This window comes from Podarcis pityusensis, assembly GCF_964106645.2.
Source record: "Podarcis pityusensis genome assembly, chromosome: 6".
Taxonomy (NCBI): domain Eukaryota; kingdom Metazoa; phylum Chordata; class Lepidosauria; order Squamata; family Lacertidae; genus Podarcis; species Podarcis pityusensis.
The window spans coordinates 73,881,427-73,953,515 of NC_138030.1; the positions used below are offsets into that span (position 1 = coordinate 73,881,427).

Sequence of the window (72,089 nt, forward strand, 5' to 3'; positions counted from 1 at the left end):
TAGCTTCGAGAACACTATCCAACCATCTCGTTCTCTGTCATCCCCTTCTCCTTGTGCCCTCAATCTTTCCCAACATCAGGGTCTTTTCCAGGGAGTCTTCTCTTCTCATGAGGTGGCCAAAGTATTGGAGCCTCAGCTTCAGGATCTGTCCTTCCAGTGAGCACTCAGGGCTGATTTCCTTAAGAATGAATAGGGTTAGGGTCTCTCAAGAGTCTCCTCCAGCACCATAATTCAAAAGCATCAATTCTTTGGTGATCAGCCTTCTTTATGGTCCAGCTCTTACTTCTGTACATCACTACTGGGAAAACCATAGCTTTAACTATACAGACCTTTGTTGGCAAGGTGATGTCTCTGCTTTTTAAGATGCTGTCTAGGTTTGTCATTGCTTTTCTCCCAAGAAGCAGGCGTCTTTTAATTTTGTGACTATTGTGATACTGCCAGGGAGACAAAGGCCATCATGAAGCCCCCACGTCGCCTCTGGACAATCCATCGATCTCCCGTAGATACAGTATCAGTCAATTAGTGACACGAGCCTCAGAAACAGCTCCCACATTCCAGAGCTTGTGCACGCTCTATCAGCAGAGTTCGCACAGCGAAAGATGCACTCAGGAGAGCATTATTTACAACTTTATTCAGCGTTGGTCAGAACAAAGAAAAAACATGACTGCCTGTCTGCGATGTCCCAGGCACAGAGAGAACGAAAGCAATAGACAAACAGAAACTTCCTGTGAGCAGGAAATACGTAGGCTGTGACTCACAACAGCCTGTCCCCTTTTTAAGGTGGAGCGGAAATATCCTAACAGTGACTGTTGTCACCATCTGCAGGGAGACTGAGGTCTACCTGAATTGAAATGTCTACCACATATACTGTGTCATAAGTTCTGCGCAAAATCAGGTGCAGGCTGCCTCATGCATCCACCCCACATTTTGATAATTGTGTGAATCAGCTCTTACTACGTAACACAGCGAAACTGTCTTGTGAGTCTCTGTTCCATTTTCTAAAGATTTGAAGCCCTCTCTCCTTCTACCATGTCTGATACCACAAACTTACCGTATTTTTCCGTCTATAGGATGCCCCTGTGTATAAGGATCCCCCCTATTTTAGGGGACTCAATTTTAGGAAAATGATGGGAGATGGCCCAGAATTGTTGAGCCTCCCCCTCCCCCCCATGCAGCTGAGGGCAGGAAACACTCTCTAGATCGTTTCCCACACGCAGCGGCATCGGGGGAATGTGGCGTTTGACTCCTAGGCGTAACATATAGGTCAGTAAAGGAACTTAGATTAATAAACTGCCAAGAAAAAATAACTGGAACCATAAACTTGTTCATGCCTATAAAATAAACTTGATTATTTGTTAATGTTAACAAATGTCTGGACTCCGTGTGTACCCGAGAGAAACGGGTTGGTGGCATCGGGGAAGCAATCACAGTGGTGGTACAGGGATCAATAGACCGTCAAACGTCCGGGGACCCTGTGTGATCGCGACAAAAGTGGTGGCAGGTATTGATGTTATCCCACCGCTGCTGGCACTTTTGTGATCACACAGGGTCCAGACAGTTTACTGACCTATATGTTCCTAACAACTTCAAATTGATTATCCCAACTATCTATCTGACTCCACCTAACAGTTCCTCTCACTCTCTCACAACACAACTCGACCCACCCACAGACTTATCCTCCCTCTTCCTTCTCCAACTCCCAACTCCCAATTGACTTTCCAGCAACTCCAACTCTATCTCTAACTCCTCCCCTCGGGTTCTCACTGGCCAGTCACATCACACTCATTTAACCCTTTCCTTATGACCCACCTAGGAGGCAAACGCCACAGGGAATTTGTGCTCCTGCCAGCCATTGCACTCCGATGCCGCCGTACATGGGAAACAATCCAGGGAGCGCCCACCACACGGAGTGGCATCAGGGGAAGTTGCGCTCCAGGAGCGCAACCTCCCCCGATGCTGCTGCACATGGGAAATGACCCAGGGAGCACCCGCTGCGCGCAGCGACATAGGGGGAAGTTGCCCTCCCACCAACGAGCTGGCTGGCGGTGCGCAGCTTCTCCCCTCCACGTAGCTGTGGGCAGGAAACACCCCCAGATCGCTCTCCGCTCACTGCGACATCAGGGGAAGCTGTGCCCCTGCCAACGAGCTGGCTGGTGGCGCCCCACTTCTCCCCCTCCATGCCACTATCTGTGTATTGGACAACCCCAGTTTTTTTACGTGATTTTTGAGTCAAAAAACCTCATCAAAAAACCTCATCACGGAAGAAGACGGTATTTACTGTCCTCTTGGCAATTCTACTACATAAGGTCAAGGATTTTGAGAATTTTCTATGTTCTTGGCCTCAGGGACCACCTCTCCCATCACTTAATATATACAAATATGGTGTGTTACAGGGAATATTACAGGGAAAAAGCAATGCTGTCCCGGGTTGTAAAGACTGCAGAGAGAATAATTGGGGGCACTCTTCCCACCTTAGATCAAATCTATGCTGCCAGGTGCCATAAGAAAGCGGCAGAGATAGCGCAGGATAGTGCGCACCCCGGAAATGATCTCTTTCAGCTTCTGCCTTCTGGAAGAAGGTACAGGGTTATAAAGACTAGGACTAGCCGCCTGGTTTTAAACGCAGTATAAGGAGTCTCCATAGGAATATATTGTATTTTAAAATGGGGTTTCCGAGTTTTTAAGGGGTTTTTTGAATGTCTTATGTAGATTTTTCAATTTCATTGTTCTGTATGGGACAATAAATATATTGTATCGTATCGTCTGCCACCTGTATCATAGGATATAATCTCACCATCAGTTATGCAGCACAGATAAATGAGCTTGTTAGGTAACTGGGATCAGGGTTGGAACCAGAAATGGGTGCGTCCCTTTGGGTTCCTTAAATAGGCAGCTAGCAGACAAAATTGGAAGAGACCCTAGAGATAATTAGCCGGATGGAAGAAGTAAAGATGTTCCTCTATTCATCTTCTACCAATCACCTCACCATTTTCTGAATCTTACAGACAAAAGTGTATCACTGCTGTGAAAATGATACTCCCCCCCCCGCCCCATTTCAAGACTTCAGAAAATGACATATAAATGATAACCCTTGTAATGTCTGCCGTGCTTTCAGGGAGTCCAAGTTCTGTGATAATGGAAAGCTTGACACTCCAGCAATCACCCTGTTAATGGATTATTACAAACAAATGGTCTTTCTAACATCTTATCTTCCTGGTTTTCATCAGATCAGAGACTACAATTGAATTTATGAAAGGGTAAACAAATGTGGCAAGCGGCAAGGAGGGTAATTTTTCATCAGTGATGAAACTAACTAAAGCTGGTACATGAATTGTGTCCCACACAGTCAGTCCTCAGTAATACCAGTGAAGACTAAATGTGTTCAGTTTAAAAAAACAAAATAATCTTGTTGCCTCTTACTAAGAAAACATAAAAAATAGATTCTGTGGCACCCTGGAAAGTGATGGAAGAGGGCCTCCTCTGCTGATCTTAACTATTGCTGCTACTGCTGTTGCTGCTAAATATGGACTGAATCCCTGTCAGTCATTAACTGCAGGTCACTGTATCTAATTCTGGAGTTCATCTGTTATTAAATAAGCATTTCATTTTTAATACATAGTTTCCATCGGTATCAAGGATTGGGGAGATGACTTGCAGATAACTTCTGTGACAGGAAAAGAAAACGGATATTGCCTTTGTGTGTTTGTAAGGTAGAGTGCTTTATTATTATTATTTTTGCTTCGAACTGAGTGAGCTCTGGATACAAATCTCTGTTGTTGTTGATGACCTCAGTATTTTTTCGAAGCTGTCTGAATTCAGGTCAGCATCTGTCCATTAACAGATTACAGGCTTGCTAACATCTTTTATCCAAGTTGCAGAGGAAATATGTTTTCCAGATTTCACAGGCTGGTGAACATTCTCAGATTTAAAAGAGTTTGGTAGGATTTGCTTCTTCTAAGTGGTCAGTTGGATATTATGACGCGTGCTGATAGGGGTGCCAACAACCTTCTCTATTTTATATCCTGCCATTTCATTTTTATCTGTTTTTGTTGTATAGTCGTTTAGTCATGTCCAACTCTTCGTGACCCCATGGGCCAGAGCACGCCAGGCACTCCTGTCTTCCACTGCCTCCAGCAGTTTGGTCAAACTCATGTCGGTAGCTTTGAGAACACTGTCCAACCATCTCGTCATCTGTCATCCTCTTCTCCTTGTGCCCTCAATCTTTCCCAACTTCAGGGTCTTTTTCAGGGACTCTTCTCTTCTGACCTTTTTATCTAGCATCAACTAAAAGTATGATGGGCTGGGGATGAATGAGGGAGGGAGAAACTTTGCAATTCTAGGCCAGTGTGCTTATTTGTACCACACCAGAGCACAATCAGAACTGAGAGACAATGTCCATTGCTTTCTTCTTTGTCCCTTGTCAGTTGTCTGTAGTTTGCTTATGGTGACAACAGCAGCTCCTTTCTCTATGCCTCACAGAATTCGCTCCTCAAGAGGGTTAGAACTGGAGATCTGAACTAGCTCCTGATAGGAACAATCTCAGATCTCCTGAGCTGACTCTGCTGACTTTTCCAGGGTTGCAATTATCCAATCACAGATCAGCTTGTTTGGAGACTTAGTAAGGGCAGTAGGCCAGAGAGGTTGGTTTCTCATTGACTGCCTGTCTGTATTCACTACTATTAAATACAGCTGATGTGGAAAAGAGTATCCAAAGGATGCGACTGTGGCCAACACCAGTTGACTCCCAAGTTCATGGAATAATGTATGTACCAGAACCCACTCATGCCAGTTCTGATACATTTTTTGACAGATGGCTTCTAGGCTGGACCTGGATCGACTTGTAGCACATAGCTACAGGGGAGTATTTGGTGTGATCTTGGTCACACTTGGACCAGATGGGGTAAATGCACAGCAGTAGGTCTCTCTACTACCCCTTTTGAATCCCGTATGCCCTAGAACTGGACCCAGAATCCTCCGCAATGCACTCAGAGTTCTTCAGAAGTGCAGAGGTTTCTTTTTAAACATATGTTTTTAATTTGTTTAATAACATTAAATAACAGTACAAAATATGACAATGAGATACAGAGTAGCCATGCCATTCATATCAATACCAATTACACATTTCATTGGTTCAGTCAGGTCAGGTAGAAGCAGTGCTTTTTTTTTCTTAAAAAATGTTTAGGGGTACTCTCTTTTTGACTCAAGAAAATCACCATTTTATAGTTCAAATCGAGAAAAATAAATAAAGTAAATGGACAAAAGTACAAAGATTCACAAAATGTTTAGGGGTATGCGTACCCATGCGTCCCCCCAGAAAAAAGCACTGCCAATAATGATATAAAATAAATAAAGTAGGTATAGGCTCATGATATAATAAATATGGTTTACTATTTACCCAAGGAGATTCCTCCGTAATGCTCTGTGCATTGAGGGTGAACTGCAATCTTGTTCTTGCTGGAGTAAGTATGGAATAAAGCTAAGCCAATGTCTCAGTGTCTAAGCATTCTGTCCCCTCCTCATCTATCCAACCTGTTTTGTAATTTTTTCCATTAGGGCTGTGGACCAAACCTGGCTATACCACTCGTTACTCATGTCCAAGCTTGCAGTTTTCCAGCATTTTGCATTTACGATTCTTGCTGCCATGAATAATTAAGCCAATAGGTCCCATTTATGTGCACCAGAATCTTCTCTGTCAAATATTGACTGGAATGCTCTCAAAAGGTTAGATGTTATTAGGCTGACTTCGTGAAATATCCATGCACATAAATCCTGGACCACTGGGCAGGGCCACCACATATGATAGAAGGTACCTATCTCCTCACACCCTCTCCAGTGTAGGACTGGTAGTTTCTGTGACTCTGATAAGGATGTGGGGAGTCAGATACCACCTATGGATCAGCTTGAAATAGTCCTCCAGGGATACCTTATATGGAAAAAGGTCTATTGAAAGTAGAAACAAAGACCTTTACTTAATTCTCCGTCCTTAAACATATGAACCTAATTTGTACACCAACAGATGAGTTAATAAAGTCTCTTGGAAACTAATAATCACAATGAAAAGATCAGAGCTCCCAATTAGATATTCGAAGAGAGAAAGACTCAGAGATGTATATGGCATTCTTTTGAATTATTTTCCGTATTGGAAGAATAAAGGATTAGAGTCCTGGTTTTGTTTTCCTTAGATTACAAGACAAAATGAGGCATCTCGCTGAAGTCTTTATTTTAGAGCATGATTGATCTGCAATTCATAGAAAGAGACAGCTGTTTGCAGAAATAGTGTTGTATCCTTGGCAGCAGAGAGAGACTTCGCAAACCCAGCAAACAGCTGAACTTCTGAATTAATAGCTTCTTAATGTAATTGAATCCTCATATTCTGGAAAGACAGAAGGCCTTTTCATTAATGTACGGGAAGCAATCTGCAGTTTGTGAGAAAGTGATAAGGTCAATTCTTGCTTTGAGACGAGAGGAAGTGTTTCTGTGTTATCCACTCAGTCCCCAAATCTCAACAGCATCTCCTGAGATTTCTGCACAAAGGGAGGTGATGATGAAGAGGCTCCCACATTTCCTGAGGACAAAGTGTGTTTAAGCAACTCAGGCTCCCTCCTGTTCTTTGCAAAGAAAGACTGCTTGGCTATTCAGGCAAGCTTTTCTCGAGGATATTTTAGCAACTCTGTCCAAGCAGTATTTTGGAACCCATTGTAGAAACACATTTCAGGAAGGTGTAATGTCGCAACAGCAATGGGATGTTCCCTGGTGCAATGCTCACTGAAATGTACGGGAGCTGTGTAAAAGCACTGCAGTCTTAAGGATGTGCTGGGTATTATGGAAGGCATCTATCTGCTACTACACAATCTACCTATGACCATTTAAACATAGTGTTTCTCAACCTGTGGGTCCCCAGATGTTGTTGGACTACAACTCCCATCATTCCTAGCCAGCATGACCAGTGGTCAGGGATGATGGGAGTTGTAGTCCAACAACATCTGGGGACTCACAGGTTGAGAACCACTGATTTAAAGGAATGGGCAGTATGCCAGAGAACCCCCGAGCCCAGCATCCACTCACCTCGGCTGAGTTTGTGCAAGAGAATTGCTCAATGGATTGTTCACCTTCTAGATGATTCTTACAAGGACCTTTGGATAAGAAGTAGAGTGGCGGTGGATAAACATAGCATCTTCCATATGGTGAAGTGTCATAGTGTATCTCAGTGGTAGAGTATCTGCACCCACTGCCTATGACCCTGGAGACCTGCTGCCACTCAATGTAGACAATACCATGCTACACGGACCGATGATCTGACTCTGTATTAGGCCACTTCCAATGTTCCTATAAAGTACATTGACTGGTTTTCAAAGGCATCTCTTTGAAGGCTGGCACATCAGGTTGCATGAGCAGTGTCCCACTAAGTTCAGCCAGCCCCCTGCTGCCTGTCTTCTCACTTACAACCAACCCAGAAGGTGGTATCTGCTGTCCGCTTCCTCCTCCTTAGTCTCTTGGTGCCAGTGTGGTGTAGTGGTTAAGAGCGGTAGACTCGTAATCTGGTGAACCGGGTTCGCGTCCCTGCTCCTCCACATGCATCTGCTGGGTGACCTGGGTCACACTTCTCTGAAGCCTCTCAGCCTCACTCACCTCACAGAGTGTTTGTTGTGGGGGAGGAAGGGAAAGGAGATTGTTAGCCACTTTGAGACTCCTTAGGGTAGTGATAAAGCGGGATATCAAATCCAAACTCCTCCTCAGTGTTGCCCCTTGTAGAACTCAGGCGGGAGAAGGAGGGGGGCAAAACTAGGATGAGTTGACTCTTTCTGTTCTTGACTCTGGGTTCACCTACTATTGGTCTCCCAAAGTGCACCAGCCACCACTGTATCTTTCTGCTTGTGGGGTGCTCTCCCTGCCGAAGCTTGCCTGGTGCCAGCATTACATAGCTTTTTTTTTAATAGTAAATTTTATTAGTATTTTCCACACAACAACAACAAAACCCCCCGAAAAATAACAATACACAAAACACAAAAACAAGCATATAAAAAAAATCCAAATCTTACAAATTAATAATATAAAAGGAAAACAAACATTGACTTCCACCAATCCCACAGCACCTCCTTTACCTCTCATTGTATCTTCCTGTTTTCCTGTTTTCCTTATCATCTCTATCCTAGCATCGATATAAATCCCTCTTTCTTATCCTTTCACTTCACAAGGTTATTCCAGACTCAGCTAGATTTCTGTCCTTGAATCTTGGCTTTTAAGGTATTAATTTAGGCACTCTCATTCCTTTTTCACTTCACTTTTTGGTTTTTGTCTTATTATATCTGTCAATTTGGCTAATTCTAAATATTCTGAAAGCTTACATAACCACTCTCCCCTAGTGGGTAACTGATTCCCTTTCCAATACTTAGCTTTAGGTGCCAGACAAAAACATTTCTTTTTAGCCAGACCTTTGGCTCTCTTTTTTTTTAAAAAAAATATTTATTTGGTTTTTCAGATTAAGATTTTACAGTCTTATATCGAACATAGAACATAAAAACAAGATTCCGAGGAATCTCTTGGACTTCCCTCCTCCCCTTTGTGGGTCCTATGATTAATCATTTCCTCCTGCATTTTATATGATGTTCCAAATCCTTTACATCTTCATTGTGTCCAAAATTCACCATTAAACTACAAGTGATATTCCAATCCTACTAACGATTTTAGTTGTTTACAATGGTCTTTAAGATAAGTTATAAATTTCCCCCATTCCTTATTAAAATTTTGGTCTTCCTGATTTCTGATTCTTCCAGTCATTTTAGCCATTTCGGCATAGTCCGTCAACTTCTTCTGCCATTCTTTTCTGGTAGGGACTTCATCTTCTTTCCGTCTCTAGGCCAGTAACATCTGCGCAGCCGTGGTCACATACATAAAAAGTATTTTCTTTTTCCTTGGGATTTTGGCACCTGGAATTCCTAAAAGGAAGGCTTCAGGTTTTTTTTAGCAAAGGTTATTTTAAACATTTTTTTCAACTCATTACATATCATTTCCCAAAATCCTTTTACTACCTTACATTTCCACCTTTGGCTCTTAAGTGCTCACAGTGACCCCTTCACAGGGTGCAAGGCCTAACCTTTGAATGTGAACAAACTGGACAGGACAACATTCTGGGATTTAAAAATAGGCCACAGCTTTATTGATTCCAGATTTTGGCTTAGGCATTGGGTGTATATCCCTCTCAGCTCCCCTGGTGCAGGGCCGACACATGACAAGGTCAAGCCTAGGGTTAAGGGTGCTGTTGGCATATATAGGCTGGGGGCAGACCAGAGTGCTCCCAAGCTCCACCCACCCAGCCTGGCTGGATTGGCCAGAATTCAAAATATCAGGAGGCGGGAAAGCCTGCCAATCCAAGCGGCTGGCCCGGGAATTTCCCAACTGCTGGCCACCTTGCCACATGTCACTCCTCAAGGGATGGAGTCTGCTGCAACAGGTTGTAACAGCTGCCCACCCCTGGACTGGGTAAGTAGCCATTATCTGTGACCTATTTGAGTGGGTGGGATGCTTTAATCTAAAAGACAGATTTTTATATGTTTTTCTTTTATGCCTATTTTAATGTATGTATGTATGTATGTATGTATGTGTTTGTTTGTTTGTTTCTATGTTGTAAGTCACTTTGAGTTACAATAAAAAGCGAACAATAAATATATTTTCAAACAACAACCTTCCTCCCATTGTTCTTTATAGATCTCTCCAACTTGTACTTTCCATTTGTCTTCTAAATTGGAAACATATGTAGGGGGGGAAAAGACACCTTTCTCAGTGTAATTGTAAAAAATCCCCATGATTCTTGAATGTGTGTGTGTGTGTGTTTAAGGAGATTTCAGGGGAAAGATGTAGCTGATGAGCATCACAGTTCCATCAGCTGCATGCTTATTTCTTACAAATGCTAAGCTAAACGCTTCCTTTGTAATGTACAGCTACCTGGTGCCTTCGCTTATTAAAACAGGCTCCCCGCAGGCCTAATTTGCTGCCTTCATTTATGAAACTGGACTCCTGTTGACCTACTTGATTGACTTCATAACACTATCTTACTAACGTTTCTATTTAAAACTCTTAATACCTTGCGGTTACAACCAACATTATGCTGCAATTGCAAAGAGATTGCCAAGATATATGAAGGAGTTTACCTTGAAGCCATAAAACTGCTTTTCTAAATTCCCTGGGTACTTTTTGGCTTACTAATTTAGGGCAGATATTACATAAAAGTTCCCAGCAGAGGGTAGTTGGGGGGCGAAAAGCTCCTTTGTAAAGTTGGGATTTTTTAATTTGTCTCTGAGGATTTTTTAAGCATGCAACAAGAAAACATCTGCCAAAGATAGTTCTGTTTGACTGAAATATGCAAATGCAGTATTAGTTTTATATCAGTTTAACTGTCATGCCTTCCTTCAAAGAATCTTGGGAATGGTAGTTGTGGTGAGAATTCTCTCTTAGAGGTTCCTAGAGTCCCTTGCAGAATTAGTAGTGAATTGGGAAAACTTGGGAGACCATGATTATATGCAAAATGTGCTTCCTCAGCAGGTGTGACAAGGAAGGAACACACACACACACACACACACACACACACACACACACACACACACTGGCATCAAAATTTCCATTTCTCTCATGTGTGGGAGCCTGTCAAGCTTGCAACTACATTATGATCAAGCAGTAAGTTGGCTTTGCTACTTACACATCCAAAGTCTCTCAGTAGTTAGTAGCATCTCCTTCGGTTGTTTTAGGGTCCTCCTCTAGATCATCACTGTTTTTGGTAGGATTCATTCACCTCAAAGCATTTAAAGCTGGTTTGACCTCTTGCAGGAAAAAAAACTGCTTCCCCACCCTGCCCCAAACTGGCCTTTTTTTGCAATAAGGACAGTGACAAGTAAATACACTGGAAAGTGTGGGATAATACTTGTGTCCCACTTGCACTGCACATTTAAAGCAGTATCGTGCCACTTTAAACAGTCGTGGATTCCATCAAAGAAGCCTATGAACTGTAGTTGTTATGGGTGCAGAGAGTTGTGGGGGAACCCCTATTCCTTTCGTAGAGCTGCAATTCCCAGAGTTCCTTGGGAAGAGGGACTGGTTGTTAAGCCACTCTGATAATCATAGCTCATAGGGGTCTCGTCACAACTCACAACTCTCTTTTTAATATATTTTTTTAATAAAAAATTTTTTTTAAAACAACAGCTCACAACCCTCTTAACAAAATGGAGTTCCCAGGATTCTTTGGGGCAAGCCGTGACTCTTTAAAGTGCAGGATGCTGCTTCAAATATATAATGCAGATAGCAACATTGCCTAACTTTCCCATGAACAATGGAATGCTCAATAAACTACTAATACTGCCTAACCTCCCCTTATAAACTTTGTTCAAACAAATCAGGATACGTGCTCAATAAACAGGTCATCTGGAAGCAATCTTCTTCTAGTTGTCCCAGAAACCTACTACTTACGTTACATCAAGGGCTGTAATCAATGTTTCATCTTCCCCTTAATTAGCAAGTATGTCGTACGTATTGTTATATGTGCTCATTTTGTTGCCTGTATTTTTAACTTGTTAACTTTAAAATGGTGTGTGTGTGTGTGTGTGTGTGTGTGTGTGTGTGTGTGTTTAAAATGAGCCACAGTTCCCAGGGTTGTGAGGGAATGACTCTTAAATGAATTAAGCCTGTAATGTAGATGCTTGAAGAAAATAGTCATTTTAGCCAGAGCACCAAAACTTTCACATTAGTACTCATTACCATACAGAATGAAAAAGAGCATGCCAGTTTAAATATTTAAATATGAAATATAAATATTTAAAATGTAAACACTCTGCTCCTCCACATGTGGTCCTGCCTAATGGCAGATAGGTCGCCAAATTTGTTTTCAAGCTTCCTCAATATGGCTTGAGCAATTCAATTTTGGTTTTCCAGATGGGGTCAGCAATATTGATGGCATGGTACATGTGGCAAAAGAAAACAGCCGAGTGAAACGCTTAGGTGGATATGTGTTTGGGCCAGCATGTGTCACCTTTAAATCAGGGTTAACTACTGCTTCAGTTGATACATTTCATGGGGGATGGGCTCTAGCTGTGTGGAAGCTAGGCAGCTGACTTATAGCAAGTCAGAGCATAGAGATTTCTAGCTGTCATGAACTGGATGTGTAGGAGTGGTGGGAGGCACCTAGCTGGGGAACCCCCAAGGTACTCCCCATGGGAAGAAGGCTAAGAGTCCGAGGAGTGGTAGTGAGATGACGATGAGTGGTCAGAGGGAGAAGAGGGAGCAGACTGGGAGGGGTAAGTGTCGGAAGCCGAAGAAGTAACAGGGTTTAGTGAGCAGGAGGAGTCTGTGGCAGAGAGCAGTCCAGAATCAGAGACAAAAGCAGAGGCTGGAGAGAAGGAGGACCAAGAGGTGGAGATGAGGCAGGCTGCTGAAGAAGCCAGGGAGGCCTCCCTCTCCTGCTACGACCAGCTCCCCTCTCCCAGAACCATGAAGAGGGAGGAGCAAAGGCAGGCATGGCGATCAAGTCTCAGATTGCTTGGAAAGGACCCAGGGGAGGAAGAGATGTAGGGAACTGTGGGGACCTTCAGTCCCCACAGCTGCCTCAAAGTGGCAAGTCATGCTGGGACGAGTTGCTGTGCTTACTAGGCCTGGCCTCCCGAGTCGACCTTGTTTCCTTGAATATAAAGTCAACTTCACTGACGCCGTGTGATTTATTGCTGACCTGCTCTTGGCTTCTGCTCCTGACACTCACCCAGTATTGTCTACACTCACTGGCACTGTCTCTTCGGGATTTCAGCAGGGCAGATTCCCAGCCCTACATGGAGATGCCACTGAGCTTTCAGTGGTCTGCCTCTGCAAGGACTGCTGCCTACAGATTTTTTTGGCTGTAGCATGGAGACAATCTCAGGGGTGAGCACAATCTGTGTGGCGAGCCAGTACACATGAAACTGTTGGGTGCATGGTTGCAATGTGTAGGCACTTTTGAGTTGCCTAGCTGTATTTGCTACACCCAGTGGTGGCTGCTGCCCATTGGGGCTAGTGGGGTGGAAGGCAAGGAGGCCAACAGCAGGTGGCGCCAGAGCCAATGACAGAAGGAGCCAACTCATTCTAAGTTTGTCCCCCTCCCTGGGAATTCTGCAAGGGCAACACTCATTTTGAAAAGGAGAAAGCTGGCAAGTGGTGCCAACCCCTGGACTTGGCATAAGCAAGAAAGCAAGCAGGTGGGGACTGGATGAGGGCAGAGGGAGGTTGGCAGAGTGGTGATCCATTAGTACTAATGGATCAACCCCCCCCCCCAGTTATAACATGTGAAGTGGCCCTATGCAAGAGAGTAGGAAGATATGGCGACTTCTGCCCTGCTTAATTTGTTCTTGAACATAGCACAAATAGAGCTTATAAATTCTTCATTAAAGACACATGTATATTTCATCCGTGATCAAAACCGTAAGTGTTTCTCATACCCATTTTTCCATGTAAGTTCTTTACCCCTGTGTCCACGTCAACAAGGACCTCTGCAAGGCAGCAGCTTAATTGCCGATGCTGCCAAATCCCCATAGAGAATATGTCTCTTTTCATTCTGGTCTTCCTTTTCCTTGTTAATGCAGAAAGATGATTAAAAATTGAATTTCCATAATGCTGCACTATAAACGGCTATTTATAAGCAGATAACTGGATTAGTTGCTATGGAAACAGAAAATATCGTGCCGAAATCGAATCAGCATAATCTAGAAAGGATCACTTCTGTTCAGGCATGGCACCCTGTTACTCCTCTATTTATCTTCTTCTCTGCTTCCAGCCATGGCTGTAGAAATCCCATCATGGCCCCCATATCCCCTTCTGCATTTGTGGTTGAAGTGGGGTGGGTGGGGGGTAGAACGAGAAAACCATACTGTGGAACTAGGAGGAGGTCTGCAAATTTTGCTCTCTCTTTTAGAATTGAGCTTCAGAATTTGGTTTTTGTTTCGGTCCATGAAACTGTGGGGACTAATTCATTTCAAGCGAACCATACCATAATCACCACTTTGCGATTTTGAATGCCGATGTGCCGTCAATAAAGCTATCAAAAGAAGCTGAGCCATGTTGATATACAAAGATGGCAATGCTTGCCGTGTGCACATCAGGCTCCTGTGATGCTGGCATGTTTCTATGGCAACAGGCCTCTTGCCTCATCACTGTAGCAACAGGTGCCTGATCCCTTTGGCAGCCAGTCTGAAAATCTGCAACAGTATTGTAATTGTATCCTTTTTGCTGGCTCACAATTTTCTGCTCTCCAGCGCTGCTAATCAGGGCCAACGGAAAGAGCCCGATCTTGCAATCTGGCTTGGCCACCATTCGGTATAAGAGGAACTCAATAAGCATTTTAGGGAAGCTTTTAATGTTTGATGTATTGCAGTATTTTAATATTTTTTTGGAAGCCACCTAGAGTGGCTGGGGAAGCCCAGCCAGATGGGCGGGGTATAAATAAATAAATAAATAAATAATAAATAAATAAATAAATAAATAAATAAATAAATAAATAAATTTCTTATCTGGACCCTCATTGCAAATTTTTATCAATGAATTGCTTAAAGGTGGTCCGAAAGTAATTTCATGTGGACCACCCAGAGCTCACTGATTGCTGGAATACTGACAAAGAATGCTAGACTAGGTAGGTCTTAAAACAAATCCACCAGAGAACTTGAGCTTTTAAGCAAGAGTGATTACTTAAAATAATTTAACAGACATTAGTTTTGCCTGACCTGTTCAGAAATCCTGAGTATGTGCTTTGGCCTTATAACATGGGTATTCTAGTTAAAGAACTGGGCTACACAAAAGTATAGCCGGGCCACACCGTATATTTAAAGCACTATTATACCACTTTAACTGTCATGGCTACACCAAATCCTGGGAACCTGCAGTTTGCTAAGGGCAATGAGAGCTGTTAGGGAGACCTCAATCCCCTCACAGAGCTCCCGTTCCCAGAGTTCTCTGGAAAGAGGAATTGATTGCAAAACCAGTCTGGAAATTATAGCTCTGTGAGGGGAATAGAGGCCTCCTAACAACGCAGGACGCAGGTGGCACTGTGGGTTAAACCACAGAGCCTAGGACTTGCTGATCAGAAGGTTGGCGGTTCGAATCCCCGCGACGGGGTGAGCTCCTATTGTTCGGTCCCTGCTCCTGCCCACCTAGCAGTTTGAAAGCATGTCAAAGTGCAAGCAGATAAATAGGTACCGCTCTGGTGGGAAGGTAAACAGCATTTCCGTGCGCTGCTCTGGTTCGCCAGAAGCGGCATAGTCATGCTGGCCACATGACCCGGAAGCTGTACGCTGGCTCCCTCAGCCAGTAAAGTGAGATGAGCACCGCAACTCCAGAGTCGGCCACGACTGGACCTAATGGTCAGGGGTCCCTTTACCTTTACCTTTTAACAACTCTCAACATGCTTAACAAACTATAGTTCCCAGGACTCTTTGAGGGAAGCCAAGACGTGATATAACAGCTCTTTAACTGTGTAGCATGGATGCAGCCTAGAACAGCAATTCTATCCATGCCCGCTGTGAACTCAATACTGCTGAATTTGGTGAGGCTTTCTCCTAGATAAACGAACAAACTAATGCTAAAACTTTGAGAATATCAAATTCTGTCATTATATCCTTTAATCTTCTGGGTTCTTCTGCAGTCAACATTGTTAAGGGCTCTTTGTTTTTATTTAATACAAAAGTGTTCATTCTACGTTTTGGGAAGTCCTGTGAGAGGTCAGTCATTTTTTAATTTTACAGATGGTGCGGTCCACAGCCTGCCTGATCATGGATATACAATCTCATCTAACTGAATCAGTTGCACCATTTGTATTCCAAGCTATGAAAGGATTCATAAGCAATTCTTACAGAACTCTTGAAGAGGTACTGGTTTTAATTTTGTTCTAAACTTGTTTAAGTTTTTACTAATCAAATACTGAGTTTTATTTTAAAAATTGGAGCTTCTTTTCCCCTTGTTGTATGAAATAAATACCCCACAGCAACCCAGTAGATGCTTGAAATCCATTTTCCCAGGTCATGAGAGGGGTGACAGCTAGCAATAGGAACCTCCTTTTTAAAGCACGACAAAACTGCACAACACCTTCTGGGTACATCAGGGATGCTGTAAGGAAGATTCTCCCATGGAAAGCTGGGCCATAGCATAGCTGCTTATTTATCCAGTGTGATTTAGGAGAAATATTATAAATGAGTACGTTTAGGCATTTCGGTGAGAACAGTGGTACCTCGGGTTACAGACGCTTCAGGTTACAGACTCCGCTAACCCAGAAATAGTACCTCAGGTTAAGAACTTTGCTTCAGGATGAGAACAGAAATTGCGCGGCTGCGGCGCGGCAGCAGCAGGAGGCCCCATTAGCTAAAGTGGAGCCTCAGGTTAAGAACAGTTTCAGGTTAAGAATGGACCTCCAGAACGAATTAAATTCTTAACCTGAGGTACCACTGTATAGATCTCAATGACAGCAGTGCGACACTAGTAAGAGCTTTATAATATCACTTTCATAGACCGTGAAGTCAAGGCAACCTGCTCATTTGCATAACTCCAGCCTAGGTTTGACGTTTTCATCTCCCAAAAGTTTTTGATTTGAGATTCTACTGAAATGAGGCTACATTTTAATGTTGTATTTTAATCTTGTTTTTAAGTTGTATTTTAATCAATTGTTTTATACCTGGTGTTAGCTGCCCTGAGCCTGGTCTTGGGCTGGGGAGGGCGGGGTATAAATAAATTATTATTATTATTATTATTATTATTATTATTAATAATAATAATAATAATTAGGTTCCATCGTGCTAGTTTCTGACACAAATATGGACTCCCAAAACTTATTTCTGAACTATATGCGGGCGATACCCAACTAACACATCCTGTCGACACAAGAATTTTTACTGCCACAATGGGGCTTTACCCTTCCTCTCTGTGTGCCCCACACTTTTGCCAAATCTCTGTATGGTTGTGGGGCCCTAGAAACAAATTCAGGGGGCAAACAGGGAGGGGGGGGGAGAGTCCCGTTTCTCAAGTGCAAATCCTTGCACTGATGGGATGTGTTACTCAGTGCTACTTTGGATACAACCCTTGGTATTTTCTGTGCCTATTTTAGATTTTGTGTTGCCAAGCACAACATGTAGCAAAGGAGTATTAGGAAAGGGTCCTCCTCTAGATACATGATCCAACACATGGCATTCAAACCCAGGAATGCTTTAAATTGATGGCAATTATTCACAAATATACACAGAGGTGTTATGTTGAAGACCTTTAAGCACCACTCGTTATAGAGAGTCTGCAATTCTCCTGTTTATATTTGTTTTTGTACCCAGAAAAATATTGGGGCTTAGGAAACTGCTCTTTAATATTAATATTTGATTGAAAGAATTTCAATTCTGCATTGCATTTTTGTATATATATATATATATATATATATATATATATATTCTTACACACATTTTTGTTCTTTCCCCCCCTCACTTCCCCCTTCCCCCTCTGTATCACATTATTTCTTTCTATTTTTGATGCCATGGCTTCATTTCTCCATATTGCTTAAAAAAAATTAATTCCCACATGCCCGTGTACCTGATTTAACTCAGGAAACTGATGAAGCAGACTGTGTCCCTTCAAAGCTTGTGCCATAATAAATTTGTGAGTCTTGAAAGACCTACGGGATCTTGGTTGCTTTTGCTGCAACACATGAACAGGGCTGTCCCCCCCGACCTTGTTCAGCATGTGAATCTTTGTTAATGCTTTGAAATGTTCTCAGCTCATGAATTGTGCATGAATAGCTCTGTATAGTTTTGTTGTTTAATCATTATAGCACAATCTGGCTTCTCACCATTGGGACCTTGGTCTACAGCTGGCCTTGAATCCTGAACAAATGGGAGTAGCATACACTTTGTTGATTAATGCCTGCAAATACTTCTTTATGCAATTAATTTTCCTGTTCTGGGGGGATGACTAAGGAATGAAGCTCAGAGGCCTCCCTCCCAGATCTGCAGGCAGAGTTATCCAGTGCTGGCCAAGGAAAGACCTCCACTGTGGATCACCTCCTCCACCCAAAGACAGCATGGTCCATAGCATTCTATAGTCCTTGAGATGCCCTCTCAGAGACCATAGAGTCACACCCTTAATCTTCAGAAATGCACATGCATATTCTATTACACAGAACCAACCAGAGGACAAATTGACAATTGTAACTCTTGCGGGACACAGACGAGATACCTCTGCTTCAATGAGGAATTTCATATTTATTTTAATGATATTAGCACAATAAACTCACACAGTAGCATTGATTCTGTAATTATTTAACAAAATACATTTATAGCAATTTACAAATAGTTTTTTTTGTTTTCATTTTAAAACAGTGCATAACATTTTATTAGAACACAATACTTTATATAGAATTCTCGTTTAAAAACATATCTTGTATTTTACCCAATTTATTTGTTTTTCTTAGTAAAGCACAGCCTAACAAAGAAATTGGTGCCCGTTTTAGCGAGTAAGAAAAAACTAGAAGATGCCACCTGTCAATTTATCTGATTTGTTTGAAATTAAGGTATCAGTGGAATGTAAACAAAGGTTAATTTTATAAAAGGCTCCATAAATGATATACATGCCGGAGTCAAGAGTTCCAATGTATATCTTATTGTTATTATTTTGTTCTTTAACGTAATTATGTTTCTGAGAAGCCAGTATTAAAAAGAGTAGCCTTTGGCACTTCCGAGTAAAAAAAGAGTATTTTCAATATTTTAAGTAAAGAATGCAATTACAATGATTCTGCAAGTGCTTTTAAAATTGTCTGCTATTAAGTAGGAAAAGTTTAGGTAGGAAAAATAGCACACTGCACTTGAAAGGATGCAGTGAATTTCAGAGACTTAAAAGCAACTTGTGATGCCTTTATCTATGGTAAACTAACTAAAACAAAGCAAACTACAAACCATTGCTCCCACTAAAGCTCACTCCACTTTACCTATTGTTGACAGAATAAGCTGCTTTCCCAGAAGGGCTATTTTTTAGTCCTTGTATTATTGCAGTTGCTTAAATTGTCATTTTCCCTTCTTAGATTATCAAGTTATTAACAACTCTGTGTTCTCTCACTATATTTCTAGGTCAGCCTTGATTGCATCCTATCTCTTCGTTTCAAGGTCTTCCCTGCTTGGTGTATCTAAACTAAACTACAATCCCTCATCAAGCCAAGTGTTTGCAATATTTTTTGTAAAAAAAAAGTGGGAGGGAAAGGTCAATACCAAGCAGATCTGCTTGGGTTGTTTTACAGTTTTTAAAAAATGCTTATAAATACTGTGTATGGAAAACAGTCACCCCCAACCCAGCTAGGTAGATCTGTAGGCAGATTTTCTACACAAAACGTTGGGATCTTTGGGTGCAAGAAAGTGCTGGATATGAAAATCTGCTGGCCGGATGCCTGCATCCAGCGATCAGGGCGGCATGCTTGGTTCCTGAGCTGGATTGGGAATTTGCATGGATGGCAACCGACACAGGGTCTGTTGAAATGGGATGTGGAGATACAACTGGATATCCACCCCAGTTCTCAGCGTGGCACACTCATTGGCGCAAAATGGTATGTAGATTAATGGTGCCTTTGAATCGAATCCAGATGAGAAATGCTAAACCCAACCTGCTCTCTGAAGTCACTGCACATGGGGCTTTTGTTTCTGCACAAGTCATTGCCTGCTAAATACTGTTGCATGGGACTGACATGGGGTTTTCGAGCCGTTATCTGAAGATAGCGCAGGAGAGCGCGTTTCGCAGGTGTGAAACCTCAGTACTGTCACTGTTTGGGCAAGTGTGAAAGGCTCTCGGGTAGGAAAACTGGGAATGACCTCTGTTTTAGGACCCCAGAGACTAGCTTTCGATGGGGGCAAGGTGTGAATGCATAGCTCAGCTGTGAAACTGGCTGATCTTGGGCAAATCGGTATCTCCGTCTAATTTACTTCACAGCTGTGGTGAGGGGGAAATACCACTGGGCTCCTTGGCAAGGGAAACGGCTGCAATCCTATACACAGATACCTGGAAGTAAGTCCCACTGAACCCAGTGAGGTTTGTACTTCCAAGAACACATGTATGTGATTGCATAATTAGATTAACTTTGTATCTTTATACCTACTTTATTTTTGTCTGTTATTTTATAGCACTGAGTGGGTTTTACTCAGAAAGGCGGCCTACAAATATTTTAAACAAAATTAAAAAGTAAGGAGGAGGAAAATCATTAGCAACCAAAGGTTGTATCCAGTGCTAGTTTTGCTTGGAATAGACTCACTGAAAATAATAGACACAACTAATTTAGGTCCATTATTTTCAATCAATCCTCTCTGAGCAGGACTTGGTTGGGTACAACTCCAAGTATTTTGAGGTCATTGGATTCTGGATAGGTCTGCAGATTTTCCAAATAGTAGATGCTCCTGTGACTTTCAACGCTTCTAGCTGACTACTGCAAAAGGCATTCACAGAATTTGATCTTTGCGAGTTTCTGATATGAATTAATCTTATCTGTGTCTCCAGATTAATGTGGAGATTGGAATTTTCTTTCACTACAGATTTTGCACTTCTTGAATATTCTGATGCAGTTCTTGGCAAAACAGAAAGTATCAAAATACCGTATGTTTAAAAATGTGTTTTAAAATACGCTTTAACATTTGTATCTTTTCTTTTAAAAAATCATATTTTGAGAGAAATAGGTTTTAAAAGTCACATTTAAATGTGAATTTTCATGTCAGATTTTTATAAAAGAAATAGCAAACTAATGCAGAAACATGGAAGGGACAGAGTGAATAAATGTGAAAATGTCTCAGATAAAAAATAGTGTGGTTTGTCTATCCCTAGATATCTCCATTAGCTACATTCTGTATGACTTAGGGCAACACTTCAGTTTACAACTGCCATCATCCCTGATCATCAGCCAAGCAGGCTGTGATTGTCATCCCAATTCCAAACCAGTCAATTTTCTCCTTAGAAAATAATCTCGGCAGCATCTCATCTCCTCAGGATGAGTTCACAGCAAGGAAAGGCTTTTCAAATCCCTAACTGAAAAGTATGATTAATGAGAATATCCACTGAATCTAATCTGTGGTACAATACAGCACTTGTGTATTAATTTGGCTGTTGCGGGCCATTCCAAATCTCAAAATAACAACAACCCCAATGAACGTTCTAGGAGTAGCTTAATGGGCATTATGTGCCAAGCCAAACAAGTGATGGAACAACGTCTTGGAGTGAGCTCAAATACATGTTTCATCAGCAGTTTCCCACAAATTACAGGGTTAGCCCATCCATTGGACTGGGACTTTTGTCTATGGTATTATGCCCAGAGAGATTACCAGATGTCTCGTTCCCTGACACTACCCTCATCAGGTTTGCCTTATGGGATCTTAAATAACTCAGAGGAAGGCTAAACTGCCACAGTAGTGCAGGGATACAGGATAAAATACTGTACCTGCTTAATGTCGCCTTACTTTGAGTCTTTACGATGGTATAAACCCATCTGGGATAGGACCTCGCAACTTAAACACCCAGTAATTTCACTGATGCTGTTTCAGGTCAACCCCTTGACGGTTTTACTAGCTAAAAGGAGGTTAAGGTAAGCGCATTAGGATTGCTTGGCATTCTTAATTAAGTTCAGGTCATCTCCGAAGGCAGAGAATGTGGCTCAGGTTCTGGAGGAGGGTACAAACAGGCCCAAATCTTGTCTAGGAGGCCCCGATACCTATGGCCAATCCAGCTAATTGATTCGGAAGCCTGAATTATAATTCCACCCCCCATCTTTACAACATAGTAGCAATTATCAGAGTGAAACACTAGATAGTCAATAATGAATAAAAATTAGGAAAGATAAGCAATGAGACAAATCGAGAAACTGTTAAAAATGAAGTGTTAATCAGTGCTCTAAGAGATCCCTGTTTGTTTTTAAAAAATCCCATGCTATTTCAACTAGTCCCAGATTAGCTCACTGAGAAGTGACCTCTTTGTAGCACCTGAAACTAAACAATTGGAAAGAAACAGAAAAATTAACCAGAAGAGAAAATGTTTCCATTTTCATGGAGTATCATTCACATTGTTTTTTTTTTGTTCCAGTAAACATTTCAAAGAACTACACAAAACCTTTGCAATCTTTTAATGTGAAATACCCACTATAACAAAGCTGTCAATATTTTTCTACTCTAAATGAATGCAGCCAGCATCATATTTTCAGCAATATCACTTGGAAAGGAATTACACATCAAAACGTCATGTGTCTGTAGCAATGAACAGGTATGTAAGTTTACTAAAAAAGTAAAAGTAAAAGTAAAGTTAGAATCAGCACCGACTTGTATTAAATTTTGGTGCAAAACCCGCAAAGGTGAAGTACAACACTGATAGTACACCTTTTGCCCATTGTCCTTAGACATATATAAATCAAAAAGTTGGCACATTCAGGAAATAAGGTGTCTGTATTTAAGATTGCTGTTTTTGTTGACATTGTTCCCATTTGAGTCTGGGGGAAAAGAAAAACCTGTTAGGAAACATCCCGTTCAATAGGTTCTTGCATTTGTGCTTCCCCCTCCCCCTCCACTGCAACATGAAACCCACAAATTCATGCACAATCACTACACATCAGCAACATCCAAAAATGGTCAGGCTGATGGTCGATATTTTGGCACATCAAGAATATTTCGGCATCAGCTCAAAAGTAGAGAGAGCACAAAGCTAGTACCAAACGGTGTCGATTGTCAGTGGCATGGCTGGGCGGATGCACCGAGCCTCATTCTTTGTAAGCTCTTGTGGGGGATGTTCCCTTGTAGAAGATGTTCCTGGTATTCTCCGGGCTGCTTCCTCTTTCAGGAATCAAAATGATATTACCTTTCCTCCGAAGCGTAGAATCACGGCTGGAGGAAACAGACAGGGTCTCTGAGCCAATCTCGCTGCCTTCCACTGGCGTGACCCTGATCGTCGTCATCCCGTGATGATGGTGCTCACTGTTGTCGATGTTACTTCTTTTTCTGTCCCCGGATCCATAACTGTCTTTCAAAGATTCGCAGCTCTCCGAGTCTCTGTTGAGATCATTGAGCTCATACGTCTGACGAAGGCTTCCTTTCTCGGGAGCTTTCCATTTCCACGAGCCACTTCCTTCGCCTTCCGACGGCATCTGAATGATGGGCCTGTTGTTTTCGGGGTGGGCTTCGACTCGCACGATGCTGCTCGGCTCGTGGTCCGTCAAGGTTTTGTATCGGATGGAGCCCGTGCAGGTGACCGTGCTGCCGTCGGAGCTCTTTGGGCTGCCCTGAAGGACGCCTTGCTGCTTTGACATGGCGATGACCTGCATGATCCTTGGCTGGCTGTTGCTTCTACACCCGACAGTCTTCTCGGCGGCTTTCAACCACTTAGCTCGGGCGGAGCTCGTTTTGGGAGACGTGTTCACATTCTCCTGCGTCTCTTCGGGGATGTGGACAAGCTGTGAAGAACCCGGCCGGGACTGAATAGAAACTCTTGGCCCACCAGAAAGGCCAACGCTATTGCAGCCTGGCATGCTGCCCGGCTGGATTTTCAGGTACTGACTGGGAGGCCCATGGTGATCGCCATTAACGCCAACCCTGGATGGCTCAGAGCTAGACCTCATCTCAATTGCTCGAGGTGGCGACTGCCCAGAATCCGTCTCTATCACCTGCAGGGACAACTTCCGGCTTTCATTCTTGTTCTTCCACTGGGACAGAAGCTGTTTGGAGCGGGCAGAATCCATAGATGCATGGATGGTTGCGTTCCGACGAGCTGACTCTTCCATCGCAGGCGTGTTGGCTCTCGGCAGTGTGTTGCTGAAAGTCACCATGTTCTCCTTCCCCATTGGACTTCGCGGCGTTATAATTTCTACGTCGGCATTTGCCCTTTTGAGGTTGGTCAGGGAGCCAGTGTCCCTGTGGTTCCTGTTTAACATACTCTCGGCATGGTGAGGGGGGATGACGTCATTGCCGCTTCCGTTTTTCCCTGGTAAAATTCGACTGGGATCTTGGCTCAGGTCAGTCAAAGACCTTAACGGTTCTCTGTGCGGGTTCTGGTTGAACATATTGTCTTCGCTCGGCAGGAAGTTCCCCACAGCATACAGGCCCTGGCGTTGGGAGAAGAAAACACAGGATCCCATTATGAAAAATAAATATTTGGATGTTATTGACATTCAGTGACTGTGTGTGCAGAAACTAGAATGAGAATCCACTTTATGAAGTCTTGGTTCTAATATGTCTCGAGAGACCAACACAGACAGGCCAGCAAATTGCAGGACATTTCTGGAAATGTCGCCTTGACATATTTTAATATCTTGGGCATGCCCAGTGGGATTCTGTTCCCCGCCCTGCTCCAAACAACAGGCTTCACCAATTGTTTTGAAACATCCCATAATTTAAATTTCAAAAGTTGCTTGCCAGATGGGCTACTTCTGGGCAAGAAACACCAGCCTTTCAAAGCCCTTGCTGGGTGCTTGGGTTAAGCCAAACCATCCTCTGGATCTCTACCCCTGTGGGAAGCATCCACTGATGTTTCAACAGAGCTTACCTCCAAATCAAAAACCATTTTGAGTGCATCATTTACTAAACAATGTGGCTTAAAATGAAGAAGAATGGAAATAAAAGCAATAACCTACTAGAAATGCTATCATTTACCATTTAAGTTTGTGATAAGGTGATGATTTCTCATCATAATTCACCAGTAAATGAATTAGGACAAAAATCAATCCGAGGCAAGTTATCAACGTTGCTGAACATAAATTTCAAAGAATTCTCAAAAGATTATTTTTCTTAATGTAAATACTGCTATTTCATATTCATTTTCAGCTTTGGGATAATTCCTGTCCCTCACACTCAATTTTATAGTCACACCAGCCTGATTTACCGATCGTGGCCTCAACCTGATTAGTTTTCTGCTCAAAGGTTATGCCCTTTCTGTTGCTTAATAGCCATGTAATGCAATATCTTGGCGAGAGACAAATTCATCAGTTTCAAATCAATTTGTGCAGAACCTCAGCAGGAGCTTGAGCTTCACTCTATTTACACATTCAGTGGTCCATTAAAAAGAAAATGCATTGCACTCTCTAAGGACAAAAACAAGTCTCAAGTTTGAAGAACGCCAAGTTCATCATACGTGTACTCCAAATGGGCTTTATAAATGATATAAGGCTGCTACAGCTGGCCTTATCCATTTTAATAGTATCAGTGTTCAGGCACTTGTCTCAGTGCGTGCTGGGTGGTGATTTTAGGCTGACTTTCCCCAACTTGGTGCCTTCATACCGCCTCTCCTGGTATGCCTTAAGGTCCACAAATAACAACACTTTGGAGGTCCCAAGCCTCAAGGAGGTTAGATTGGTTTCAACTTAGTTTCAACTAAGAAGAAGGAGAAGAAGAAGAAGAAGAAGAAGAAGAAGAAGAGTAGTAGTAGTAGTAGTAGTAGTAGTAGTTTGGATTTGATATCCCACTTTATCACTACCCTAAGGAGTCTCAAAGCACCTAACAATCTCCTTTTCCCTTCCTCCCCCACAACAAACACTCTGTGAGGTGAGTGGGGCTGAGAGACTTCAGAGAAGTGTGACTAGTCCAAGGTCACCCAGCAGCTGCATGTAGAGGAGCAGAGACGCGAACCCGGTTCACTAGATTATGAGTCCACCGCCCTTAACCACTACACCACACTAGCAAGGGTGACATAACTGGGCTTCTAAGGCTTAGAGCACAATGCCCCACAGCTGCAAAAAAGAATGCAGTTGGTCAAGGGAGCCATGGACTCAAAAAGGTTGAAAACCTCCGTTCTACAGTATCGCGCAGAACAGAATCTATTACAAATAAAAGTGAAACAAAATATTTCTTATTTGTAGGGCATTTAGCTACCAAAACGCAGGCATCTCTGCACAATTCCAGTCTACTTACCAAATACAGGGCAATTCCACCTCCAATTAAAAAGCCACAGTAAACATCAACTGGGTGGTTTTTGTACTGGGTGATGCGAGTCAGTCCACATATAATCCCACAGATGATAAATGCAAATACTAGGAGCGGTTTCAGAAGTTTAGAGGAGTCGGTTAACGTGGAATTGAAGTACATCTTTAAAACAAAACAAAACATTAAAAAAAGCAATTTAGTTAAATCTCCCAGGTGGGATGGTTTGCTTTCTTGTTTCCTTAATGAGCTAGTAATGTGCCTCTCCTTAAGCCTGAAAGGTCCATAGCTTCTCATCCTCAGCTTTCGCTTTGAACTCCATGGAAACATGGAAAGTTTGTAGAAATTAACACAAACTTCTCAACTCTTTTCAGTTTCATTCATTTGATGCCGAGGTTAGAGGCATCTGATCTGCATTAATGTGAATTGGTGGCATTTTAAGAAGTACTTGACTTATTCTGAAATTAAAAAAAACCAATTTCATAAAATTTTACCCTCTAATTTCAGCCCTGATTTCCGCTTTTTTCTATTTCAGGCCTCCCTAAATAAATAAATGGGGGAGCAGAGAAAAAGTTTTTTTCTGCTTCTTTTGTGGGGGGACGCTTGGCATCTGCAGTCTCAACCTTCCTGCTTTAAACAAGACATGAAATGACATTCAGACTTTACCCTTTTGTCCACGTTATTGCAAAGAGGCTTAATTACTCACCGAAACGTACACAGCTGCAAATGCTGCCAGGGTGGCATGTTGCGAAGGGAATGACTTTCTGCAAAGGAAGGACACCCAAATTAAATTTCTCACTTAAAAATACATTCCGCAAGGGCTGATTTAAAAATAACCAAAGCACTGGGTGGTCCAGTATTGTAATCATATTTAACTTACAAGCTGTAATATCATAATGCTATACGGCTTTAAAAAAAACCCCCGTTCAGTGTACTGGAGAGAATGTGGAATTTAGGCACCATTAACAGAGTAAACTTCTGGTCTCAAATAATGTGGGTTTTGATTTACGTATTGCAATGGACAGATTCTACAATTACACAGAAGAATCTGTAATGCACAACAATCTAGGAAAAAAAGGTTGAGTAATTATCGCCATTGGGTTGCATCCAAATAAATTCTGCTCAGAATAGACTTCTTGAATTAATGGACTTAATTCAGGATTAATGGACTTAATTCAGGTAGGCATCTGGGTTGGTCTGACACAGTCAAAATATATAAAAAAATGTCCAGCAGCACCTTAAGAGACCAACTAAATTTGTTCTGGGTATAGGCTTTTGTGTGCATGCATCTGAAGTATCTGAAGAAGTGTGCATGCACACGAAAGCTCATACCCAGAACAAACTTATTAGGTCCCTAAGGTGCTACTGGAAATAGATACTATATATATATATATATATATATATATATATATAGTATCTATCTATCTATCTATCTATCTATCTAGATATTTATAGTTATAGATATATAATGGATTTAAGTTAGGCATCCCCATTACTTCAAATGGACCTACTCTGAGTATGACTAATGTTGGGTGAAATCCATTAATTTCAACAGTGGAGAGATCTCTCTCCCCACTTAAGGCCAGGCTCATACATACATGTGTATCACTTGATTTCTCTATCCTTCATTGCTCCGTATGGGATGATTTGCAGCTAAATTGAGAAGCATGATGTGAATGAAAATGAATGTCTTGTCTGTCGGAGCTGTAATGGCCCTTTCACACATGCAAGGCATCACTTGATCTTTATCATGTGATCGGAACTGTATAATTAAATGATATTGATGCTTATCATTTGAACATAGATATAGGCGGATCTGCCGATTTCAGCTTCTTTCGCTATTTCAGTTTTCCAGTCTTAAGTTCAATTCTCCACATTTGCACATCTATTTGCATGTATATATATATGTTTGTGTGTGTGTGTGTGTGTGTGTGTGTGTGTATGCAATTTTCCCCAATAGTCCCATTTTGCAAAACATTTTTTCATCAAAGAGCACATTTTTGTATATTTTCACAAATGCATACATTTTTATGTGCATTTCGCACTAAATGTTCAGAAGCACAGAACTGTTTTGGGTGATAAAACAACTGCAAAGTGAGGCAGGAAAATTTTAGGGAGCAAGTGGCTGGGAATGATGCTTAACATCCCTTTTTTTTTTGAACTTTTGTCTCTTGAAGCCACGTTTTAACACCTGCTTCCTCTTAAAAGAATGCAAAAAAAAAAAAAAAAAAAAGGAAGGGGAAAAAAAGGCAATTGTTATAAAGATCCCCCGCCATGGGCAGGTTTTAAGAACTTCTGCCAAAAAAATGTACAACAACTCTGTAAAGAAAAATGGTACTACTATGATTGGCAGAAAAGCGGCAGAGTGGAAAAGCGGCAGAATTTGTACTGACTTTTTGCACTTGGGGAATATAAATAGATGGCAACACATGGTATGTGATGTGTCCAGGGGAGGCACTATAGGTGAAATATACTGGGAGTCGAGAGTGGATTTCATGCTCTTTATTCAGCTCATAGTGGTGAGGAGGAATGGAAGTTCCCTCAGAATGTCCGCTTTATATACATTATTTACCCAATGGGCCCCACGTGATTGGCTAGTTCCGGGATTCTCCTGTAGGCTAATCAGGTTGCGGGTTCACTTCCACCTGGAGCTGGATTGGGTGGCTCCTGCGGACCAATCAGACTGCTGCATTTTGGATCCTATTCAACTCAGTACATAACATTAGGCAAAACAGGAAGTGCTGCCTTGCCCTGCTGCTGCCACCAGCATACCTGAGGCCGCCACTGCTGACTCTGCTGCCGCAGTGCACTCTGCCGCATCCGCTGTTGGAGGAGTGCTGCTGTCATCCATTTCAGGCAAGGTCGTGCCAAAATGGATACAATCTTTCCCAAAATCAGCGCTGGAAGTGGCAGGGCAGGAGGGATGTGTTTAGGAGTGCCAATATGTGGGCTTCCGCTGCCTGAGGCAGCAGCCTCACCCTGCCTAATGCCTGGGCCAGCTTTGTATGCCAAAGTGATGGGAAGTCACTGTTAAGCACATGAGGAAGTAAGGCAAGGCAATGGCCTATCTAGTCCAGCACCCTGTTCTCACAGTGGCCAATCAGAAACCCACAAGTAGCACATGGACACAAGAACACTCTTCCCTGCACTGGTTTCCTGCATTATTGGGGAGGCTCTGGGGAGTGAAGAGGTCAAGCCACATATTTGATGCTAGCCTTTCTGTGTCTGTCTTCTCTGAATAATTAATGCAATCCCTGCCCCAAATTTCAGTCCCCTCCTACGTATGTGTGTTGTAACTCACTCTACGTGGGGCTGCCCTTGAGACTGACCCAGAAACTCCAGCGGGTGCAGAATGCCGCGGCGAGACTCCTTATGGGGTCTTCGCTGCGAGATCACATTCATCCGGTATTATACCAGCTGCACTGGCTCCTGGTGGAGTACAGGATCAGGTTTAAGGTGCTGGTTTTAACCTTTAAAGCCCTATACGGCCTAGGACCCTCGTACCTATGGGACTGCCTCTCCTGGTATGTCCCACGGAGGACCTTACGGTCTTCAAATAAAAACATCTTGGAGATCCTGGGCCACAGGATGCTTAGGCAGGCCTCAACCAGAGCCAGGGCTTTTTTGGCCATGGCTCTAATCTGGTGGAACGCTCTGTCACAAGAGACTAGGGCCCTGCGGGACCTGACATCTTTCCGCAGGGTCTGCAAGTCAGAGCTGTTCCACCAGGCCTTTGGCCAAGGCACAGTCTGACCCCCTCTCTCCTTCTGTAATCTTCATAGAACTCTAGCCTAATGGTTGCCATTAATTTGATTCTGAAGTGATTTTAGAATGTATTTCAATTAACTGACTGTGATTTTATGTAAACTGTGCTATTTTTACTGTTATTAACCGCTCTGAGCCCGGCTTTGGCTGGGGAGGGTGGGATACAAATAAATTATTATTATTAGTCATTATGTTTTTATGGGGCCATCATCCCCCTTGAAGCCAGTTTCTAATAAACAATGCAGGGAGGTACCCACATCTCCTTTGCAAATCCCAGATGCACAACTCTCTCAAATAACTACAATGTGTGCAACCACTGGCAGCTCTAGATGTTAATCAGGGATCGTGAAGGAAATAACGAAGTAGCCATATCTCGTTTCTTGGTCAATGTGATGCTAGCTTTGGTTGGAGGAGCAGATCTTGCTCCTCCCCCCAGCCATCTTGCCATCTGTGCCATATGGCTTCATGAGAGCCAATGAAAACAGAGTCTGCTGTTATCTGCAAAGCTCCCCCCTTCATCTTGCTCTTCTCCCCTTGGATGCTGCTTCTTGGCTATATTAATGCATAATGGAGTTGGGTATGATATATCTAAATCATGAGAATGAAATTCATGTAAGCATGCCCAGGTCTTAGAAAAGCTTTCAGATATTATCAGAAAATTTTGGTCCACAGTTATGGATGAAAACAGATGGCAGCACATTTTTGACTGGGTTGTAGTAAGTGGCCTTAAACTGAGCCAGAACATTAATCCATCTAGCTCAGGATTGTTTACCTACACTGGCTCTCCAGAGTTTCAGGCATGGATCTCTTGCAGCCCTCCCTGGAGATGATGGGGATTGAATTTAGGACCTTCTGCATGCAAGACAGATGTTCTACCACTGAGCTACAACCCCCCCCCCAAAACCAAGACATAATAAACAATGAAAGATCATATTTTCCCCCTCCCCCATCTTTTTGTGTCTAACCTTCCATCGTTGATGATGATGGGATCGGTTCCTGAGCAAATATCCTCCACGATGTAAGAATTTTCTGAGCAGGATACATTGAGTGATGTATAGTTAGGCTTGCATACAGTCAGAAAATATGGCGTTTGATACCCAGTTGACAGCTGTATGATGTCAGTGATGAGAGCTGTGGCACAAAGGCCAAAGACGTGGACACCTAGAAGTGAAGCGGGAGAAGCCTTAACATCTTTGGCCAAATAGATACAGCACTTCATCCTAGGTCAAGGGATGGCAAACTGGTGGCCTGTGGCCCAAATCTGGCTCCATCGAACAATTTCATTTGGTTATCGTATTTTAATCAATATGTGTTTTCACAGAGAGCAATGTGTCATGGCTTAAAGCTAAACTTCTCTTTAGATTTAGTATATAACAGCTCAGCTATATCTTCACATGCACACTCCACAATTGTAAAGTTCTCATAGTTAAATGATGCTTCATCATTAAGACTTGCTTCCCAGTTGGAGTTTGCTTGTGTAATAAAACATGCTTCTAGCCTTGGGATCATAATCTGGATAATAGAGTGCTTTGCCTCCCTTGGAATCAATAGAACAATGCCCAATTAACAGTGAAAAATGGATAAGGTCATTGGTGCAGTTAGGTAATCTGTAATGGTTTTAAGGGATTTAATGGTTTTAAGGGAGCCTCCCTTCTTTAGAGAGTGGCCTGGTTCACACCATGGTTTGTTTAAGGCATGGTTTGTTTAACAAACCATGGGCTAGCCACAAGTTGTGCCACAGATGATCCAACAAGCTATGGCTTGTTTCTCCAAAGTCTGGTTTGTTTTCCCGTGGCTCTTGTATAACACCTTTGTAGTCAGGTGAGTGTCATACAAACCATGAGCAATGAAAGGTGCTGGATTCACACCAAGCCATAATGAAAACAATATAATATCACCAAGACAACTATCTGTAAACAAACAATAAACATCCATAAAAATGGCAAAAGTAGTTTCCTTCCCAAATAGGTTTTATCTTAAACAACAGCAGATACAGTAAAGAAAGAGTTCACTTGTAATATATCAGTGGTTCAGTGCTCATTTCTTCTCTTTCCCAAATAGATGTTATTTTGAACAATAGCGAACGCAGTAATGAAGAGTCCATTTCTGATATAACAGTGGTTCAGTGCTTGGACATCATTCCAGTAATCAGACGTTTTGTTGCTGAAGAGCTTAGTCATCAAGCTTTGTAGTAAATAATATACAAGAGAAGACAGTATGTAAACGACTTAAAGCAGAGATATATCTGTCCCCATCTGCATGTTTCCATTGGGAGGAGCATAGAAAGGGGACAGTGTCTTTCAGTTTGTTAAACCTAAAGAAGGCTGATGACTAAACTCTTTAGCGACAAAACGTCTGATTACTGGAATGACGTTTGAGCTGAACCGCTGGTATATCACAAGCGGACTCTTTCTTTACAGCACTTACAATTGTTTAATATAAAACCTATTTGGGAAAGAAACTATTTTTGCCATTTTTATGGATGTTTATTGTTTCTTTACAGATAGTTGCCTTCGTGGTATTATCTTGTGTCGACTGCAGTAGTCACTGTATCACCACCCTGTTCATTGTTTTATTATAATGAAAACAAAGCAAGATTCTTAAGTCAACAAAAAGCATGGCTTCAGACTGTGGTTTGTTGGTAGTAAGCAAACCACAGTGCAGCTGCTGAGTGGGGTTCACATATACAAGCTAAGCCACAGTTCAGTAAACCATGGTTTAGTGCAGTATGCAAACCAGGGTGGCATGTGTAGTATTTCACTTACTTCGAAATGTGATTAGCAAGATCTGCTGCGTTTGGGGGCTCTTCTGCTCAGTCTGGACTTCTCCCCAAAGTTCTGGCCTTGTAGCTCAACTAATTCTAAACATGTAATTTAGTTGCAAGCCACAATGATTTTAACAAGACTTGCTTCCACCAAGTATTAATTTTACTTTCTATTTGTTGTTTTTGAATGTATTCTATTTTTATTGGTAATAAAAGTCATATACCCAGGATAGCATGATTGATGTATCATAATTAGTTGGTTTTTTTTAAATAAAAAAAGGATATTTACATCTCTTCAACCATCTTACAGCAGGATACATGGTGCTCCCCTCCACCTTTCTCCACAACAACCCTGTGAGGAGGGTAAGGTTGAGAGATGATGTTTGTCATCAAATGAGCTTCTTGGCTGAGTGGGGATTTGAACCTGGAGCTCTACATGTCTAGTTCTATACTCTTGTTGTTACACCACTTAAGCAGCAATGGGATGAGCTGTGCTGAGAAAAGTGGGTGGGAACTTTGTAAATGGACTGTGCAATAGTTCAATATTATAATGAAAAGGAACACATTATGCACTGTGGAAAATGGATACTGAGCACTTTGTGGTGTGAAGCTAAGAAATTGCTCAATATGTGTGGGTACCCCCCCCCCCAATGATTTTAACTGTAGACTTTCATTCTTTATTTCAAACAGAGCCATGCCAAATTAATATCACTGGCATCTGTGTATTTATTTCTCATTTTCTCTTGTAAAAGGGGATCTATAATAAGTCTTCTTTTTTTTACAATCAAAATGTTGACTTTTCCTTATGATGTGTCGTATTTACTGCCCATCAAGCAACCTCCTGATTCATTTATTTTTAGGCTAACATTTCCAGATGTCAGGGCCAATTCAGATATCCTTCCTAGACTGTACTATTTTATACTGCAGAAATATTTACAATTTTGAACATAAGCAAAGGCAGGGATTCCCACCTGTCCAGACTGGATGATACTGATGAGATTATATAACTTCAGAAATAATATCTTACTTTCCTCTTCCCTTCTCATCCCTTTCTCCCTTTTGTGTCATGCCTATTCGATTATGAGCATGTTGGTGGTCTCTTTTCATCTCTGTATATCACTTATGAAGATGTTTGACCCAGCCCTCATGGTACATTCTTGTAGATCTGAAATCTGACATGTCCTTCAATTTATTTTTTTAAAGAGATTAAAAAATTGCAAGATTCTTACAAATCAAAAACCAGAAATTCTTCAACAAAGGCATGAGCCAAAACCCACCAACAAATCGGACGGCTCTCCTAAGAAAAGAGTTGAAGTTGCAGCCTCCCGCATTGATATTGGCCTCGGCTCCTATGCCATTCCGACGTTTTGAAAGGCAGCAGTAGAGAATTCCTTCACCCACCATGATCTGTTATGACAAAGGAAGGGTTCAAGGCAACGCTAGCAATTATGTAACCGGAGCATGATTTGTTTAGAAGGACTCATATATAGTCATAAGAGACCAAACTTCATTTGTGCCTGTTAACATTGTTCCAAGAACATGGCAAGGTTAGATGTAATGCATTTCACTGTCTTGAAAACTCATTGTTTTGCAAGGGAGATATTTTGATCTGTTGGGATAGGGACAGTGGTTGACCTTGGATCTGTTCCACCTCTCTAACAATGGCATGCTTTGGGGCTTCTTGGATTGATTATATATTAATATATTAATAAACACAATTAGAACATCTGCACCCACACCGTCCTCCTCAAAAGAGCCCCAAGATCAGAATTTTTGTTTCACATCAACCCTCCCAGGTAGTTAGCTTAAGATACTAAGATACAATGTGATGCCCAAGGACACTAAATTAAACTCATCGCTGGGTGGAGAATTCACATTTTGAAATGCCTTGTTTTGACACTGCCATCAGGGCTGAGCTGTAATAACTTGCCCTGCTCAGTGACCAAACATGGAAGGAAGGAAACAAAAACACAAGGCTGGGTGAATTGGGCCACAATTATTTTAACGCAACCAACCTGCAGAGGGGAACAATGGTGAGACATACTCCCTACTCATAACAAACTGCGGGTGAGCCAACCGGCCAAAGGGGAGGGGTACCACTTCATCTAACCTGTCCCTTAAGCCCCACCTTTCAGGTGAATAAAGAGGCCCCCAGGATTATAGGTTGATGTTACATGTTGGCCCCAAAGGTGCCCCTCACCATGCCAGTGAGTCCCACAGCCCTGAAGGCGAGTCTCAGAACTACAACTATAACTGCCTGATAACCTCTGGAGACATACCTGTCAATGTTTAACCTATTTAACCACCAGTTTAACCTATTTATTGGTTCATCTTTGTTCATTACATCTGCCAGCAAATCAGTACAGAATGGTGAAAAATAAAACCACCAAGGCCAATCAACTGTTGACTCCCCTCCCACTTTGGTCCTAAATGGTGACCAGCAATGCCTGTACTGAATAAAGGAAGGGAGGATGGGTAGAATGGGTTCAAGGCAGGCCAGGGCAGGCCTAAATAGCCCTGCATTGGCCCTAACCCCAACAATGGGATTGTGTGTGGGGCACCATTTTGTCTATATAAGCAACAGCACTCACATAAACACTGGCAATAGAAGGCATGGTTTGGGGGCCATTCTAGAGTTAACATCCTTTAAGCCATGCATGGCCAAACTTGGCCCTCCAGCTGTTTTGGGACTACAATTCCCATCATCCCCGACCACTGGTCCTGTTAGCTAGGGATGATGGGAATTGTAGTCCCAAAACATCTGGAGGGCTGAGTTTGGTCATGCCTGCTTTAAGCTGACTGAATGGCTTGTGAGTATTAAGCAAAAATTGCAACAAGCTGTTCATGCACTGAGGGAAAAACTCAGTAGTGCTCCTTTGTTTAGATTATATCCTACCCAAAGCCTGAAACGACCACAAGATCAATGCACAGAAACCTATGTTTGTTCTTAATCTCTCTTGCACCTACTGGAACGTAATAGTTCTCTTCAGTTCTTCATGGACTGTTAAAAACAACAACAACCACGCTCAAACCCACAACCTTAGAGTTGGTACGCATTTGCCTGTTCAACCCTTGATGAAAGCAAATTCATCCAAGGTATAAAATGAGCTATTGGAGATTTAGCAGCGCAGACAGATGCTGGCATTCAAAATGCAGAACCTTTCCACGCGTTTACTTGCCTGTCGTCAAGGAATGTACATGCATGAATATACATTTAATGCTCACTCTTTTGTTGTTGTGGGAGGAGATATAACCATAAAGAAATGGATTCTAATTACCAATAATCAGGGTGACCCCCATGTATTTTAAGTACGAAGCAACGCGGGCGAGGTGTTATTTATTTACTTCATGTTGAAGCTTTAATTAAAAGCTGTGGAAACCCATGACTGCTGATGCAGCAGACTTCCTGCTGCGTGGTGAGCGGAGAGTTCAGTGGTCTGACGTTGTTGCTAGCCCAATAACCTTCTCCCTGCTGCACTGTGTATCTTAATGGGCTTTTCTTATTTCCCCTACAGCAAAATAAGGGCAGCAGAGGTTGTATAATTCCTCAAGAATGTAGATGGCGAAAGGGACCTAGGGGATTCTATAAGCTGAGAGCTACTGTCAAAAACAGCTTCTGAAAACATGATCTGTCTCCACACAGCCATTATGAAGGTGTCACTTCGACCAAGAGCAACTGATGGGGATTCTTAAATTTGCGTTTTGTTTAACATTGCTCTCTAAAGCTCCATCAGAGCAAATGGCAATCTGCGGGAAACCCACTCTGATGTTTGCTCCGATTCTGGTTTAAAGAGTGGGTTTTCACAGGGAAAGCTGGGGGCAACAAACAGACAAACCACCACACTCAGACACAGAACATTAAAGTGCAGTCCTCTGACTGGAAAGAGTGAGGCAAAAAGCAAGTGTGGATAAGCTCTGGGGGAGTAGTTTCTGAATTATTTAGCCGTTATTGATTGCATTTATATCCTCCCTTTTTCTTCATGGGGCTCAAGGTGGCTTGCATGGTCCTCCTCATTTAATTCCCACAACAAGTCTGTGAGGTAGGTGAAGCTGAGAGTGAGTGACTGGATCAAGATCACCCAGTGGGGATTTGAACCCTGGTCTCACAGGTCTTAGTCTGACACTATAACTACTGCACCATGCTGCTCCTCAAATTAGGTGGATCACCTAATCTGGATGGGGTTGCACTCTTCCTGAAGAAAGAGGGGAACAGTTTCATCTATCTATCTATCATCTATCTATCTATCTATCTATCTATCTATCTATCTGTCTATCTATCTATCTATCTATCTATCTATCTATCATCTATCTATCTTTCTTCTTCTTCTTCTTCTTCTTCTTCTTCTTCTTCTTCTTCTTCTTCACATTATTGTACCACTCTTCACCCATAGATCTCAGGGCAATTCACAGCATAAAAAGACAACACAAAACACATAATAAATACAAAAACAAAACAACCACCACTACATCACTCTTGTATGCAGATATAACTATGCGACTCAAACATTTGCTGATTTACTCAAGCTTTCCCTGATGAAAACGTGAACTCTGCTCTTCTGCTGATGTGCCAACAGTAGTTTGAAAGGGTGTTAAGAGGGGTAAGTGGGATGTTCTGCAACTCACCGTAATGGCAGGTGCCGCAAAAGCCAAGCTGAGCAACATCAGGAAAGGAACAGCCTCTTGTGAAGGTTCGATGTATGGCATACTGAGACTCCTGTCATAGCAACTGAATCCAGAGTGAACCGGCTTGAAGACATCCGTCAGCTCAAGGAAATAGAGGCTAACCACAGAGGAGGCCAGTATGGGCAACTGGGAAGTAAGGAAGGAAGAGGAAACTTGTTAAAAGCAATGCATACATTTTTTGGGTCTCATCTGCAAGCCTATATAGCAATATATATATAGCCTATATAGCAACACGAGCAAACTTAAGACACAGAGTTGAGATGGCTTTGCAGCTGAAACAGGGCTAATCAGAGAGAGTTGCGTACCAATGCCCTGGGCCCCGCAGTTCCCTTAGATAATAAACACACAGACATGGATATTTTAGGTTTATGGGATAAATGAGGCCACAACTTTATTGGTTACAGATGTGAGCGGTTTGGATTAGGCATTGGGTGAAACCAGGCTATATCCTGACTCCTGCCCATCTGCAAGGAGTCTCACTAAGGGTAAACCACCAGTAGGGGGAGCCCTATGACATACGTCAAATCGGGGCACCCCACAGAATCCCCACTGGGGTCATGGCATGGCCCTAGCCCACGTCCAGGCTTCGGACAGGATTCACACCCCCGGATCCCTTTAACAGGATACCCTTATTGCCCCCCGGCTACATCACAACTGAGCCAGTGTGGTATAGTGGTTAAGAGCGGTGGAATCGTAATCTGGTGAACCGGGTTTGCTTCCCCACTCCTCCACATGCATCTGCTGGCTGACCTTGGGCTAGTCACACTTCTCTGAAGTCTCTCAGCCCCACTCACCTCACAGAGTGTTTGTTGTGGGGGAGAAAGGGAAAGGAGATTGTTAGCCGCTTTGAGACTCCTTAAGGGGAGTGAAAGGTGGGATATCAAGTCCAAACTCTTCTTCTTCTTCTTCTTAAACGGCCTGCGGCCACACCCCCAGCTGTACCAATTGGCCAGCTGGGGGTGTGACATGGCCGGGCACCAGCATGACATGTGCAGCATCCCTCCATCCTCTGGCTGGATCACTAAGGATCCCGGATGCCTGGCCACAACACTGCCCACCAGTGAAGGTGAGTGGACTTAGCAGCATACAGTGGTACCTTGGGCTAAGTACTTAATTCATTCCGGAGGTCTGCTCTTAACCTGAAACCTGAAGCACCACTTTAGCCAATGAGGCCTCCCTCTGCCGGACACGCCGCGGGAGCACGATTTCTGTTCTCATCCTGAAGCAAAGTTCTTAATCCGAGGTAACATTTTTGGGTTAGCGGAGTCTGTAACCTGAAGCGTATGTAACCCAGGGTACCACTGTACTAAAAACAAAAACAAGGACAACCCAATTATCCCCCTCCTACCCATCACATTTTAAAAGGGCATCGGATGACAATCAGCCAAAGGCCTGGTCAGAAAGGAATGTTTTTGCCTGCGCTTAAAGGTGCATAATGCCTATGTGCCACACTCACTGCTGCCATGTGGCCTCAGAGGCTGGACCGAGTGCGAATTCAGCCCTCAGGCCAAAAGAGTTTTGCCACCACTTGTATGTAATAGACTTTTTAAAAAGAAAAAAGCCAAGGGAAAACCATGTATGTTTTCAAAGGAGAAGTTGCAGGTGGCTATTTGAACTTATGAATATTTATTGAGTGTGCTGCTTTGAACAGCAGGAGCATTGCAATTACAGGTATTAACTTCAAACACCTTGAGCATGTCCGATGTAATTAGATGGCATAATGCTCATTGCCTTAACTTCTCTGGACTCAAATTGGAATTTTAAAGGCAAACAGATACAAAAGAGAGAAGGGGCCTAATATCGGCAACTTTACCTGGTTGATGGAGAGCTAGCTTCTGCAATTAACCCTTGCTCCTGTTTGAAATTTCCAGTGGGGGAAAAATAAGTGAAGCTTTAGTACAAGCTTTAGTACAGAGGGTTTATGGGAGATGCTTCTAAGTATTCAGTGACAAAACTGTAAGTTTGGGATCCTAATTTTCTGGAAATGCATTGTGCAGGAAACAGTAGCCCTTGATTTCAGGAGAATAGGAGGTGAAGATGATCAGTATAATTAATAAGCTTGTTTAACCTCAAAATTGCTTGAGTTCTTTTTAGTATCGCACAAGTGCCGTAATAATAAAAAGGACAAACATCGCCATGTTAATCCTTAGGAAAGCATAGCGAAAAGACAACCACCAAATCAAAAGTATTCAACATGAGGAATTATTCTACTACCGCTTCAGATGCTGCTGCCAGGTATTAATCACTCTCCCAACACAATGAAATTGATTGGCAATGGATGGAGGACTAAAAAGAGGATATACTTCACAAAATGCATACTTTTGTCTGTGGAATTTAAGATGACCACTCACATAGATGTAGCTTTCTAAATGGTTTAAAGAAATCCAAGGACAGGTCAATGAACAGCAGTGAGTTCTGAAAGTAGGATTGATGGCTCCATGTTTTAAACCAGTACACATCTGATTATTCCATACCTGGGGTCACCGGGGGGGTTGCGACTGCGTGCTTCTGACTTTGATTGGCCAATCTGTCTGTCTGCTGTTGGAAACAAGAGTTCAAGGCTCCATGGATGTGCAGTGAACCTGGCAATTTATGTGGTTCCGCCAGAAGAAAATGTGATCAAGAGCACACACTTTTTACTTGCTTCTATTGTTTATCTACAGGGGTCAGCAAACTTTTTCAGCAGGGGGCCAAGTCCACTGTCCCTCAGACCTTGTGGGGGGCTGGACTATATTTTTTTGGGGGGAAATGAACGAATTCCTATGCCTCACAAATAACCCAGAGATGCATCTTAAATAAAAGGACACATCTACTCATGTAAAAACACTCTGATTCCTGGACGTCCATGGGCCAGATTTAGAAGGCGATTGGGCTGTATCTGGCCCCCGAGCCTTAGTTTGCCTGTCCATGGTTTATCACGACAGGAACAAGGGTAGCCTCACATGAAGGTCCTAAATCCACCCCCATCCTCTTCTGGCCCAGGCAGTTCAGAAACATTTGCTTCTGTTTTTAATTGATCGCAGCTTGCTGCATAGTTCAAATCCAACAAACTGTGGTTAAGCCTTGTTGTTGTTTAGTTGTGTCCGAATCTTCATGGCCCCATGAACCAGAGCACGCCAGGCACTCCTGTCTTCCACTGCCTCCCGCAGTTTGGTCAAACTCATGTTGGTAGCTTCGAGAACACTGTCCGGCCATCTCGTCCTCTGTCGTCCCCTTCTCCTTGTGCCCTCCATCTTTCCCAACATCAGGGTCTTTTCCAGGGAGTCTTCTCTTCTCATGAGGTGGCCAAAGTACTGGAGTCTCAGCTTCAAGATCTGTCCTTCCAGTGAGCACTCAGGGCTGATTTCCTTCAGAATGGATAGGTTTGCTCTTCTTGCAGTCCATGGGACTCTCAAGAATCTCCTCCAGCACCATAATTCAAAAGCATCAATTCTTCGGTGATTAGCCTTCTTTATGGTCCAGCTCTCTGAGTTGTTCAAGCCCCTTCGCCACGACATGATCCATGAAGGAGTGGTTAAGCATAACTATGGTTTATTTTAAACTAGCCAGCTTCCAACTATGATTTATGATGCTGCCTTATTTCAACAAATCATAATTTAGGTTACTGTTTGGGGGCTACACTAAAATGTGCTTACTTGATCTCCTAGCAGCCATGCTGCAGGAGAAGCAGAGGTGAGAATTAGGATATCCAAACAGGCACAGAGCCCAAACTTTTAGAAATTCTCTGACAAAAAAAAGTAAGCAAGAATTAATATCCTGAAGTTAAATGAGGGGAAGGACTTTGTGGAAATGCCCTGAAAAATACTCTGGAATTGTTCATGGTTCTGTTCAACCTGCCCTGTCTTACCCAGCTTCTGCTGCAGTTCTTAATATTGGGTGAAGCGAACTAGTTACTACAGAGTTTCTTGCTACACATACACAAGCCATCCACCATTTCTCCTCCCAATTTGATTGACAAATATACATGCAAAATGATTAAGTCAAAGATATTTATTTCAGAAACACACTTGTGCTGCATTGCTTTTTTAAAAAATAAAAAATTATCGACATAAATACATACAAAATACAGTAAAAGTAATAAGTGTAACCAATACAACCCTTTTAAATATGAGATAGTTGAATGCTATATTGTATTCTCAGTTGCTTTCAGGTTTTCCTCCCTATTGCATCGTTGTTTTATTTTTTCTGTCTCTGCATGCGTTTGTATTGCATTGCTTGCTTGTGCTCTCTCCCGGTTTCTCTCTTTCTCTCTCTCAGAAGGCCATAAATGAAATGCAAAAGAAATAAACAAAAGCTCTCCAATGTAGGAAACACTACCTGTTGCTTCTCTGGTTATCAGAACATGCTGAAAGCTACAAGGAAATCTGGCCTTCAAAGAAAGAGCTCTAAGCATGCTCAAAACAGATCTATCATTCTGATAGGTTACCACATCGTGCAGGAATGCATTAAACAACTTCCCTGTACAGGGTTGCCTTCAGATGTCTTCTAAAGTTTGCATAGTTACTTATCTCCTTGACTCAGAGGTCACAGAACTCCATACCCTCCAACACTTCTCCAATGACGTGCACTGCTCTGGTTTGCCAGAAGCGGCTTAGTCATGCTGGCCACATGACCTGGAAGCTGTACGCCAGCTCCCTCGGTCAATAAAGTGAGATGAGCACCGCAACCCCAGAGTCGGTCACAACTGGACCCAATGGTCAGGGGTCCCTTTACTTTTACCTATAAGGGAAAGCAGGACATTCCAAGATCAAATCAGAAACTGGGGCGGCTTGTGTAAATCCGGAACTGTCTCTGGAAAATAGGGACACTTGGAGGGTTTGCTAACCTGATCTGAGGCTGCTGGATTGTCCTAAACAACAGAGAGGGGTTGGAACCTGCCCAGGGAGGGAGGGGAGAAAACTGAAGGTCTAACAGCAAAGAGTTTAAGTGCTGTGTGTGTTCTGGATCTAACCGAAGCCTCAGTGAACTAAAATTCCTGGTGGCTGCTTCTCTCACATTGGACATACTTAGAAGAAGAGAGTATAACTGCCAAACATGTAGCCAACATAGGCCCAGATCTTGTACAGCAGCCATCAGATGCTGTTCTGATAAAGGGAATTTTTTTGAACATAGCAAAGGGCTGGGCTAGTGCCTTTCCTTCACTACTTGACACTCCTGAACACACATCTTCTCTAAATGAAATGAAATGGGTCAAATCAGCATGTAACCTAACAGCTGACAGGAAGCTCCTGTCCAATTCAGGCAGTGGCAGGTCCATCAGCTGCAGTTACAGAGATGCCTCCTTCCCTTGTCGGCTGTTCCCTGTCTGTTCCCTGCCTCTTCCACCAGCTACTCCAGATGCAAAGTGTCTATGAGCAAGTACGTTCCATAGATGGGTAAGAACTCATCTTTGGGCTTCTACGCTACATCCTTATTTATAACTTATATAGTGACATAGTGCTGTACACAGTACAAGAGAGCAGACTCCAGTCCCTAAAGTTTACCATCTGACATGGGAGAAAGAGAGGAAGATAGGGAGAGGAAAGTGGAGGTAGGAATGAATAAAAAATAAGGCACAATTCCACCATCACACCAATTGCACACACTGAAGTTTAAGTTATGTGCTTTATATTATGGATAGCATGCTATGGAAAAGCCAGTTTTGAGAATAAGGCACTCTTTGCATTCTCAGAGACACTTGAAACAGCATGTCTGTCAGTCAATCTTACTCACTGGTCAAGCATTTGGGGGACTGAAGCATACAGCTTTTAAAACAGGAAGATGTTGCTTAGATAGGCTTTTAAATGTCCACTGCTTTAGAAGCTTTGAAACACCACAATTTAAAAATCACAAGTAGAGTTGATGCAGGTATGGTAGCAACCACAACCTTCAGATTTGCTTCTGGAACCCCCCCGTGTCCCATGGTGCTAAGCGTAGAGGAATGCAACACTGCTCACATGTGATATTGGCACTGCAAGAGTTAATTATATAATTTATCTCCTTGCTTTCCACCTCCCCCTTTGTAACTCATCAAATAATCTGTGTCCTTGTAACTTTCCCTGCAACATGTGAGGACTAAATCCCACTCCATCTGGAGGATAAAAAAACCAGACTTCTGCATAATTTCTCTCCCCCCCCCCACTTTTTCTAATATGACATAATGCAATAACAAAGGAACAACTTGCTATTTGCAGGATAATGAATGATCGAAACAGGGTTTGTTCCCTTAACGCTGTATCCATGCTGGCATTTTAAAACAAAGGAATCACGTTCTTTTTCTTTTTGATGCACACACGCAGACCAAAGCACAGTCGTCACAACTTTGCTTTGCATATATGTGCATGCGCAGCCCGCATACATTAATGATCAGTTTTCACTTCTGATCCTGTGCACAGGAGGTGAAAGCAAGAAAAAAAGAAACTCATACTTATCAATGGCATATATGCAAGTGTTTGCCTTGTTTATATGATTGGATAGGTTTCAATATTTGCCATTTTTCTCTAGACTTGTCAGTATAAAGTGCTACGGTGGTACTCTCAGGGGCATAACTATGTCAGAGACTAATGAAGAGAGCCTCTCAGTCAGATGGCTTTCAATGGGGGGCGGTTGACAAATGCAAGGTGTGTAAGGCTATCATGGGCTAGTACTAGTCCATGTTCAAAGATCAAAGAATCATAGAATGGTAGAGTTGGAAGGGACCCTGAGGATCATCTAGTCCAAACCACTGCAATGCAGGAATATGCAGCTGTCCCAAATGGGAATATGCAGCTGTCCCATATGGGGATCAAACCTGCAACCTTGGCATTACCAGCACAATGCTCTAACCAACTGAGCTATCCTATCAGGGATAGAGTAACACTGAATCCCAATTCCTGTGGAACCACAGCAGGAGAGGACAGTTGCTATCATGCCCTGCTTGTGGCCTTCCCAACAGACATCCCATTGTGGGAATCAAGATGTTGTGCTAGATTAGCCTTTGGTCTGATCCAGTAGGCATCTTCTTTATGGTTGAATAGCATTTCCCTTTTCTCAAGGAACCCTTCGAACCATCATTCCCTGAAGGGTCCCGGGGGTCTGGTTCAGAATCATTTGCCTCGTGAGTAACCTAGGATCCCCAAAATTCTTGTTATGTCCATTAAACTGGCCAATATAGATCTATAGTGTGGGGGTGTCCTAAGACTGTACAGTGGTACCTCGGGTTACATACGCTTCAGGTTACAGACGCTGCTAACCCAGAAATAGTGCTTCAGGTTAAGAACTTTGCTTCAGGATGAGAACAGAAATTGTGCTCCGGCAGTGCGGCAGCAGCAGGAGGTCCCATTAGCTAAAGTGGTGCTTCACGTTAAGAAGAGTTTCAGGTTAAGAACAGACCTCCGGAACGAATTAAGTACTTAACCTGAGGTACCACTGTATCACAGTGCCAAGAGGCACTGCATGACCCTCTAGTGAGTGTTTCCGGGCCAAGGGTATAAAATCAATGGCCACAATCCTGCACAAGGCTAGGTGTACTTCACTCCCCATTGATTTCATTGGAAGCTTCTCAGTAAATTTAATGAAGCTGGCTTGGGTGCTCAATTTGCAAGACAGAGAGTGATGCGGCAGGGCATGGCCTGAGTTGGGCATAAGTCCAGACACATTTATTTTCGCTGCCATGACTCAGCCTTGGAATTCGTGAAGTGAGACGTTAATCTATTTTCATGAGGTTGAGGGTTTCCCAAATCCTGCTACTGCTTTTTCCAGACGATGCAGCTTTTATTCTCCAGGAATATATTGCAGAACATGCTAGTGCAGCTTCTTAAACAATACACGGTTGGACAGGCCAGTTTGTTTTAAATACTATTGTTCTGACAACCACAATTTGGCTTAGCTTGTTCTTTGACGAGTGACATGTTTTTCCACTTTATGATCATTACCTTAAACCCACTTAGCCCAACTGCTTCTCACTATGGATCCTGAGGATGTCCACTCTGCTTGGTTACATCATTCCTCCTTCCCAACTCTAAGCAATGCAGAGAGCAAGGCAGCTCCAGACAGGTAGGGATGCTTATGAAGCAGGTGTGCAGCTCTGGGAGTTCCTGACTTAATGCAATTTTGCCTTTGCAGTTTTAAACTGAAATCTTGGGCTCAGTACTGTGCCCACAGCTCAGAAACTGCTTGCATTAATGAAACTCCCCATCGCAAAACGCACCTAGAACAATAGGAGTTTTGAACGCTGCTCAGCGGTTTCATGTAGATGTTAAATAGCATAGGGGATAAAACTGAACTCTGAAGAACTCCACTCCTATGGTACCACCTCTCCTGGTATGCCCCGCAGAGGACCTTAAGGTCCACAAATGACAACACTTTGGAGGTCCCAAGTCACAAGGGGGTTAGATTGGTCTCAACTAGGGCCAAGGCCTTTTCAGTACTGTCCCCAACTTGGTGGAATGCTCTGTCACAAGAGACTAGGGTCCTGCGGGACTTGACATCTTTCTGCAGGGCCTGCAAGACAGAGCTGTTTCGCCTGGCCTTTGGTTTGGACTCCGTCTGACCCTTATGTTTCCCTCCCCTTGTGGTTTTGATCTATGAGCTACTTTTAAAATGAGGCTGCATTTTAAATTGCATTCTAACCTGTATTTTAAATTGTCCCCCCCTATTGTGTTCTTACTGTAATTTTACTGGTGTTAGCCGCCCTGAGCCTGGCTCTGGCTGGGGAGGGTGGGGGTATAAATAAAATTTATTATTATTATTATTATTATTATTATTATTATTATTATTAGCTCCATGGGGCTGAAAAGCACTCCTCAAGCATCACCCTCTGGGAGAGACCATCCAAGGAGGACCGGAGCATCCACAAAGCAGTGCCACCTACCCCCAACTCAGACAGCCTCTCCAGAAGGATATCAAAAATATAAAAAAATGGTATCAAACGTCACTAAGAGGTTGAGGAGAATTAACAAGGTTATGTTTCCCATGTCTTTCTCTTATATAGGGTCACATCTATCCAGTCTAGGGAACCACCCACTAACAATGCCTCAATCTTATCTGGATTGAGCTTCAGTTTATTGGCTCCCATTGAGTCTGTAACCGAGGCAAGACAACAGTCTAACACATCCACTGCGACACCTACAGATGTAAAGTGAACTGTGGGAGGGAACTGATTTTCTGTATCCATTTCAATGTGAGGTTGCCTGCTCTTATAACAATAATAAATATTTTTATTTATTTATACCCTGCCCTTCCCAGTTCAAAAACCGGGCTCAGGGCAGCTAACATCAAATTTAAAACACTTAATTATAAAAGCAGCATAAAATACAGTATAAAAACATGAATAACAATAAAATTCAAAAATCAATTTAGTGGAAATAAGCATTAGATAATCCCCAGGGCTAGCTGGCTGAATTGGTCCTACTTGGGCCAGCGAAGAGGCCAGGGGAGAATTAGCTGTGGGGTCTCTGAGAGGGTGATCTTCATAAAAGGGTAGGGGTAAAGAAGAGAAGGGAAATAAAAGATCAGGCTGAATTCAAATTAAAGGCCAGGCAGAATAGCTCTGTCTTCCAGGCCCGATGGAAGGAGGTTAAATCCTGAAGGGCCCTAGTCTCATGGGACAGAGCAATCCACCCTCCCTCTGAAGTGGTGATTATGTAGCTTGGGAGTACTCCTGGATCCTTTGTGGTTGCTTGAGGCTCAGGTGGCCTCGGTGGTGCAGTTGCCTTCCATCAGTTTTGGCTGGTGGCCCAGCTGTGCCCTAATTTGGGAAAGGAATAGCCTAACTTCTGTTAACCTCTGGATATGCAAAGTTAATGTCTAATTATAACAGGCCCAGTGCTCTGAAACAGGCAGCTTTCACTTGCCTAGAAAGCACGGGTCTGAGTGGTTTTCCGCTTTCCCCATTGCTTTGACTGGGAAAATCTGCTCTTTAGTGTTGAATTGGCGCAAACATCAATCCACGGAAAACCTGATAGAAGTTTGCTCCAATTCAGCTGTAAATATTGGGTTATCCCAGTGGAAAGAGGCAGGACAAGAAGAAGTCTAGATGAGCCTAGGCTGCAATCAAAAGCAAGTTCAGCACCATGGACAAGGACTATAGTGCTGCTTCAGCACCATAGGCAGAAGTGCAGCTGTGGAGACAGAAAGAGCAAATGATCTCAACATAGGGATGGATCAAGTGGGAAAGAGCCTGATAGTAAAAATCCAAAATTTAGAAATAATTACTACGATTTGACAAACAAAACACAGTACAAACTACAATAATGGGGGAAGAGTGTGACCAGGTGACCTCAGTTGCTAAACCCTGATGGACAAATTTAAGGTCCCTGCTAGCCCTTTTTAGGATTATCTGTCCTTAGATTAGACTTGGACATGTCAAACAAAGGCCGGCTCTCTGTAATATAGGTCACCAGTTTGTCTGTATGCAGGGCAAAGCCCTCCCAAGGCAACTTTGCAAACAAGACATAAAAGCTGAAGCATCTCATTACAGTAAAACTAAACAATTAAAACAGCAGCATTTAAAAAAAAGGATTAGACCAATTCATGGAGGAGAGGGCTATCAAATGTTGTGCTTAGTATGAAATAAAAGCCAGTGGCCTGATCCAGAAGGCTATTCTTATGCTCTTATTTCATACTAAGCACAACATTTGTCTATTTATTACTTAATATCCCTCTCTTAAACCTGAAGGCTCCCAGGGTGGTTGGTATATGGCAATTCATAAAAATACATCATTGCAAACCTTGTAACACAAACAATATAAATAGAACAAAAATCAATATAATAAAATGACTAACATCAGAGAGAATCCAGCAGCAACTTATGTCTCACACGAGCCATTTATACTTGTCAGGGTCATGGATGAAGGATCTGCAAATGAAATCTTCTCATTGCCCTGAGAAGAGAGATCCACCAGATTTACCAGGAGGATCTGAAAAGAACTCTTAGCAACTTGAAATCCTGTTCCCTAGAAGTCAATGGCTGCAGAAAATTGCACTGAGCCTTTGACTGACCAGATGCAGCATTTCATATCTTTGATCTTGACCACCTAGCCCAGATTACAAAGCTCTGGAAGTAGATCCAGGACAATTTTCTCTATCTACTTCAGCTGCTCGACTTCCAGCTATGATCCTGCACCTACGCTAAAGTCCTTATACATGGTCCTGAACTTGCTTTTGTTTCTAGCCCATATCCTCAGATATATGGTCCTGAACTTGCTTTTGTTTCTAGCCCATATCCTCAGATATATGGGCCATCATCTCTTCTCAGTGGTGGACATCACAATGCACCAGGACAACTCTCATATAAAATCAACGTAAGCAATTAAGAAAAAAACATTTCTTTAAAACCAGCAACAATGTAAATGGTTTGAAATGGTAAGCGCAACACTGCGGCTCAAGGCTGCTTCAAGTAAATGAGTTTTCAAATCTTGTTTGAAAGTGAATTGGGGCCAAACGTATATGTTCCACATATTTGAAGCCCTGTCTCTAGTGACTGCCAATATGCAAGCTGCCTCTGGGAACAAGGACACACTAGAGCTATGAAACTGCCGGCAGAAGGCCAGAGGCATTTCTCCCAAGCAACCTGGCAAGTGGTTGTGTGCGTGTATACCCCCCCCCCCAAGGTTCATGGGGATACCATGAAAAAAGCCACTGACTCATGGGTATACTAAAGCAATAGAAGGTATATTCGTATATCTAGGCACCAGTTTCCCCAGTACTGGCAAACTGATTCCAGCACCACGTTTTCAGCAAGTCACATGTTCTTGGGCTTTAAAATAAAATAAAATGAGGTAGTCCTTGGGTTGGTTGCATTTTTGACAGACTTATAAAAGTGAGCTCCCAACAGGCTTCCAAATGTAGCAGCTTCAGAATATTATAACATGAGTGAAAGCTGGTGGGCTGAATCCATCCATAGTTAAATTCATGTCACGAACATGTCTGCCTTTGTATTAATTCTGAAACCATCTCAACTGTAAGAGCCGCACAGAGGCAAAGGGTTGCGTCTTCCAGACAATTTATGCTATCCTTTGTCCATGATTATAAACCGAACACTTCTCCCCCCTTATCTTTGCCTTCCCTTTGAATTTACTCTGAGCCTTGTTGTCAAGACCATGTGGGTGGTGACACTGGATAATTGCATTGGCAAGTCTCCTAACGTTCTGTTTCCCTTTTCCCAGGACAACCGCAGTGTTTAAGCCTTAAATGGGGTCAGGATTCAACTTAAGTGCTGTATAGCTTGTAGGATCTACAAATACAGTGGAACCTTGGGTTACAGATGCTTCAGGTTACAGACGCTTCAGGTTACAGACTCGGCTAACCCAGAAATAGCACTTCAGGTTAAGAACTTTGCTTCAGGATGAGAACAGAAATCACACAGCAGCAGTGGGAGGCCCCATTGGCTAAAGTGGTACCTCAGGTTAAGAACAGTTTCAGGTTAAGAACGGACCTCCAGAATGAATTAACTTCTTAACCTGAGGTACCACTGTAACATTGTTGTTGTTGTTTAGTCGTGTCCGACTCTTCGTAACCCCCTGGACCAGAGCACACCAGGCACTTCTGTCTTCCACTGCCTCCTGCAGTTTGGTTAAACTCATGCTGGTAGCTTCGCGAACACTGGCCAACCATCTCATCCTATGTTGTCCCCTTCTCCTTGTGCCCTCCATCTTTCCCAACATCAGGGTCTTTTCCAGGGAGTCTTCTCTTCTCATGAGGTGGCCAAAGTATTGGAGCCTCAGCTTCACAATCTGTCCTTCCAGTGAGCACTCAGGGCTGATTTCCTTCAGAATGGAGAGGTTTGTGTGGACAAAGACAACTGTAACATTAGCAGAGGGTAAGTATCTTAAAGTATCAGCCCAGGTAGATCTTTGGGTTTCCCCAGCTCTGCTCTGAATATGAACCTCAAAAGAAGTTCAGATCCTATTTGGATCTTTCACCAAGCAACTCACATCTCTGCCAGAGCACCTAATTTTCTGACCCTGGGGTCAGAAGGCCCGGCTTTTCTGTTGGAGGTTAAGGATTCTCTGCATCTGATTTTGGGACACAAGCCTAACTCCATTTAAGGTTTAAATACTGAGGTTGTCAAGAGGAAGAAAGTTCCAATGTATAGGTGCTGTCACACTAAAAGATGGATTTCTTACAAACGTGGTATTATTTGGCATCCAGAACAGCACCAGTTCTACACTGTGTTTGCGTGAAAGAGTGTAGACCTGTTGCTTTGCACAGCTCAGGTATGGTGTACACAGGGTAACAGATAATACGATCGTTGAATGTCCATGTGAACACCTCTAGTGCTTGCCTGGCTGTGACGCTGGCTGTTAACAACCTCTGGCAGGCTGGACGATTGGCTTGCTTTTGCTTTCTAGGAATAATCAATGACCTTTAAGAAAAGAAGTCTAATTTCCCTGCTTACCATACAGAACTTCGGCCTTGCTCTCCTCGAGCTGGTAGCCACCTCAGGGGCTCATATCACTGTATGTATGCCTTCTTTGTACACAAAGATTCCCAGCAGATAAGCAGAAAATGTCACTCTCCTTTTCCCACACTTGAAACGATTTGCTAAATTAATCTTACCTCCATCTAACAGTTCTTTGTTTGCCCTGACAAATCCACAAAGCCTTGCCTGATGTTTAAATGTGTTATGTTTGATGTAATATTCATGTATGAGTTTTGAAAGTTGCCTTTTTCTTTTCTTTTTTTAAAAAAGGGCTCCACATATAACTCAGGTTTGCTAAATCCTTTCTGTCTGCAGGTCCTCAGGAAACCCCATCCGCCAGGATGTTCAGAAACAGAATGTGAAGATGGGTGGTAGCAACAGACTTAGGCTCAAGAGTGTGCGTGATCCAAAAAGAGGACACCAATTTTCATAAGATTCTCATGCGGTACTACTTACTATAACTGAAACAGAAATGCGACACATCTAACCGTAGTGGAGAAGACACCAGAGGTGATTTGTCTGCCTGCTTAGTTTGCAGATCAAGTGATGAAAACTTGTTGATGGGCATCTTCAAAGCTTTTGCTCTCTCTTTCTATGGTCATTTAAAAACCAGTCTTAGGCCATATTTACGGAGGCCCAAGAATTCTTTGGGTGGAAGCCATGATTGTTTAAAGTGGTATCATAGTGCTTAGTACAGGGTCAGATTTAAGGTGCTGCTTTTGACCTTTAAAACCCTTCATGGCTTAGGACCCTCGTACCTATGGGACCGCCTTTCCCGGTATGCCCCACGGAGAGCCTCAAGGTCCGTAAATAGCAACACCCTAGTGGTCCCAGGCCCTAAGGAAGTTAGATTAGCTTCAACCAGAGCCAGGGCCTTTTCAACTCTGGCTCCGACCTGGTGGAACGCTCTGCCTCATGAGACCAGGGCCCTGCAGGATCTGATTTCTTTCCGCAGGGCCTGTAAGACAGAGTTGTTCCGCCTGGCCTTTGGCTTGGAGCCAATTTGATTCCCTCCCTCCCTCTCTTTTTTCTTTTCCTTCTGCTCCTGCGATGAGGCATTTTAATGAGGCATTTTAATATTTTAATGTTTCAATATTTTAATGTTGTATTTTAATTTGTTTTAAGTTGTAATCATTCAACTTGTTTTTATTATTGCTTGTTAGCCGCCCTGAGCCCGGCCTTGGCTGGGGAGGGCGGGGTATAAATAAAAAATTATTATTATTATTATTATTATTATTATTATTAAGGTATGCAACCCTGAATGTGACTGCAACCCTGGACTGGACGACCCTCAAATAGAGGACACTATCAAACAGAGGACTGTCCTTTGTAAAGTAGGCTACACAGTCACCCTGGGGCATGCCCTCTGCTGACCTCACATTTGGTGCTATTGTGAGGGAGGCCTATGCACTCAAAGATCATCCACATGAGTGAGAACCCTGATAGACTGTACACTTCATGAACTGTAAATCACCTCACTGCAGTTCTGAGGGCGATATGTGTCTGGAGCCATCCATACCATGGAAATCCAAACATGAGAATCCTCATTGAACACACCACATTCCAAAATGAGTAACATGCCCCTTCTCAAACGCCCCACCTGAGAAAGTGTTCTCTCCTCTGCATGCAAGTATATTTCTATTACATGCTCTTCACTGTTGCCCTCATGCTCTGTGGCTACCTAAAACCACGCAAGTTTACATTTTCTTCTTTCCCTCCCACTCTCCACACCCGCGGGCTGCCTTGCCCTCTCCTGCTGGCTTTGGAGAAATAACAGCCAGCAGTGTGTTTTATTTCTTTCATTGTTCAGTGCAGTGAAGTCTTAATGGTTGGTTTCCCTGTACTGTATACAATTCTGAGAGCTATTCCCTGGGCGACAAAATGAAGTGATGACTTTTAAAAGCCATTTTTAGACTGATTCTGTGTGGGTTCTTCTGGAGCGATGGCGGCCTCCACATACTCTCTGATTTAAGAGGGAGAGAGCCAGCCCACATATCCTCCTCCCTCCCCTGGACAGAGAAACAAAATGCATTAACGTGACATCATCATGCTTCCCATTCCCCTGCTGCCACGTGTGGGGGGCTTGAAGTGCAATGACATCATTTGCTACCAGTCGGCTGCTGAGCCAAGTTCAAAGGTGCTTGGGTTGACATTTAAAGCCCTCCATGGCTTAGGGCCCACATACTCATTGGATCGGTTACTCCCCTATACACCAGCCCAGACTTTAAGACATTGCGGAGACACCCCCTTAACAATGTGACATGTGCCAATGAATGGTATGTAGAAACCTGTGAGATGATGCTCTCAGTCGCGCCACCTTGATTATGGAATGCCCTCCATTCACAGTCTGGACAACCTATGGCTGCTGACAGCCTGTGGGCACCTTCAAAAGCAGCGGTGGTGGACCTCTGACCTTCCAGATGTTGCTGAACTACAACTCCCATCAGCCCCAACAGGCAGGACCAACAGCCAATGATGATGGAAGTTTTAGTTTAAGCAACACCTGGAGGGTCAAAGGTCCACTACATCTGCTTTAAAGAGATATTTATTCACACAAGCATTTGGCTAAATTGGTCAGTAGAGTTGATTCTGATTTGTTGTAATGGTTTTTGATGTGTTTAAAGGTTTTTTTTTAATTGTTGAGCATGCAATATGAATTTTCCCTGTTGTAACCTGCTTTGGGATTGATTTTGAAAAGGCCAGGCTCGAAGCGGCTCCAATGAAATAAATAATGTTCCATTCCCCACATGTTCATTAGATTCTTCTAATCAATGTTGCTCAGCTCTCTGCAGCCTGTTTCGGAGGGTGTTGTGTTCTGAAATCAGCAAACAGCTATACTTACCTAAGCAAAACTAATATGAAACCTCTGAGTACTTTCCTTCGGCAAAACCGCCAACCAGTCTTGGACTCCCTTGACTTTGTCATTTTGGATTGAACCAAGACCATGGATGATGAAAGAAGGCCCAAGTGGAAGCAGTGATGTAGTAATTCAAAAAATAAGCATCTCATCAATTGAGTGCCTATCAACAATGGAGCATTTTCAAAGAAATATAGGAAGCATACTCATACCAAGTTGGACTACTGGTCCATCTAGATTGGTCCATCTAGCTCAGCATTGTCTACACTGACTGGTAGATGCTCTCGAGGGTTTCAGATTGGTGACATATCCAGCTCTACTTGAAGATACTGGGAATTAAACCTGGGAACTTTTGCATGCAAAGCAGATGCTTTACCACTGAGCTTCAGCCCTTACTCTACCCTACGGTGTCAGGAGGACCATACCTTTCAAAGTATGGTGACCGTGATGTCATAGCTGCTCTCTCCCAATATAGGCCAAACTTTGCAAGAGTCAGAAAGGGCCTACGAAGAACATTCCATCCATTATTTTATCTCCTCCCACTCTGTTACGTGCCCAGGAGAGAGTAAGGACCCCAAGCTTCTGCTTTCTTCATTTAATATCATCTGAGCACTCTGGCACAGATGCTAATGTCCATTTTTATTTCTTGTTTATGGAGAATAAGGAGGTGGAGGACATTTAGGGAAAGACTTAAAACTTTTCTTACATGGGATAACTCACACATTCCCTCCTTCCCCTTTCAGAACTTGAGGAATCTTTGAAGACTCTTCCCTGAATATACTTATGCTTCAGTATATAGGGCATTTCCCGGAACAAGATAATAAATGCTTTTCTGAGTGATCAATAAAACAATGCACCCAAGGAACATTTTAAAAACACCCATTTACCTGCATCAGTTTTCAGTGTCTCTGTATCCTTACACCTTTAGTGTAATAATTTCTACAGTCCTTGTATTCCAGATATCTAAAACTTAACCCTCTATATGACTAAGGTGGAACATCTGTGGATCTTCAGATTTGTTAGACTACAAGTCCCATCATTCCTGACCATTGGCCATATTGGCTGGAGCCGATGGGATTTGGAGTCCAACAATATATTTGGCGGGCCAACCTTGCTATATGCCATCTGATTATTGCAAATGAGACACAACAGCTAGGCTTTGTGAAGCAGCTATTGGCTATCCTGGACCAGAGACTTCCTATTATGTCAACACAGAGCTCATCACTGGGAGTCTAGATAGGATGGAATGAGCTTCTTTTCTCCAGGTGATGGTGGGAGGTGGCTGACTTCTACAACTTTTTCTGAGTCGTCTTGTCAATCATCTCTGAAGCAAACACAGACTGACTCAGTCCAACACTTCTTTCCTCGGCATAGCCTCAGGTCTTCCAAGGATATGCTTGCTCATTTCCTGAGCTATCAACGAAACGTACAATATGAAATCCCTTTTTGTGCCCCAGTTGCAAAAGAAGCAGTTCACAAGTGCCTATACATCACGCTGTCAGAAAAGAACAAAAATGAGTGCTTGTGGAACACTAACAAGGTACAATACAGAACAGCCATAACAGCTCTGAAGCCATCAGTGGGGGAAGGGTGGCAGGCAAATGCATTCACACAACCGCTTTGCTTCTGCGAACACACACATCACACCTCGGACCACGTATGGAAACAGGAAGCATCCAAGCACCTCCCATGTACCTGAACATTCACCATGTAAGTGCATGCCAACAATAATGCAACACCAATTGTTTAGCAATCTAAAAACGTTTGTGCCCAACCTTAATTTTAATTTTCTCAAATAATGCATGCCCGCTACATGTACATGTAGAACAACCCTCTGCCTCCCCCCAACCTTGCTCTCCTATTGGAATGATCCTGAGCACGTGAAGTGAGCTCCTCTTCATTTGCAACCCTCCTTCAATCCTTAAAGAAATGATTTCTCCCAAACAGCGGAAGAAGTCTCTGTGTGTATGTGTTTCGCCCCCTCCCCCAATTTCAAGCCAGGTTTACACTCCTACAGACCGATGCTTCCTGATGCATCATCCTGATCTTTTTTTTGCTTTTCAGGAAACAGTTCTTTAAGGTGATCCAAAGGGAAAGGAAATACATTGCCTCTCTTCCCTCCCACCAGTCCTTGATTAAAGATGAGATCAGGAGGAGACCCAGTTTCTGGGCAGGAATGCCAAGCAGGCTCTCCCCACCCATGTAAAGCATACATAATAATGTTGACAGGCAACCCACCTCAACCTTACACACACACACACACACACGCCACTAATGCACAACTGCTCTTTGCTTTTGGGAAGCTGACCCTGGCGCGTGCCAGGTGGGGCAGGCGACAGATCCTGCCCCCTTACATCATCTCTCCCCATCATCACCATCACCCCCACCGAAAAAAGAGAGGATGGCGCCCCCCCATCGTCTGCCCCACTCACCTCGACGAAATAAAAACAAGGCAACAGCGTGACGCTCTCCTTGACCACTTTGCTTTTCTGCCTCTCTTTCGAAGACATGCTGGACGGCGCGGGCAGGAGACGCGCAGCCGGAGCGGGCGGCAGCGAGTGCGCGACCGCGGCGGCGGCGGCGGCGCTGCCGGGCAGCCGTCCCCCTCTCCTGCCCCACTGCCTGGCGGCGGCGCTGATGTCACATCCCCCCGGGGCCACCTCCCGGTGCGGGAGCAGCGCGCAGCCCACAACCTCCTCCTCTCGGGGCGGCAGCAGCAGCAAGAAGCCCGCTTGGCCGTCGGCGCCACCGCCACAGCCACCACCGGCGCTGGCCGGCCGGCCTGCCGCTAGTCCTCCGGCTCCCCTGTCGGCCAGCAGGCGCCGGGCGGCCTCCTTCTCCAAAGCGGCGGCGGCGATCAGCGCCTCCTCGTGCCCGGCGCACTCCCCTCCGGCGAAGGGCCCGCCTTGCCTACATCGAGCGCTGCCGCCAGCCGTCGCTCTCGCCAGCCGGCTTCTTCGTGCAATATTCATAGGTCTGACGTCAAGGAAGCTGCTCCATGCGAAAAGGGGAAGGGGGCCCGCTTGCCTACATGGTGGTGGAGCGGGAAGAGGAGGAGGAAGGAGGGGCGCGGGCACAGGGAGGCGGCCGCCTTAACCTCTTCGCCGCCGAGCCCCGACGCAGCATCATCATCCTCCTCCTCGGCGACGGCAGGGTGGGGTGGCGTCGGGGGCTGAAGGCAGCTGCGCGAGAATGTAGGTCGCCCGGGGTGGGGGGACGCGCGAGCGAGCGAAGGAAGGCCCCCTTCACACGTTCGCGGTGTGGGCGGGCAGGCGGGCGCCTCCTATAGGACGCCTCGGACGGAACACGTGGCCGCTCCGGCGCGCGCGCACAGGCGCCCACACGCGTCCGGGAGACGCGGAACGCGCCATCCGGGAGGATGCGGGGAAGGGCCCCGGCTAGATCGGGGTCCAGGAGTACACGAGGATGTCCAGTTGGAGAGGCCAGACGGGAGCTCACCTGGCTCAGGTGCTGCTCCAAACCTGGCCTAAGGGAATTTGGATTGCCGGATGGGCGGGGCGTTAATACATGGGCGTAACCAGGATTTTTGTTAAAAGGGGGCAGGCTTTTGTTGGGGCAGAACTTCAGATTTGTATTGATCTTTATTGATTGGGGGGGGCAGCTGTCCCTTCCCCCCTTGACTACACCCATGTAATAATACTAACAACAACAACAATAAATATAGCTGTTTCTGCACAGATTTAGAAATGGGGCCAGGAATAATGGAGTAGCCCTTAAGCATCTTTTTGTTGTATCAGAGCAATGATGCCTTTATTTCTGTATTTTTTTATATATTTGCTGTATAATGTGAGAGTTTTGCTTTTTGTGCATTGAGGCCCCTCCTAACAGCTTAGTCGGAAGAGCCTGAGACTCTTAGTATCAGGGTTGTGGGTGTGAGCCCCACATTGGGCAAAAGGCATTGCGGGGGTTTGGGCTAGATGATGCTTGTGGTCCCTTCCGACTCTACAATTCTATCATAATATGAGGCTGAAACTGTAACCTGCCAGGCTTGTGCTCCAGCACTGCTAGTTCTCACAGTGACAGACCAGATGGCTGTGGGAAGCTTGCAAGCAGGAGCCAAGGGCGGTAGCAGCACTTTCCCTATTTGTGATTCCCCAACAACTGTTATTCAGAAAAAATATTGCCTCCTGTAGTAGAGGGAGAACATAACCATTGAGGCTGCTAGCCACTGCTAGCCTTATCCTTCCTGAATTTGTATAATCCTCTTAAAGAGTAAGTTCCATGCTCAGGGGTAGGGGGAAACTCGCAGGATTGTAGGGTTGCCATATTTCAAAAAGGACACCCTTAAAGTTGTTGAGCTGATTTTAGAAAGACCCCGATATTGTTGAGCTTCTTTTGCAAAAATGCCAAAAAAGGCGATTTATCGATTGACTTGCCTAAGATCCAGGTCGCCTTTTGGAAATTCGCCCCGGACGTCAATTCCACCTTTGAAATCCTGGTAATGTCCTTGGGATTGGGACACAAGCCTGGGCAGTGCTTAGGGGGATCCTGGGCTGCCCAGACAACAAGACCCCCTTCTCAGCCTCAATGATGTGGTCCAAAGGAAATCAGAGCAATATGTTTGGTACCAGCTTGCCTGCAAGAGTTGACAGAAGGAGACATGCAAAGCACCATCCAACCATCTTAGGGACTCCACTCCGGATTTGTGTAGGGTGTACTCCTTAGCCTTCTCTTGTCGCAAAGATGTCCCACAAGACAGCTGTGATTTAGGATCAGAGGTTTCCTTCTCCTAGATGAGCTACCTTACCAGGTTGATGAGCCCCATCTGCCCCTCACTTCCCTCTACAACTGTTTTCTTAACTGTGGAACCTACTATTGGTCTCATCCGCTCAACCTGCCAGAGCCCGTCTTTGCATGCAGGGGAAGTCCCTAACTCGAAGAGGACTTGAGACCCATCGGCTACCCTCACCTGGTTTAGCCGACCAGTTGAAGCCATTCTAAGGGTGTGTCTGCTGTCTCATGCTGACAGCTTCTAGGAGCCGCAGATGAAAGCTGAGTTCAGGGTGGGGACCAAAGGTGGACAAACCACCCCAGAAGGAGCATGACTTGTCCGCCACCAGAGGTACAATCCCTCCCATAATCCCATACACCTCATTTCTATATACATAAATGTATAATCATCATCGTCATCATCATTTTTTATTTATATGCTGCCTTTCCACAGTTAAAAAACGATGATCAAGGCGGCTTACAGCATAACAAGATTTACATAATTACAAAAGTCATAAACAATAAATAAACCACATCCAAAAAATACACAACCAAATGGGAAACAACTTCCACATAAATCAAAATCTAAAAGAATACAGCATTAATATCAGTTTTAAATGACATAGATAAAAAATAACAGCAATTTAAACAAAAACGAAACCAAACTGAGCCCTCTCTGCCCAGCAGCAGCAGCTGCTACAGCAGCAGTCTTTTATAGAGCCCATCAGGCCGTGCCCTGGGCCAGGTGTTGAGTGGCAGGACTGGGGCCCTCAGGCGCTGAGCTGGGGAGTCCTCCTGGGTGGTAGCCACAGCAGCAGTTCTTATAGGCCTGTCATATTTGAAGTGTCACAATCAGTGAAACAGCAGTTTCATAGCAGACAACGTATGACTCAGCATGGCATCCACCCCTGGCAATGCTAGAGCAACCGTCTGCACCTCTTACAAGACTGACTCCCGATAAAAGCCTGGAGGACAGAAATAGGTTTAATTATTCTGTGAAGCGCCCTGGGACTTCCGGACATAGGGCGGTATATAAATTCAATAAATAAATAAAGTCAAAACATAGCCGGTGATGGCATCTATCAGATTTACAGAAGGGAGCTCCATAGCCGGGGCACCACTACAGAAAAGGCTCTTTCCCAGGTCACATATGGGTATAAACCCAGAAGGGCATCTCCTGAAGGTTTTTATAGAAAGCCCCCTTTTTTAAATGTATCTGGGTCCAATGTCATCCAGGGCTTCATATGTTAGAAGTCAACACCTCAATTTGGGCCCGATAACATATTGGAAGCCAACACAGCAAAGGGGGTCCAGGAATGTATGAACCAGGGCTTCCTTTTGAGTATGCACTTTGTGGTGAAACTTGCTTGGCTTCTGTGCGATATGTGAAATAGCCTAACAGCTACATGTTCCTGCATTGTAGGGGGTTGGACAACTCTATGATTCTATGACTGTTTTACTATTCCTAGAATAATGGTTAGAAGGGAGAGGCTGAGCTCAGGAGACACGCAGCACCCTAATCCCAGATGAGTGAAATCTTCTAAGGTTACTGAAGAAATGGGATTCTGTGCGTGCTCAGAAGCAGCATTTAAATGCTATGGCAATCCTCAAGAAAGCAGTGTAAAATAAGAATGGCATGTATTGATGACTGATTATTGTACTGGTTGAAAATCAAGGTACCAACTTAGATTTCAGTAGGGATGGGGCAAAGAGGTATCACTGGGAAGGCAGGGTAAAGGCTTTTTCTTAGATATAATTCAAGATTAAACTGAGAAGTGGAGGAGGAGGAGAAGGGCGAGGAGGAGGAAAGATAACCACCAACGTTCAGTCTTAAGAACCAAACCATCTAAAAAGCCCATGGAGGGGGGAAATGAATATTTTAATCACTAACTTATATCAAGTTTCCTGTTTTGAAATTCACATATTTCTTGAATCAGCATTCATACTAAATGGTTGCTGTAAGAATTACCATATTTGTTTGCATCTAAACAGAGCCTAAACATATGCAATTTAGAAGCATAATCCAAAACTTTTACCTATGCCATCCTTATGTACCCTTTCCTCTGGATAATGATACCTGCTTAGAGATAAGAGGCAGATTTTTATTTGGCACTTGGTACACATGCAAGGATACTAAGCAAGATCATTTCCTTGAAGGCTTATCAACTTTCCAACAAGGAGATGGAAAGTGAATGTGCATGGTGTTTGATTTGTAGAGTCATAAACATTCATAATTGAGAACTGAAAACATTATAGAACTCGGGTAACTGAAGGACCTCAAAAAACAACCACAGTGACTCGGTGGATGACCACGGTGAGAAAAAAAGAAGGATTTCTGGGATTCCTACATCTGTAATGATCTCTTGGTTCTGTATGAAGCCTACAGCTATTAGCATATTGCAAAATTTCCTGTGAAATTTTAAATGCTTAACCTCCAATATCAGATATTTTCCACAGAGGCATGAGATTTTTTCTCATGAAGCAACCTTCAACTCAGTCTTTGAAATTGTGTGTGGGATTGAACAAGTTTGTATTAAATTCAGATTTCCTTTAAGCCAGGCTTCCCTCTCTCTCTCTTTAAAACTATAATTGAAAAATGTAAAACATTTACACTGCAATTAAAAAACAACTCCTGATTGAAACATTTTTTAAAATTTTCTCTTTAAAACAATTTTTATGTTTCCTGTACTGTTTTCTCATGTGCCCTTCATATCTGATGAAACCACCCTACTCTGGCAGAGGTGGGAAACCTTTTTCAGGCCCAAGAGGGATCTATTGCAACCTTCCAGGGGCTTCATATCATTGGTGGGTGTAGCAAAAGTGGGTGTGGCCAGAAAAATGTCATCCTCCATCTAGGCAGGCAAGGCGTGTGGTCACCATCCAAGGACACATTCCAGCCAGGTAAACTCACTAGAGGAGGATGCAAAGCAGGGCCAGTGCGGGGATGTGGCCCAGGCAGAGTCTTGAGGGCCGTCTGCAGAGGCCTCAAAGGCCACATTTGCCTTAGAGGGCTGAGGTCCCCTCCCCCTGCTTGTACTAGGCAACTGACACCCAAGTAGCAACGTCATGCAAGAAGCAGCCCATAGATGCAGCTGTAGCAAAGGAAGAAAGTGAGTGGGAAGGCAGGCCATATAAGGAAAGATTTTTGCAAAACTCAGTCAAAAGAAGAGAGAATGAGAACACACAGAACCACAGATAATTTCTCCTAACAGTTGCAAATACACCTCCAGAGATGACAGCAGGGATAATGTGATGAATTTTGTTTACATAAGGGTAAAGGTACCCCTGACCATTAGGTACAGTAGCGGATGACTCTGGGGTTGTGCACTCATCTTGCTTTACTGGCCGAGGGAGCTGACGTTTGTCTACAGACAGTTTTTCTGGGTCATGTGGCCAGCATGACTAAGCCGCTTCTGGCAAACCAGAGCAGCGCACGGAAACGCCGTTTACCTTCCCGCTGGAGCAGTACCTAGTTATCTACTTGCACTTTGACGTGCTTTCGAACTGATAGGTTGGCAGGAGCTGGGACCAAACGACAGGAGCTCACCCCGTCACGGGGATTCGAACTGCCAACCTTCTGATCGGCAAGCCCTAGGCTTTGTGGTTTAGACCACAGCGCCACCTGCGTCCCTTTTTGTTTGCATATCATTAGTTTTTCCAGTAATCTCTATATGTCCAAATAAATAACTGGATGTTATGTTCAGCTTACAAACATATATACATGTATCTTAATGGTCCCATATATTGTCACTGAATTGTTTTGCTTTTGTCATTGTTCTTTATGCATTTAAAACTCCCTTGCCTCCATTCCACCACCCCCAACACACAACATGTATGTGTGTTTGTGAGAGAGAAGAGAGAGATTCATCTGATGAGGTGGATTCCATAAAAGCTTACATCATATGGGCATAGCAATCCAATGCCCTCCCCTTATGTGGAGCTGGGGGGAGTTTGGATTAGGCAAATATGTCCCTTCCTTCAGCTGTCTGTCTCAAGGAATCAGCTGCTGGCTGCTGAATGTGTGAATAGTCAGGAAGCCAGCCTCCTGGGCCAATGGAAAGCCCTGAGGCATGGTGTTCCAAGAGTGAGAAGGAAGTGGGGCTGAGCCAGCCCAAGATCCAATGCATTGAGACTGATTGGGAGCCAACTGCTACACCAGCCTGCTCCCCACCTTCCATGGTGGCTGCTATGAGCATCAGGGCTGCTTGTGTGGTGGCCAGACTGCTTCACAGCCCTGCAGGAGGAGGGGGAATTTGGATTGTGGCCTAAGGGTGCATATAAAAGTAATGCTCATTGAATTCTATAGGGCTTATTTTTAATGCATGGGACTGGACTATAATAGTGTTGATTCCCCGATTTACCTCTGATCATGCTGACCAAACATTTTACCAACAAAATGAACAAACAGGCAAAACCTCCATAAAAGATCAATTTTCTCTCTCCACATATCACCAGCTTATCAAAATAGGAACCTCTGAATTGCATTAGGCAAAAAGTTAGCGACAATTGACCCTCTTCATAACTTTTTCCTAGTCTTATTAAAATAACTTTTGCTTCCTTCATGACTTCTGCATTCTTTGAATTCCCTGTTGGGTTAAAATTGGTGCAAAAGCTGTTGCATCTCTGCTGAAAAACTCACTTCCGATGAGTTTTCACCTGCCCAGCTCATTTCTATCTTTTTAGAAAGAGGTAAGGACTTTTTTGGGGGGTGTAGTTTTTTAATGACTTGGGAGGCTTTACCAAAAGTAAAATTTCTTCCTTCATAGTTCATGGTTGCTTTTAGTTTCACCTTAACAACACGGTCCTACACATGTCTATCCAGAACTAAATTCTGTAAAGTGGTGTTCACCCATAAGCAAGTGTGTATAGGATTTCAGCCTAAATGTACCGGGTATTTGATGAATTTTCTCTGTATAGTCATAATGCTTGGAGAACCACGAGAAGCAGAGTGACGATGCATGAAAGAAACAGATGAATGGATGGAAAGGAAAACGATGAATGAAATATTTTGAATCGGTGTGAATCTGTAGATTAAAACTTGGCAGCCCTAGTTGCATCTTGGCAGGTACCTTTGCATTGGACCTGCCAGTCTTTGACTTTTAATGTGTTGTCCAGAACCGGCGAGAGGCGTCTGCTAGCTTGGCTTGCCCATTGTAAGATCTCTAGGTTGCAGCCTAAGAATTATTTCAGTTGAGAAAATGACTCACACATTGAGTTGTGCACTCACAAAGGCATCCTGTATTATTCTTGGCAGGATCCTGAAGGAAGCTGACTTCACCATGAGCAATTGTTTCCATGGTGAGCTGTGTTATTTTGGGGGAGAATAATATAATAGGCCGAAACCGGAAGCCTCCTTTTAAGCTGCCATTGAAGTTAATGAAAATGTTGCCGTAAATGCAGTGCATCTCTGTGTGCTTATCTGTTATGTATATATTTGCATTTGTAGCTGTCATGAGATACTACCCTCTCCTTTTTTGGCAATTCACAGAAGCAGCCTGCAAAGAAAGAACAGTGCCATTTTCATATGATAATATTCCTTAGCATTTTTATAGTCTACATAAAAGGTGTTTCACATAGGCTGCAGTCCTAAATTCCAGGAAGAAGGGAGAAAGGTAAAGGTGGACAAACTGCCCTGTCAAGCTCTGGTGATATTTTCGTGTGTGGAAGTTATGGATGAGACATAAACTATGGAGCTCAAAGACTGGCATAGTCACCTTCCTAGTTTGAGAACTGGAAAAGTGTTGGCTCCTTCAGATCCAAGTCTTCTCCTAAGGTAAAGGTAAAGGGACCCCTGACCATTAGGTCCAGTTGTGACCGACTCTGGGGTTGCGGCGCTCATCTCACTTTATTGGCCGAGGGAGCCAGCATACAGCTTCCGGGTCATGTGGCCAGCATGACTAAGCCACTTATGGCAAACCAGAGCAGCGCACGGAAATGCCGTTTACCATCCTGCCAGAGCAGTATCTATTTATCTACTTGCACTTTGACCTGCTTTCGAACTGCTAGGTTGGCAGGAGCAGGGACCAAGCAACGGGAGCTCACCCCGTCATGGGGATTCGAACTGCCGACCTACTGATCAGCAAGTCCTAGGCTCTGTGGTTGAACCCACAGCACCACCCGCATCCTAGCCTTCTCCTAGTGTGCCCCAATCTGCCCCTTTTCAGGCCCACAGAGGTTGGAAATTCACACAGAGGTCTGAGGCTCACACAGTCCACATCCCTGCTCTTTGTCCCATTTTTCTCCTTCTTGGAATCCTTATAACACTATATTCTCCTTAAGGGTTTCATGCACCAGAGACAGTTCTCATTTATTTATGTACTTAGAACATTGGTTTAAATTGGAAAAAAAAACAGCATCCAAGGGAAGAAGGTTGTCTCATTATACTAGGTCCACTCCTGATTAATTGGAGTAATTGAAATCTCAGGTGGGCTGAGTAAGCCAAGACCACTGCGGAGATGTCAGGGTATTGAGGGCAATGTTTATAGAAAACATAGCATAGCCACTTGGGCATTGGCAACGTTTAGATTAACTTTCAGCCTACCCATGCAGCTAGAAAGATCCTGCCGGCTTGCCAATAAAATTCCCTGTGGCTTACGAAGCTCTTAGACAGCAACAGAAATAATGAGGGCAGAAAGGATGTCCAAAATGGTCTTTGAAATGAAGGAAGTAGAAACAACTGGAAATGTGCTGGTTGTCAATTTGCTACTTAGCCAAGTTTAAGGTTCTTCTGTTGGAAAAAAAAGGGGGGACCTAGAGACATCACCTTGCCAACAAAGGTCCGTATAGTTAAAGCTATTGTTTTCCCAGTAGTGATGTATGGAAGTGAGAGCTGGACCATAAAGAAGGCTGATTGCCGAAGAATTGGTGCTTTTGAATTATGGTGCTGGAGGAGACTCTTGAGAGTCCCATGGACTGCAAGAAGATCAAACCTATCCATTCTTAAGGAAATCAGCCCTGAGTGCTCACTGGAAGGACTGATCGTGAAGCTGAGGTTCCAATACTTTGGCCACCTCATGAGAAGAGAAGACTCCCTGGAAAATACCCTGATATTGGGAAAGATGGAGGGCACAAGGAGAAGGGGACGACAGAGGACGAGATGGTTGGACAGTGTTCTCAAAGCTACCAGCATGAGTTTGACCAAACTGCGGGAGGCAGTGGAAGACAGGAGTGCCTGGAGTGCTCTGGTCCATGGGGTCACGAAGAGTTGGACATGACTAAACAACTAAACAACAACAGTCACCTGAAGCAACTCCTTTCTATATGAACCTGCCTAGTCACTAAGATTTTGGGAGGAGGCCTGCCTGCCTGTGCCACAACTTGCAAGATTCCAGCTTGTGCAAACCTGTAGCAGGGCCTTTTCCATGGTGGCACCTACTTTGAGCTTTTCCCAACTGCTAAAAAAGTATGTTTTCCTTGAGGAATTTTCTGGTAGCTGATGCTCAGTGATGGCAACTTCTCTGCCTGCTGTATTTGCCTACTGTGCTCTGTTTCATAGTAGCTTTACTGAATTGCTTTGTATTGATCCTACACACCACTTTGGAATTTTCTGCTGAATAAAATATATTCTTTTGAATGCAGACATGTTTTTAAGTAAAACAAATAGTTCCGCTTTTCGACAAAATATGTTCTTAGGAATATTGACAGCCGCTGCATGATCTGAGTTTATCACATTAATATGATAATCCTCCCAGGAGACAGCTGCATTATGGGAGTCAAAGTCTGCTGTGTAAGAACAGCCTTTGGGCTGAATTTGGCAGTTTTAGCTCGTCTCCAGAATGCACATATTACTCTTGCAAAGTGAATTGGATCCCAGCTGGACACAGGACAATCACTTCTATTGCATATCTGCACCAAAGTGCTTATCCATGCAGGAACAGCTTACATCCATAATATATAAACTTAGGGATATTTTCTTTTTTTAAAAAAAAGCTTTTGAAAAAGTTTTCAGTTCAAACTTGATACTGTTTTGATTTCAAATTGTGTGTGTGGAAGTACTTTTGGTTGTTCCCACAAACAGCTTGCTCAAAAAAATAAAATGCAAATCTGGGAAATATTACCAAGGGTGGGGAGCAAGGGAAAACAACTGTGAACGATATGTGAAAATGGAATTTTTGAATAGAATTGAGGGAAGACAGTTGTTAATTATTAACGTTTACATTAGCTTTTAGCAGCTTCACTTCCCCCCACTTTCTAAAGTTTTCTTTCTATCGGAGAAACATTCTCTGCTTTGGTCCACGCTGTAGACCTCAAGAGAACAGGATAGAATTGTACAAAATAGAAGGAGTTTCACAGTGGGGCAGGTTCAGTGTGTGTATGTGCGCGCACATATACAACAGACGTCTCCGGAGAGTACAAGAAAGTTGAAAAGTGCCTTCAAGTTGCAACAGCTCAAAGCAATTGTCTCTATTCTAGTCATTAATTTCTCATTTCGTATACCAGGTGGTGTCCTCTCATGTCCTCTCCTTGTAGACCCTGCAGTATGTAGATCAACTATTGCATGTGATGTTTGCTCCCAGAAACTCTCTGAAACCAAGCCTCCACCAGTTTGAGGAATGTGGGGTTAGTGGGGGAATGCATGCACTCTGCCTTCCCCGTGCTGAAAATCTCTCTCATCCACTGGTCACACTGATTGAGAAAGATGGCGACTCAAACCTCTTCAGCTATAATTCAACCAAAAAGCTGGTAGACATTGGAGTTTAACAGCCAGTGGCTGGGCACAAGAGAAACACCCAGAGAACAGCTGTGATAGAATAATCTGACTGACAGTGTCTTGCAAGTAAAGGGGACACCTGACCATTAGGTCCAGTCGTGGCCGACTCCGGGGTTGCGGCGCTCATCTCGCTTTATTGGCCGAGGGAGCCGGCGTACAGTTTCCAGGTCTTGTGGCCAGCATAACTAAGCTGCTTCTGGCGAACCAGAGCAGCGCATGGAAATGCCGTTTACCTTCCCGCCGGAGCGGTGCCTAATTATCTACTTGCACTTTGACGTGCTTTCGAACTGCTAGGTTGGCAGTAGCAGGGACCGAGCAACGGGAGCTCACCCCGTCGCAGGGATTTCTGATCGTTTAACCCACAGCGCCACCCACGTCCCTCCCAGTGCCAGATTTACGTATAAGCTAAACAAGCTATAGCTTAGGGCCCCACTCTCTTGGGGGCCCCAAGAAAATTTAAATGAACAAACAAACAAACTGGATGTACATTTCCAAAATATAAGATAAAAAACCAATAAAATAAAATCTACATACAGCAACAGTGTTTTGTGTGGTGTATGGACCTATTAGGTCCATAAATTAGGTCCATATAGCATATATTCAACACAAAAAACAGTGACAATTTGTTGTTGACAAAGGACAGCTTCAGTAGCTTAGGGCCTCATCAAACCTAAATCTGTCCTTGGGTAGTCAAAACAATATTTGCATCAGAAGTGAACCTGCTAGAGGCTTCCAGAATCTTCTAGCATTTTCCAGTTTCTGCCCTCAAAGACCTTAGTCATGACATAATCATAGGCACTTTTCCAGAGATGATACAGTCGTGGAACAGATCCTATATGAATATCATAGGAAAGTCAACATTCAGCTTCGAATGTGGCAAAGTTGTGATGCTCCAGACGTTGTTGGTCTACATCTGTCTTCACCCCTTGCTACTGGCCGTACTGAAGTTACGGGGTTCTCATCATTTATCTACATGACACGTAAAGACTGGACGACTGAATTCCATTGCAACTGCCTGTGCTTTCAGAACTGCGGCTTTAGATTATACCATCCCATCCCTGTTAACATTAGCTTTCTTAATGTTTCCTAATATGTGATTCATACTAGCAATCTCTTCCTTAATTTATAAATTATAAGGTCAAGTGTCTGGGCTCAAGCCAGGCTGGGAATTGTATGCCAGCATGCAAGCTCTCTCCCTAAAGGCAGAATATTGGGAATTTGATTTACACTTACATGGAAGTCAGTCCTATTGGACTCCATGAGGCTTACTTTTGAGTAAGCAAGCACTCCTTTGCATGTATCATCCCTTTAAGATGCTTGTCCTAAATCAGAGCACAAAATGATTTGGGGCGCCCCTGCAGTCCTTTAAAAAGGAAATGAGAAAATGCAAGACAATCTCTTCTCCTTGCCATCATCCAGTTTCAAATTCCCCTAAATTTGAGGATTTATACCCATTTATTCATTTTATAAAATTTATACCCCACTTGATTGAAAAAACCTAAACACTTTACAAAAAAGATAAAACAATAAAATCATAAGTAAGAAAAGGTGATGACAATAATGTAAGAGTTTCCAAAAATTAAAATAACAATAGACTAAAAACAGATTTAAACCCATTCCTTTTCTTCCTACTGACCATCTATTCAGGAACAAGTCTATGCATCCACAATTCGTTTTGGGATATATATGTGTATATATATATATATATATATATATATATATATGGTTTTTGGGTTTTATATATATAAAGACTGGACGACTATAAAAATATGTTTATAAAATAACGAATATAAAAATAATGAATATAAAAATATGTTATATATATATATATATATATATATATATATAATATATATATATATATATATATATATAATATATATATATATTATATATATATATATAAAAACAAAACGAAAGCCTGATCAGTCGCTTATAATTTCTGTGAGTTTTAAATTAGAACCTAACTCTGAAAAGTGAAAAGATGGAGTGTTCATGTTTTGTGAAAATGGTGAACAGTGAAAAACAGGAGATGGCAATTGATATTCACGCTGATACAGCAGAGGAGTGCCAGGAATGCTGATGTGGCTGAGCTTGCAAAATATTGCAACACTTTATGAATGCAAAATACAGAGGAGTCAAATTTTGGGCACTCATGAAAAATTCAGTGCTACAACCCCCTACCCTCCTTGATTAGAATTTTAAATAAGGTTTAGTGCTGAGATCCAAAGATAGCATCCTACTGACCAGTGGTGAACATTCCCGGATTCATAAACTCCAAATTAAACACTCGCTCTTGACTCTGATTTGCTGTCATTGGAGCTTCAGAGTTTTGCTTACCCACCCGCCCCCTTGAGCTGATGCTGGAAAGCAATGGATTCCAAATGGAAAGTGTCAGCAACCTCCTGGGATTTACTGCATGGCCTGTGTAGCATCAGATCACTGTAAAACGAAAATAGAGTTGTTCTAAAGTACAACTTAAAGCATAGGAGGCAAGGTGGACTTTATGGGTGTAATAAGTAATAGCCACACACTGTCAGACATAAACAGAAAAAAAAGAATGAAGGCCACTCTGGATCAGAGTTCCTTGGACTGCAATATTTCAGCCTTCTATGTGTTGTAAGAAATAAAGTTTTCATATTCCCACAGGTGAGAACGGAGCTTTGTCTATACACAGTTATTAATGCTTGGGTTTCCTTCTAGTTTTCAATTGTTTAAACATCAACTGAGCATTCCACAAGTATGGCTCACCTCAGCCTTCCCCAACCTGGTGCCTTCAAGATTTTTTGGACCACAACTCCCATCATCCCTGACCGTTGACCATGCCAGCTCGGGGGTGGGGATGAGAGCTATAGTCCAGAACAACAGGAGGGCACCAGGCTGGGGAAGGCTGCTTTACACCATCACTCCAATTCCTCTGGTGGCTATGAGTGCATGGATGACCCACCCATGAGGCGAGGTGAGATGACTGCCTCAGGCAGCAGGATCCAGAGGGGCAGCAGACCCAGTCTCCAAGGATACATTGCCTGCTGCTGGAGCACATCCAGTCTGATTCAGAGCAGGCCATTTCCCTGCCATGATTCCCACTTCAACCATCAGGTAAGGTTGATTTGATTCCCCTCAGCTTGTTCCTGATGTAGATCTTCACTCTCCACCTGTTCCTGATCTAGATCTTCACTCACCTTCTTCCCTGGTGAGGGCACCATTTTGTGGTTCTCTTCAAGTGGCAGAATGTATTGGGCTGGACCTTGTTGGCAGGGTTGCATGGGATGTATCCATGTTCAGATGGACTTCCATGCATTTCTCTGTAATGCATCAGCACCAGCTTGGTGCTTTCCATGTTGTGAACTGCCCTGAGATGTACGGATCTACAGTATACAGATTTAATAAATAACCATAATGACTAGCAGATCCACCTTAGAAAAGGATTTATATGTGCTTGCTGCCCTGTGGAGGCTCATCGACGTGACTGCCATTTTCAGTGTCGCATAGCATTCCATCGCCAATGAAATACTCATCCCGGGCTAACAAGTTTTCTGTTCAGCAGCAATTTTTATTTTACAGTGAATCATCGCAGCATTTCTATCTTGGGAAATCTCGCATGTCAAACCCTTGACTGAACAACTGAAAGACCATTTCGAATTTGCATACGGAGATTTGGGAAGGCGAACACAAAAGCCAAGTTGACGTCATCTTTCTATCTTAATCAGCAGACTCCACTTTCCTCCAAGATATCGAGTCACAATGGGTTACATTTGCAAAGGATGAGGTACAGGTGCTTTGCATCTGCACAGGTACAGCCCAATATGTTTTGGTACTTGAGGCTAACAACATAATGTTCCCCTGAACACCACCACAGGGAAGAAGGGGTGAGTGAAGATCTACATTAGGAACAAGGGGAGGAATCTTCTTACTCTCTGCTTTGGCCCACATCCCCGCCCCAATCCCCGCCTCTTCTGCACCAGTAGTTCATTGACCTCTATCCTCTTCTTGGTATTCCCTTTTCCTTCCTTCCACATGGACTTTTGTCCCCTATTTTCCCATCTCTGTTCCGTCTCGGCTTCACCTCCCCCCACACCGCCACCTCCCTCCTTGCGTGTTCACTGCCTGCTGCTGACAGATGCTCTTGTTTAAAACCATTTGCTAATTGGAAATGGTAAGGAGAAACCAGGTGACCCAGTTTGGAAACGAGGAGGAATAATGTCATGTTGCCATCTCCCCCCCCCCAACACCCCCGCTCCACATCACCACCTGAGACTCTTGCTGCTCTCATCTTACCCTTTAAATATTCACCATGTCAGGGATGTCACTGACTATCTTAACACTGTTTTGCACTTTGCAATAGAGGGCAAGTGCTGCTTCAGGAGCTGTCCAAGGTAGGCTCCGATCCTTTGATTTCTGTCTCTTTTCCTCCTGTTGCTTCTAAGTTATTTCATGCAAACTCTCAAGGAAAGTCAGAGCAAACTCTTTCCTCCTGCTGAGCTCCCTTGACTCTTTGTGGGTGCTAGGGGCTGGGCGGTGACCTGTTGATGGAATCAATGAGAACTATACAAGATCATTGTAAGGATGCTAATAGTGTAAGGATACAAATAGGGCAAGATCAGATACAAGTAGGGCAAGGTCGGATGGTTCTGCTTTCGGAGCTAGGGCTGCATAGATACTCTAAGTTTAAAGCACATTTCAAGCATATCTTGAAATGTAGTTTGTTAAGAGTCGCTGGGAATTTCAGCTCTGTGAGGGACATTTCTTGGGATTCTTGGAGGGAGAATGTGCTTTAAGTCATACCACTTGTGCTGTTTCTGCAAGGAGCAGGGATTACAAATGAATTGTTGGACGCACAGTTCCACAGGCTAGGTGTTTTACCCCCTTTTGAGAACTGAAAATAAAGTCGGGTCCTCCCAGATATTCAGATAACCTTTTAAAATAATAATAATAATAATAATAATAATAATAATAATAATAATTCCAGTAAGGGTGGAATCCCATGGTTGAGGAAGCAAAAACCAAAGGTGGCTCATCAACCTTGTCCTATTCTCTGCTAGTCCCTCCCTGGGGCTAAGAATACCAAGAATACTCATGGCTTCCTCTGTACTTTTCCCTCCCCCCCTTGCTGTGATAAGTAACAACGGGAGAAGGATTTTACGAACACTTCTGGTGTTGCTTTACAGTATGCTTGCAGCAAAAGTTGCCTTAGATATATGCACCCAGGGGGGTGGTGTTAGGATCCAGCCGACATTCTGTACTGCAGAGTGTCTCCCCCCTACCGCAGAAAGCATAGTGGCCACGGAGAGTTAGAGCTGTTAGACCAT

At 43.4% G+C, this 72,089-nt stretch overlaps 1 protein-coding gene and 1 long non-coding RNA gene across 2 annotated transcripts; one reads left to right on the plus strand and one right to left on the minus strand.

The window, feature by feature from the left end:
• Nucleotides 1–14,184: 14,184 nt before the first annotated feature.
• LOC308478776 lies at nt 14,185–22,472 on the plus strand. Its single transcript, XR_013987254.1, has 3 exons — nt 14,185–14,322; nt 15,744–15,866; nt 19,095–22,472. It is a non-coding gene; the product is annotated as an uncharacterized lncRNA (long non-coding RNA).
• On the minus strand, nt 22,272–56,549 carry PLPPR4 (phospholipid phosphatase related 4). Its single transcript, XM_081008598.1, has 7 exons — nt 55,772–56,549; nt 37,042–37,227; nt 33,696–33,825; nt 30,620–30,815; nt 26,596–26,653; nt 25,881–26,054; nt 22,272–24,079 (listed from the first exon to the last, which is right to left on the minus strand). The coding sequence occupies exons 1-7, from the start codon at nt 56,309–56,311 to the stop codon at nt 22,742–22,744; spliced, it is 2,622 nt and encodes an 873-aa protein (XP_080864724.1). The 5' UTR covers nt 56,312–56,549; the 3' UTR covers nt 22,272–22,741.
• Nucleotides 56,550–72,089: the final 15,540 nt, after the last annotated feature.

Bases quoted from the DNA above. Each gene is read 5' to 3' on its own strand.
- PLPPR4 (XM_081008598.1), bottom strand. From the start codon at position 56,311: ATGAATATTGCACGAAGAAGCCGGCTGGCGAGAGCGACGGCTGGCGGC. The intron at 37,228-55,771 runs GTGAGTGGGGCA...CTTACTTCCCAG, and splicing joins CTTGTTTTTATTTCGTCGAG to TTGCCCATACTGGCCTCCTC. The intron at 24,080-25,880 runs GTAAGTAGACTG...TCCCAACGCCAG, and splicing joins GTGGAATTGCCCTGTATTTG to GGCCTGTATGCTGTGGGGAA.